At 42.2% G+C, this 72,089-nt stretch overlaps 1 protein-coding gene and 1 pseudogene across 1 annotated transcript; both read right to left on the bottom strand.

The window, feature by feature from the left end:
• Nucleotides 1-6,725: 6,725 nt before the first annotated feature.
• Nucleotides 6,726-45,974, bottom strand: LOC147893530 (ABC transporter C family member 8-like). The gene is made up of 11 exons (XM_087385781.1): nucleotides 44,428-45,974; nucleotides 44,011-44,331; nucleotides 43,711-43,797; nucleotides 9,540-10,139; nucleotides 9,233-9,397; nucleotides 8,711-9,002; nucleotides 8,320-8,534; nucleotides 7,656-7,961; nucleotides 7,508-7,571; nucleotides 7,179-7,418; nucleotides 6,726-7,052 (listed from the first exon to the last, which is right to left on the bottom strand). Exons 1-11 carry the CDS (start codon nucleotides 45,892-45,894, stop codon nucleotides 6,931-6,933), a joined length of 3,879 nt encoding a protein of 1,292 aa, XP_087241907.1. The 5' UTR covers nucleotides 45,895-45,974; the 3' UTR covers nucleotides 6,726-6,930.
• On the bottom strand, nucleotides 29,153-29,968 carry LOC147893531 (uncharacterized; annotated as a pseudogene).
• Nucleotides 45,975-72,089: the final 26,115 nt, after the last annotated feature.

The following is a 72,089-nucleotide window of genomic DNA, read 5'->3' on the forward strand; positions in this document are numbered from 1 at the left end:
CATCTAGCCTCAGAATACATACCGTATTAAGCAACTCGTTCCATCATCTAGCCTCAGAATACATACCGTATTTTTATATTTTGGTGGAAGATATTGCTTAGCAACAACGATATGCAATCTAAGCAACTCGTTCCATCATCTAGCCTCAGAATACATACCGTATTTTTATATTTTGGTGGAAGACCTTTAAGTAGGATAGCCTTCTGATCGTCATCCTCTACTTTGGATCCCAATTAATTGAGTTTCCTGATCAAACTATGCAATCGATTCAAAAACACTCCCAATTCCTCAACCTCATTTATTTTTATGTCATACAGCTCCTGCTTGAGCAAGGCCTTTGAATGTCTCATCTTGACACCAAAGAGTGTTTCTAGTAATACCCAATTGTCGGCTGCACCTTTTGATATATCCAGGTGATGGAACATTCGAGTCCTAATGCACGTCCCATCATTTTGAGAGCATGTTCATTCTTTTGTTCCCAGATCACGGCTTTCTCTCTCGACTCTAGTAGCTTTGGGTTTCTTCTCTGTTCCCGAGACCACGGTCCACACCCCGAAGATTCTTGTGCATGAACCATAGACGCATTGCCATTTGCCAACTTGCAAAGTTTCTCCCATCGAATTTTAGAACAACACCACCTTTCTCAATCTGATAAGACTCCATATCACAATTTTAGAAGCTCTAAGAAGCATGCATCCACCAAGATGTCGATTGAGGCTTGTCTCCACTTCTATTTTTTGCTCTATGAGGTCGTCTTAGATCTTTTGGGAACATGAACAAGTTCTGCTTCCTTAGTTGATAGGCTCCTGTAGACATTATCTTCACACATCGTGCACACCAGGCTCTGATACCACTATTAGCTAAATGGGAAACTCTTCATACACACATAAAATATTACGGGATTCTCACATGCAATATGAAAACTATGGAATAGAAACTCTCTTGCTCAGAACAAATTGAGATGGACAGTCACTCGTATATTGATCAGAATTCTGCTTGACTCCCTAAAAGCCTCACTCCTACTCGGTTTGTTGGCTGTGTACAAACTATTCAAAGATAACAAACTTAGAACTATGCAACAGAGAGCTACGACACCTGTAGGCCTATAGCCTTGACAAAGAGAGGACTAATCTCCTTCATGCTTCATATACTCAGCAACGTAGACAAGTCATTTGCCACCACCAACTCGTGACCCTCCAAAAGGTGCTCACTGTCAACCAAGAGACGCCCAAGTGTCTTTCATGTATTGGTTGACGTTTAGGCACATGCATGGTCCAATAAACTTGAAGTGGCCACCTCATAACCATGCGACCATTCAGTCTACTCCACGAGATCCATGCACATTAAACAATAGTTGAGTTCCCCTTGAGAGGAGTCCCCAACATATCTTGAATCCGAACAAGGGAAAAAAAAAACATGATGATGAACATCGTAGTTCACAATCCCTGTAAACCTTGTGACATCGTAGTCACAATTGTGATGCCAAGAACAACCATCATTCACGTAATTAATAACACTTCAGAGCATCGCAGAGCTCAGTTAAAACCTCCTTTATGCATCAATGATCAAAGCTATCCAAAGAATTTCAAAATGCCCAGTCCTGGTCCTTTTCAAAATCCTTTGTTGATACTAGATCTTCCTCCTCCTTTCGACTTGCTTCTGCCAAATGAATGGTTTCCTTCGTCTTGGAAGCTTCATCCTTCTGCTTTTCTACACAAAAATGTTCAATATAGCCGGGTTTACCACAGTAATAGCAGGCTCATCCTTCCCTCCTTCCCTTGTACTTGTCTTGAAGATCAAGTAAGGATGATCTCCAACTGGTTGTTGTGTAGCTTCTTCTCGCTTTTCTTTTCTTAGCAACAATGATATGCAATCTAAGAAACTCGCTCCATCATCTAGCCTCAGAATATGTATCGTATTTTCATATTTTGGTGGAAGATCTTTAAATAGGATAGCCATCTAATCGTCATCCTCGACTTTGGATCCCAATTCATTGAGTTGCCTGATCAAACTTTGCAATCGATTCAAAAATACTCCCAATTTCTCAACCTCATTCATTTTATGTCATAGAGCTCCTGCTTCAGCAAGGCCTTCGAATGTCTCATGTTGACACCAAAGAGTGTTTCCCATTGTCGGCTGCACCTTTTGATATATCCAAGTGATGGAAGTATTCGACTCCTACTGCCTGTCCCATCATTCCGAGAGCACGTTCATTTTTTTATTTCCAAATCATGGCTTTCTCTGAGTCGACTCCAGTAGCTTTGGGTTTCTTCTCTGTTCCCGAGACCACGCCCCAGAGATTCTTGTGCATGAACAATAGACGCATTGCCATTTGCCAACTTGCAAAGTTTCTCCCATGGAATTTTAGAACGGCACCATCTTTCTCTATCTGATAAGTCTCCATATCACAATTTTAGAAGTTTTAAGAAGCATGCGTCTGCCAAGATGTCGATTGAGTCTTGTCTCCGCTTCTATTTTATGCTACGAGGTCATCTTAGATCTTTTGGAAACACGAACAAGTTCTTCTTCCTTAGTCGACAGGCTCCTCTAGACATTATCTTCACACACTATGCACACCAGGCTCTGATACCACTGTTAGCTAAATGGGAAACTCTTCATACACACATTAAATATTACGGAATTATCACATACAATATGAAAACTATGGAATAGAAACTCTCTTGCTCAGAACAAATCGAGATGGACAATCACTCGTATATTGATCAGAATTCTGCTCGACTCAATTGTTTGACTCCCTAAAAACCTCACACCGTACTTGGTTTGTTGGCTGTGTACAAACTATTCAAAGACAATAGACTTAGAACTATGCAGTAGAGAGCTGCGACACCTATAGGCCTATAGCCTCGACAAAGAGATAAGACTAATCTCCTTCATGCTTCGTATACTCAGCAACGTAGACAAGTCATTTGCCGCCACCAACTCGTGACCCTCTAGAAGGTGCTCGCTGTTAACCAAGAGACGCCCAAGTGTCTTCCATGTATTGGCTGAGCTTTAGGCACATGCATGGTCCAATAAACTTGAAGTGGCCACCTCATAACCATGCGACCAACCAGTCGACTCCACGAGATCCATGCACATCAAACAATAGTTGAGTTCCCCTTGAGAGGAGTCCCCAACATACCCTCCTGAATGTGCAACTCAATGAATTGGGATCCAAAGTCGAAGATGACGATCAGAAGGCTATCCTACTTAAAGGTCTTCCACCAAAATATGAAAATATGGTATGTATTTTGAGGCTAGATGATGGAGCGAATTTCTTAGATTGCATATCATTGTTGCTAAGCGAAGAAAAACGAGAAGAAGCTGCCCAACAACTAGTTGGAGATCATGCTCACTTGATGAAAGACAAGTACAAGGGAAGGAGGGAAGGACGAGCCTGCTATTACTGTGGTAAACCCGACCATATTGAATTTTTTTGTCTTAAAAAGTAGAAGGATGAAGCTTCCAAGATGAAGGAAACCATTCATTTGGTAGAAGCAAGTCGAAAGGAGGAGGCAGATCTAGTATCAGAAGAGGATTTTGATAAGCACTAGGACTGGGCGTTCTGAAATTCTTTAGATAGCTTTGATGCATAAAGGAGCTTGTGACTGAGCTGCAACGCTCAAAAGTGTTATTGGTTACGTGAATGAAGGTTGTTCTTACAATGTCACAAGGTTTACAGGGTCCTTAAAGGATTTGAGCAAGGATAAAAAAATTTACTTCTTCTCATCAATCTATACAAGATGGAGACATTCTTTCCTCTCCTCTCTTGAAAAATGACCCCCGCTCCAACCTTCTCTCTCTCTCTCTCTCTCTCTCTCTCTAGCATAGCCATGGAGTAGCTCTCCATAAGCCCGAAACCCTAGCCGCACCTCTGTAGGAAAGCAAAACACTAGCTCAAAACTTTGCCGCTCATCTTGAAGGACTAAAAATTATCTAGATCGTCCAGTGCTTAGCTCAAATCTTTGCCACTTAACTTGAGGATTGAAAATCACCTAGATCATCCAGCACTCAGCTTGAAGGAACCGTGGGGTGAAATATGGAGCCACCTAGCTCACTCAACTAGAGGGACTGGAAACAGAGTAGTGTCTAGCACATAGATCAAAGGGGAGTGTGGGGAAAAAAATGGAGCCGCTCAACTTATCCAACCACTGAACTGAAAGGGACTCTTCCGTCGCTCACGCTCACCACCACTGTGGCCATTTGCGAATGCTTATTGATGATTATAGCTTGAAATGAGGGTATGTTCAACGTGGTTTTGTTCAACTCAAAAGGGTTGCAAATGTACAAAACCTATGCCTTGAAATGAGCCACCCTTTGGGATCTTTGGCTGCATTCGAATTTTCCTTTACACGAAGTTCAAAGCACTTAAAGATGGAGGTTCGTCTTTAGTCAATGGAACCTAACACTGTCCTTTTGATGGAAATATAGAACATTGACTATTTTCTTCAACATGACCAAAACAAAGGTCAAATTCTTTGCACAAGCTTTGGGTTCTTTTTGTAGGAACCTCTCCAGTTGTAGCCCAATCAAGGCAAGGTGAACTAAAGCATGCTTTGAGTCCGTAATAGCAAATAAAAAAGGCATCTGCATATATGTCTTATGCCTACACAAAATAGGGACACACTTATTATAAATCTTACAGAATGAAAAAAAAAGCATATAAAATGACAAAAAACATGATAAAAGATCAAAACTTACATAATGACATAGAACAAAGATAATGAAAAAAGCATCTATCGATTAAAAAACACGAAATTTCTCTTCGAATTGTTGAGACATTTTATCAAGGTTGAACTCCCGTGCCTTCTCTTGTGTTAATATTAGCAAAGGAACATCTTTTTCATCTTTTATGACTCCCTGAGGTAATCTTTATCCCATCATAAAAGGTTTCACATTTGTATTTTTTATCTTTCACTTCCAAATAATGTTCAGGTCATCCTTTTCCCTTGTTTTCTTTTGACCGTTCAATACGCCTCTTTCCCACATACAAAAGTATCTTCTTGTGGAACCCAAAAACGACCAAGGGAAAAGGATGATATGCACATCCTTTGAAATGGAAAGATAGAAAAGACCAGTGTTGCTTTGAAAACCTTATATCATGGAATGAAGATCACCTCTTCTAGTCAATGCAAGGCATAAAGGATGAAAGAGTTGTTCCTTTTGCATTGACACGCGAGAAGGCATGAGAGTTCAACCTTAGAGTTTAGATGTTATGCTATGACACAGTATCTGAAGGCACGAGAGTTCAAATGCTATGCTAAGAATGACCAATTATTTTAGCTATATCTGGTTGAGTTCGGGTTCCACGAGAAGATACTTTTGTATGCACGAAAGAGGGGTACTGAACGGTCAAAAGAAACTAAGGGAAAAGGATGATTTGCACATCAATTGAAAGTGGGAAGATAAAAAAGACGAGTGTTGCTTTGAAAACCTTGTGTGATGGAATGAAGGTCACGTCTTGTAGTTAATGCAAGAAGGCAGGAGAGGTCAACGTTAGATGCTATGCAAAGAATGACCAATTCTTTTAGCTATATCTACCTGTCTCTCCACGATCCTTATTCCCCCTTTTTGTCCCCCATTTGGCAGTCAAATTGTGCATCACAGAGGGGTGCCATCGCAGAGAGCTCTGTAGGCAACCTTCGCGGTAATCTTCCTCAGACGTGCACGGTTGAAGGACCATTGATTCACCAGCCAAACCTTTGAATACACCGTGTTGAGGGCCAATTCTCCTGAACACGGCTTAAAATATTCATAAGAAGTCCAGTTCCGCTTGCTTAAGCTTGAAGAGCGTTTTCAGCAGCCCCGAGGGTTTCCAATCTGCTACACTAGCATCCCATATGTCATACCGGCTCCTAATGCCCTTGCGATGTAAACTCCTCGTACAATGTAAATTCAACATAGTCAGGGCACCATCCTCAGTCCCACCATATCTTCTCACTCAGACTGGCATTCCCACGAAGGCCCCTTCGCCCCCTCCAGCTCTTCGTACACAACTCCTTCATTACTCTTCTGATTTTCGTCAATTGCAAATTATTCTACGAGGTCTTTTATTTCTATCTAACTCGACCAATTTGGACCCTTAGACTAGACTATCATAAACGCCCAGAAAATTTGGACTTTGAACTCTAAATGAAAAAACTTGTTAAAGTTCGAGCACAATAAAATGAAAACGAAAAGGACCCAGAACTCAGCCATGGATCTTCGTACTCCTAGAATCTCTTACCTGAGAGTAACACGAGCAAAACAGCATGCAACCTTATCGGTAGATTTGTATTAAATCAGCGATACAAGCACTTGTATTCATACATCCACTGCACTAGAGGCATGGAAGACAATTCAACAAACAAGTTCTTTTTATAGTCAATTGGCAGGATCTAAAAATGCACGTTCCTAAATACCTTTGATTCTTAGCCCACTACCTGTAATGATACATTAAGCTGTACTCCTAAGCTGGATATACAAACCCTGGTGTCTGCAAGTAAACAGCATAGAATTTTATGTACCGACTCCCGAGTAATATAATAGATTTCGGCGAACTTTGCTTGCTCGATGGATATCTTTCACGAGTCTTCTGAACTTAAATTACAAAATGACAATTTGAGACATATAGCACATATAGCACGTGTAGAATTTTCTGAAATAATGGAAAATAACCTTGCTCAATTGCTGATTTCATGTCCTTTCCGTAAGAATTTGTAGAATACAAAGAATCTTCTCTCTTTTTGAAGCTTTTAAATCTTACAGTTGCAAATGAAATCGCCAATTATGCGATTTGACCAAACCCCAGCTCATCAAGGGGCGGCAAATCAGACCAAAATTCCCCTACACATTTAGATACATAGATTGGCCATAGCGTGGGAAGCTATTTGAATTTTGTAATTGGTCCAGAACAAAGCCTAAGCATAGGCTGCAGCCTGAAAAAATCAGTTAAGAGCCACCATTGTTTGGCCCATGATTCATGTGAGACCAGTACTCCAAGACAAGCTTAGCAAAAAGGGAGTTCTCGTCTTCCAGTAGCCTTGTAGGTACATCATACTCTATCAATCGCCCTGCAGTAAACCAAACGCTCGTTTAGCAATCCAAAACAAAGACTTGAAGACATGAACTATCCTTGGGTATCTAAAAGACATTACTCTTGACCTCAAAAAGCAGATATGGATATCAACATAGCCTACCATCTCGGAGGGCAAGAACAATGTCACTGTCGATGACAGTGGGAATTCTATGAGCCACTGTTATAACAGTGCAATCAATGAATTCCTCCCTTATAACCTTCTGGAGAAGAGCGTCTGTTTGAGAATCAACAGAGGCTGTGGCTTCATCTAGGACCAAGACCCGGCTTTGCTTAAGCAAAACACGACCAAGGCAGAAGAGTTGTCTCTGGCCAGCACTCCAATTTTCACCTTCATCACTTACTGCAACAAAAGGAATAAATGCTCAGAAATACTTTATCCTAGACATAAACCACACGAGAATCAGTGCATCGTTTGCCTGGACAATATACCTTGAGCGTCCAATTGCGATGGTGTCTCACGGATCTCCTTTCCCAGCTGGCATCGGTTAAGAGCCTGCAAGTTCTCAATCAAGATCAATAAACAACGGCAAACTAAGAGGCTTAGCAATGATAAGCTTGTACCATTCCATCAGCTTACCTGCCAAATTGCTTCATCGCTGTACTGGTTCAGTGGATCCAAATTGGAACGCACAGTTCCTCGGAACAATGTAGGATCTTGAGGAATGATCCCCAATCTAGAACGCAAATCATGCAAACCGATGGAACATATATCAACATTATCTATGATGATTTTACCCCCAACCGGCTCAACCAAGCGAAATAGAGCACTTATAAGAGTTGTCTTTCCACTTCCGGTGCGACCAACAACCCCCACTCTTTGGCCTCCTTCAAATGTACACGAAATATTGCGCAAGACCAAGGGAGAGTTTGGACGATATCGTATCTGAAACAATTGCAAACCAGAGAAGTTAATGCGCTTCAGATTTCATGCAACTTGTCTCAAAGACAAATCAAGAGGACCAATTGAAAGGGTTCGAAAATATCCAGTGCAGCGTTAAGTGTGTTAAACTGCTATCAGCAAACAGGATGACCACAACACAAGCAGTTCTTTCTGAAGACTTCCCCCTAGAAAATATACATTTTCAACCGTCAGAATTTCACTATGTCCAGTGTTCCTTTACGCTAGCTGGCCCAGAGACCTCTAAAAGAGCTACCAATCTCATATCATGACAGTGACATGAAATGATCTTCAGAAGAACCCTGCATACGATGTCATGCCAAAGAATTTTCTTTCAACCAACCTTCAAATCTTCCAACACCACTCGTCCCTTTGTAGGCCACTGCTTTGGAGGTCGCTTGTCATCAATGATGGCAGGTGCTTCACTAGGTATATGCATATACTGGTTTATACGTTCCACTGAAACAATATAGTTCACAAACTTGCACTGCCATTGGACAAAGAATACTTGCTGTGCACTTAATGAAAGAGCGTATGTCAAGGCAAGACCAGCAAATCCTGTTTTCAAAAAATCACATACTTGTAATCAGCCTTGAAACTCTGCAGCTCCAAATCATTAAAGATCAGTATCAACTTCACAACATGAGACCAATATTCCAAGTTCTGTGATAAAGCTCCTACATCTCTGCTGCCACTAAATCCACTTTAGCGTTTCGAACTAAGGATGTTTTTACCAGAACTTGATTGACTAGGCAAAACCAATAGCAGTATTCCAGTTGCACACAACACAATGTTGCTTAATAATTCAAGCCGTTGAATTAGCCATTCCAGGGTAGCATGATTGTGAAAATAAAGGCTGGAATCACTGTCGATTAAAAGTAAATTCTCTCTCTTGAACCTTTCCACCATTTGAAATGCTCTGATGGTTGCAGCACCCTGGGCAGCCTCCCCAGAGAAGTTTACAATAGGTGCTTTCGTTGTGCCATTGAGCCTCATAAGCTCCCTGGCTGATTGTGTGTAATAATGCTGTACCAATGACAATTACAAATGAAAAGCATCAATATGTCTAGACATCCATAAAAAAGAAACTTTCGAATACTGTAATGCAAGGTTTAATTATATATTCACTTCAGTGACAAACCTGAATCCGTTGAACAATATAAAGCATGGGAATAGCTATAATCAAAATCTCCCAGGTAACAACAGCAATCACAACCAACACCCCTAAAAGTTCCAACATTCCGGATATCACAAACCTGAATCCGTTGAACAATATAAAGCATGGGAATAGCTATAATCAAAATCTCCCAGGTAACAACAGCAATCACAACCAACACCCCTAAAAGTTCCAACATTCCGGATATCACAAAGCCAAAGCAGAATGGAATATCTAGATCCACTATGCTTAAGTCTGTGGATGCCTGCATACCAACAGTGAAGGAAGGTGTGTGTCAGTACACACCAGCCACAAGATTCCGTTGATCACTCCCACCACAATAAAAACAGGCTGTTTGTCCTCAAAAAAGAATCTATAAATTCCTATAAAACTCATAAACTACTCACTCGGCTAAGCATCCTTCCTGTTGGTGTTGAATCAAAGAATGACATAGGTGCTTTGAATACAGTCCGGATCATTCCATAAAAGAAAGCCTTTGAAGCTTTTAGGCCAAGAAAAACATTCAACTCAGATCTCAAGTGAACGAAAATCCCGCTTGCAACTGAAAGAGCTGCATATATACCCACTAAAAGCCCTTCAGATATACTTGAATTGGAGACTTCTGCTGCCACCCAAAAGTTGCTCAGCACTTGAAATACAACAAATAAGGTCTGCGCCAAAGTCATGAATACAAACACCACCAGTCCCTTTGATACTGTGATATACTCTATGTATGGCTTTAAACCCATGTCTCCTGTTTCCGTTTCTTCATCTTGTACAAGCTGCTCTGCTTCACCAGCAGTATCAGCCCGGCTGCTATGTCTCTTACTAAGCTTCCTTTGCATGTGAGCAGACTGAGGTTGTCCATCATCCGTGTGGACAGTTTCACCAAAGCTGACAGTTGTCAATGCCTCTTGATGGGCATTGACAAGCTGCTCAAATGTTTCACCAGCATGTAAAAGCTCATCATAACGACCAGATTGCTTGATTTCCCCTCCTTGCATAACCTGAAAAGATCACATGTTAAATGGGCAAACAAACATCCATTTAAAGTTACCTAAAAGAAGCAGTAAATCCAATTCAAGCATGGACAAAAACTCCAGCTAGCATGTATACAGTCTCGCCAATATAAAAAGAAGAATTCTCTGACAAAGAAGCATAATACATCAAATGGTCTCCCCTAGGCAGAAAATCTAACGATGGATCATTTCCACAAATGCACATAAGCATGGCACGCGCGCACACATGCACACACATGCGCACGCGCGCACACAAAAGAAAAACAGAGTCAAACATAGAATGATGAAATAGTAAGCTGTGCGATAATAACTACAATAGCTCAACATTTAACTTGAATTGAAGGAGTTACCTCGCATCATACACCCCTCAAAGTTATAGTGGAGACCATGTCTCACCTCAATCATTGAATCTCTTGGAAGCATTACTTACGCACTCACTCCCAATCCCCCCACTAGTAGATAACCTCAAACCTTGTTCCCGCTCTAAACCCAACCTCTCGATAATCTTTTTACCCACTCGTTCTAATCCTACAAACTTGCATATATTGGTGATAGTTCATATCAACCCTTGCATCCCTTGCTTGCATCATTCTTTTTCTATCACAATTCAAACCCCCTACACGTTTGAAAATTACCAAACCTACTCCCACTTTACACATTCAAACCCCCTACACGTTTTAAACTATCAAACCTACTCCCACTTCACACATCTTTAACTATTTTTATCCCTAGCACTCATGCTAACTCTAGTAAATGCACTCACAACCACACTAAAGCCTCTCAAATCTGGCATGAGTATCTAAGACTAAGATATTTTCCACTTCCCAAAGAGCCTAGGTCAGTCTAGGATACATAATGCTCCCCACAAGTCATGACATTTACCAAAGTAACACGAGTCAAAGAATAAGTTTTAATGTCTACTTGCATAACAAAACCTTCAAGAAACTTGTAGAAACATCAACCTAGGGAAAAGATGTGATTCATCGCTTATGGGCATGGACAAATATGTGACTAGCTTCTATTCATATCGTAGTTAGCTAGGTTCATTGAGTATTTAAGTCTAAGAGTGTTTAATTGTGTAATTTACAGCTCTATGGTTAAAGATACAAAGTATTTTAGTTGATGGCTGTGCATCATTGCCATACTAATGCCTAGATCTGGAACTATAACAGTATCAAGGCCTCATTTTTTCAATACCTTCAAATAAACCACTATCTATGCAATTTTGACATCCACAGTCCATTTTCCCTTGCGATCTTACCATCAGCCATAACATCTACGGCCTGCTTCATTTCCCTCAAAGTTAAAGAGTTTCCAAACATAAATTGTCAAAGTTTTGGACAGCTTTAGCTCTGGCCTGCTACAATTTCATCCTAGCTCTCATTACCTCCCTATTAGGTACCATTTCATTTTGTTTTTTTTTCCTGATTAACATAAGTGGGTCTATCAATGTTCCTTGCCCACTACTCTCTGAAATACACTTTGCTATCATTCATCCTGACTTGCTCTTGTATCCTCACCTTTCTTTTTAACTTCAATCAATTGTTGCTGATCTTGATTGTCTCCGTGCCTAGCTTCAGCTTCTAACCTTTCAAAGCATCTATTCTCTTTCTTTTTTCCCCTTGAAAAAGACTTCTATTTAAGTATGAAAAATACCCACGTGAGCAAGCTCACAACAGAAATACATCATGCTGTACATGAGGAGACCCCCCCTAAAATAGGGAACAGAAAATTCAAAATGAGCTGGAAAGAAACCCAGGTTGGGGCTGAAAATACTACCTCAACCCTGCTGTAGTCTCTAAGGAAAGGGGGAACCCATCCATTCCCTAAGGAATATAACCCTCCTGGCTGTGGCTGCCCGGGAAGAATCCTGCATGCTCGCCCAACTAGCCATCAATGTGTGAAAGGTGTCAGCCCAAATACTAGCCGGGTTGTGCGAGGGATGGACCTAAGATCCATCCAAGGCCTCTGTGCATCTAGCCCTCCAAATTTGCCAAGTAGTGATGCTAGCCAGTATCTCCCAAGCGGTATCCCCATCAGCATGTATTCGTCTATAGCGGGAGATAAGCACATCCTCTAGAGAGCAAGTTTCGACTAGGTGACATCAAATCAAAATGGCCCAAGAAGCATCCTACCACTCAAAGAAGATCTGAGGGCCTGACAGGGAGAGCCAAGCCACTGATCCCCATGTCATGAAGAAACGAGGAGGAGCAAAAGTACAGACGACCCTAGTAATTCCCATCCAAATGGCTCTTGCATGCCTGCAGTCCCATAGACAACGATGAATCGACTCAGCAGCAGACGAGCACCTAGGACAAGTGGGGTCTGGCCCAAATCTAGATCTCCACCTGTTCACTGCAATCCCTCCATGTATAGAAAGCCAAAAAAATAGAGTGACCTTTCTATTTCTTCGGGATCTCCAAAGCCTCCACCAGAAGACCCTCTACAAATCAACAAAAACCTAATAACTCTCCCAATGAGGGGCCTTGGAAGGTCTCCAACCTCTGCAGCTGATCTGAAACTTCCTGGCGTTATTGATCGTGTAACCAAAAGATCTCTTGGTTCCCTGCAAAATTCATTCCCACTCTCCGAGGTCCTGCTGAAGAAACTTTATGGGGACTCCTCCAAAGAGCCACAACCTCCAAGAACCCGAAAGAGAAAGACGAGGTCTCAGATCAATATGCCATGTAGAGTCCTTGCCCTGATCCAAAAAGCCTATGATTCTGACAGGCTGAAAAGGCATGCCCAAAAGAATATCTTCTAAAGAAATAACCATCTTGCCACCTACCTGTACATCAAAAACCAAAGCATCCTCGCGTGCTCCACAAAAAGGCTATAACCTGAAGAGGAATGCATGTCCTCAAGAAGGCCCCCGTCCACAAAGAACAAACAATGGGCCTATCATCTATATCCACCAAATCAAGGGGAAGGGCTGCATCAATCTGAAGTATCCTCTTGCATCTATTCTCTAGGCTCTTATATTGACTATATTCTTCCTAGTCCTCTTGAAAATATTTTGAGGATTCGCAATTGCCTCTACGCCATTGGTATGCTTTCCAAAAAGGATGCTCTCCACAAATTATTGACATGATCTTGAATGATTTTCAGGGGCAAAATCTTTGGGTCAGCCTTGAACCAAGAACGAGCCAATTTCTGTTGGCTCTTATATTGATGATATTCTTCCTAGTCCTCTTGAAAAGCTTTTGAGCATTTGCAATTGCCTCTCTGCCATTGGTATGCTTTCCATAAAGGATGCTCTCCACACATTAGTGACCTGATCTTGAATTATTTTCGAGGGAAAAATCTTTGGGTCAGCCTTGAACCAGGAAGGGGAGAATTTCCCTTGCCCAAAGTCACATGTAATCAGAACTGGCTTATGATTAAAAATTGTAAGGGAGGAACAGACATACGGAGTAATCACAACAGCTTTGGAGTCCAGGAATTGGGAGAGGTGGTATCTATCCAATCAAGCCTCTCTTGTATGCTCTCCAATCTACTGTTAGACAAAGTAAATAGTCAATGGTAACCACATCCACTAAATGGTGAACCTGCTTTAGATTCTTCCAAGCTTGAAGTTCATTCCCTCTTAATGTAGACCCTTATACCTTACACACCTTGATGGCCATTCGAAAAAGTATGAAGGGATCTTCACAAGCAGCCTCTACCCAAAGGACTGTTTTCCTCAGAGAGTAGAGCGGCTCACCATTCTTCTCGAAGTCCCGCACAAGGTTAGGTAGCACTTTCAGCCTCAACCTTGGATTTTCAAATTTCTCTAGCTCTCTTACGAGAGTTTGATTTTTGCCCTATTTTGGGTTTTGTTTCCTCATGACTACATGATGTACTTTTCCCTTAAGACTTGCTCTAGGAGTTTCTTTCGTACTTATATAAGTTCTTTTCTTAAATATAAAAAAAACAGAAATCCCATAGCATCTATGTCACTCCACACACCGCAGATTACACTTTTAAAGTGTGAGGATTCCTATTGCAGAATCATCTTTACCTTATTCATGATTTGAGAAAAACCAGTCTCCTCATGTCTACAGGTCTAAGTCTTGGTATTAAAAATGCAACTATCTTCACCTCCTGAAGAGCCAAATATATGACGGAGTGAATTAGCTAACTAGATATCTCTTGTCCCCTCGAGAGATCAGTTAACCCACACATGCAGAACACAGATTTAATTATCATTTTGTTTTTTAAAATTTACCTTGGATATTGGGCTCTTCAACTGTTATAGAGTCTCTAACTTACAGATTCTTCTTTTGTTTTACGAAGTTGCCAAAGCTTCTGTCTACAAAAGATGTAATTGGTTCTTCTAAATTCCTTTTAAAACTCAGTAGTTTTGATTTATTTCCCCTTCAAATTCTTTTGACCATCCAAATTGTGTATCTGTGTCTTCAAGCATTCTACTCCCCTTATGTCCTTGAATCCATTCATTTGTTTCTTGATCAATTAAAGCCTCGGATGTACTCTTGGAAATGATTAGTGGGACCTCCATTTCTTGAGTATCTTGTGCTCTCTGCTCAGCATTTATCTCTTGCCATGTTTTGTCTTTCTTTGTTGTCTCCTCCTTGTTCTCTTTAGACACCCATTTATTTCTTTGAGATGAGACTACTAGCTCTTGCACAACTTTGGGCTTTGTTTAACTCTAAGGGTAGTTTTTCATTACATGACTTGAAGACCGCAAAGAAAGCAAGCATTTGGGAGGTTCTTATAAACTAGTTGTTCCTCCTTTTAGACCTGTCCATTTCTCGAAAGTATGATGAGGTTAATAGGCAAGTCTACTAGACACACTTGAGGATTCCCTCTGGAGTTTATAAATTGTTCTTTCTCTAAACCTAGAACCACTTTTTAGAGCTTCACATAAAGTGCATCCTGGTTACAAAGGAATAATGGTAAATCTAGGAATTCCACTCATACAAGAACTCTTATGGACCTCTCCTTCTTCAAGGAGAAGTCAAGATGCCAACTATATAGATAGAGGGGTCGGTTTCTTATTATTCATAGGCCCTGGTGCAGCATAATACTCCTTGCATAGGAACCTCACGTTTGTGACAATATGCCCTTTCCTAACCCAAGAAGATCTAACCCATGACTCTAAGGGGGGGGTGCGACCCAATCAAAGCATGAGTGTTGGAGGTGGTGGCCTTCACCCTTCAATTGTGTGTGGAAAGATGGTTAAGGCAAGGGGGGCAATCGCTTGATGACACGTGGCATATGTGGGAATTAATCCCATAAGCATTGGTGTCCCCTTGGGGCCTTGGATATAAAAGGCTTATTTGACCCTCCTCTCTCTCTCACCCCTCCTAGCACGACGTGGCTAGGAAGCGAGGGATTGGGACCCCTAGCACTCGGTGTCCCCTTTGACACGTCATAGCCATGCAGGGCTGCCAACATGGTATCAGAGCAAGAGTATTCTGTGTGGAATGTGGACGCAGCTAACATATGCACAACACGTGGCACAACGCTGTATTTCCATTTTTGACTTGCAGAGTTGTCGCGAGTTGCAGGCAACTTGAAGTGCAACAAATATTTGGCGGCGGATCTTCCTGATTTACTCCACATGTGTGTTATCGGGCTTTTGCGGTTGGTTACTCAATGGCGTTTAGGCACGCCCTTGTTGATTGGCCCAACTTTGTTGTTTGACCGTGACTAAGTTTGGTGGTGCTCCACGTGTTTTGTCATGTGCACGGATTGGTATCTTACGTGTACTGGGGTACACAAGACTAGCTCAGGTAGCCTTGGGAGGCTTAGGACTAGGCATGCTTGATTCTCGGATTGAGTGGCAAGGGTACGAACCAAATAGGGATCTCCGCTATTTTTGGCACATTGGGCCCGAGTCTACATAAGGGGCCCAGAGGTTCAATTCTATGGGAGCCGATGGGAGCAAGTATCGTTCTCAGGTGCTAGGTCTGATCCTAGATTGAGTCACGGACACGCGCCTGCATCTTAGCGTAGCCCAAGGCCCAGCGGCAAATCCGAGGCCTCTAGACGCCACCTAGTGGTATGTGTTACAAAAGTTATATTTCTGGTATATCTTGCTTTGGACATTATTATTTTCGTCGAGTGTGACTATGGCAAAGTACTCCATAGGAGCGCACCGGATGTGGCGAGGGTCCTAGTGGATACTTTGTGTGGTTAGTTGGGGACGCCTGACTAGCTTGTATTTTACCATGCTAGATGACCGGTATTGTGGATGATTCCATGTTAATACTAATGTCGCTAGTGTTATTGGTGTTGTGCTTGATTATTGTGCTTTGAGCGTAGTTATGTTGGGATCAATTGATTCGGTGATTCGTTCAATCGATTGTTAATAACTAATGTAATTGGCGGCTTGAGTACAAGTGATGGAACTCATAGCAAGGATTGGAGTTAGTGCGAGGGTACTGATCGAGGTGTCGCACAGCGCATTATATATGGACATGGGCGAATTTCGTATTTGCAAGTTTAAAAAATATATTTTATAGTGGACATAATTCATTTTTGGGCCCTAAGAAAGCTATGTAAAGCAAATCCCTCATTTTTGGATGAGAGAGATAATTTTGGCTCCTTGGTGCTTTTATGAAATATCATAAATACTCTAGATGAGGAAGCATGAGCGACTCATCTAGGCGGGGGAGATTGTACCCAGTCTGCTGTCGTTCTCGTGATGTGAGCGTGCTCTTCTTCTCCAATTGATTAAGTGGTGACTTTGTGTGTGAAAAGAAATCTCTTTTTTGGTTTCAGTGGTATCAGAGCGCTAGTACGCTCCAAAGCTTGGGGAGAAGGAAGCTCCAAAAGAAAGTGTGGTTTTTGAGAAGGGGGAAGCTCTGCATCAAAATTTGAACGAGGCTCCAGGTTCACTTGAAGAGTTTGATGCCCACAAGCTATATGGATTATTCAATGGTACTTTGAACCATCAAAAGAATCTTCTTGAAAAAAAAAAAATTTTTCACGGACGAAAACCCCCCAACTTTGTCTCCACTGCTGCTCATCATTAGAGCTCTTTGGTTTGCCCCGCTACCTCCGACTATCTAGTCTCCTGCCTCTGCTCAGTGCTGGTTCTCCAGTCTGCCACGCGCAAAGCCACAAACTCCTCAGGCGCAGAGCAACAAAGACTCTCTCGGGCGCCGAAGAACTCTACCCATCGCCTCCAGTCCTCCATGATCCGCGCAGCAGCCGCCTTGAAAAACTTTGGGACTTAGGAGTCTTTTCTCTGTCGACGAGCCCGCTGCAGACTAAGCAAGAGCTTCCCACTGCGTGTGCCTGTCTCGTCTGCGAAACTACAGCCGCCTGCAGGAATTTGACTCTCGCGCGCACCTCACGGACTCCGAAGCGCTGAGTAGACCAACAGCTGCTGCAGTCAGCTAACCGTGCAACCTCCGAGATCGCCTCCTACCCTTGGACCGTGCGCCCACCTGCAGAACTGCTCAACAAGCTTCTAAGCACTCATCATTACTCCAGCTGCCCCTTTCCTCTCTGTCTGCTCCTTGTGATCGTCATTCATCATGAGCTTTATAGATGCGCGTGCCTAATCGTAAACTCCCCACCGACGACGTTTCAGCATGCGACGTTTTCTCTTTTGGAATGACCAAAGTCAAGTTTTTTTGTTCTTGACCTCCAAAACACCTTATTCTGCTAAGGTTAGTTCCAAAAAAAAAAAGAGGAAATTCAGCAAGCTGCAGAGCTCAACAAGGTGAAGACAAAAGTGAAATTTGAAGACGCTTGAATCAAGAAGGCGATTTAGAACCACGAAATCACCGAGCAATTAATTGGAGATCAGTCAAGCGCAAGGACGACTACGAGCGACATCATCAGTCACGTATATCCCACTCTAGTCTTTTCTATCTCCGATCAAAGAGCAAGATAAGTGATTTCTTTTGTTTTATATCTCATACACTTGGTATCTTTATTTTACAGAAAAGAGTGATATATTCCATTCAAAACAAATCATACAACAGGTGGGAGAGAAAGTACTCTATCCCTAGCCTCAACAATATGGCAAAAGAGCCATGGAGGTGGTCTATGGTATCTTTATTTTTCCTCCGCTCCACTTAATTTGTATTTATCGCATTATCATGGCGCATCAGCCACAACCACCTACACTCCAAGAGCAGTTAGACGCACTTCAGGCACAGTTGGCCAATGAGCGTGAACATAAGGAGAGATTGGAAAAGAAAATCAATGGCAAGAAAAGAAAGCGACTTTCATCTGACGATTAGGCATCCGACGATGATTCCGACGATGATACTATTATCAAGACAATCAAAGCCACACTGAGAGCACAAAATTCGAGGAAGAACAGTAAGATAAGTAGAAAAGCTTTCTCATTTCAAAATTTCGATGGAAAGAAAGAAGCACGCACTGTCTTGTCTTGGATCAGTCAGCTAGATGATTATTTTTCAGGGGAGAAATTATCTGAAAAAGACAAGATTAAATGTGCTGCAAATCATTTAGTAGAGAGTGCTGCACTTTGATGGAACATCACTAAGCACAGTAAAAGGCGACCAAAATCTTGAAAATCTTTTCAAAAGCTCATCAAGAGGGATTTTCTTCCCTCACATTTCAAAGCAAAAGCTAGACAACAATGGGATACTTTCAAGCAATTCGATAAGGAAACGATCTCCACATATATTGATAGATTCTGGCAAACGTTGATCCAATTACAGTCCTTAGAGAAAGTTAATGAGCGAGATCAACGCATGAAGTATGTGGTAGGTCTAAAGTCTAAGTTGAGAGCCGAGATTAACATGTTTCATCCTCGCTCACTGAGCTCTGCAATTTCTCTTGCAATGAATTGTGAAAGAAAGAATGGGATCCCAAAAGAAGGGAAAGATTCAAAACGGCATGTATCCTTCCATAAAAAAAGGAGATTTGATAAAAAGCCCTTCTTTAAATCTAAAAATGGTTTTGTTCCACAGAAGCCAGATTCTTCTTCGAAGCCGAGCAGTGGAAATTTTCCAAAGAAAGAAATAAGGTGTTTCAAGTGCAACAAGGTGGGACATATAGCCACTGAGTGTCCCGAAAGAAAGAAGACCCCAACAACAAAAGTGCACATGATTGACGACGAAGCAACCAAGCAAGAGAGGTAAGTATAATTGTCATGCTCTTCTAAAAATGAAAGATTTCATTAATGGCAAAGACGTTATTCTGCATGACGATGGTAGTACACATGATTTTATTTCAGAAAGAACCTTAGCAAAGCTAAACCTAGAGTCTTTCCCATCTAACTATAAGGTCAAAGCTGCTTTTACCAAAACAAAGTACAATTGCACTAGAGAAGTCAAGAATCTTGAAATTTCAATCAAACCCTACAAGGATACACGAGACTTTCTAGTGGCACCCCTACAGGGAGTGGACATCATCTTAGGAATGCCATGGAGGCATCAATAGAATCCTAAGATAGATTAGGATTCACATCAGATGTGGATTAAGAAGGACAGACAAGAAATATGTCTGAAAAGCTCAATGAAACCTGAGATCAGTCCTTTACTCAACCACACACAAGCCAAAAGAGCAATTAGGAAACATGAGAAGACATATCTGATTTTGGTAAATACGGTAACGGCTACTCAGCCAAACACTAAGCCTACCCACCAAAAGTTTCTTTCTCAATTTTTTGATTGTTTCTTAGAGGATTTGCCGCCTGGACTACCATGTTCCCGACCTGAAGATGTGGATTAAGAAGGACAGACAAGAAATATGTCTGAAAAGCTCAATGAAACCTGAGATCAGTCCTTTACTCAACCACACACAAGCCAAAAGAGCAATTAGGAAACATGAGAAGACATATCTCATTTTGGTAAATACGGTAACGGCTACTCAGCCAAACACTAAGCCTACCCACCAAAAGTTTCTTTCTCAATTTTTTGATTGTTTCTTAGAGGATTTGCCGCCTGGACTACCATGTTCCCGACCTGAAGATCATAGGATAGAAATCTTACTGGGCAATACTCCACCTTGCAAAGCTCCTTATAGAGTCAATCGGCTAGAACAAAAGGAAATTCAAAAGCAAGTGGAGGAACTGATAGAGAGAGGATTGATAGGACCCAACAGTTCTCCTTATGGAGCACCTGTCTTATTAGTCAAAAAGAAAAATGGAACCTATCGAATGTGCATAGACTATCGTGCACTAAACAAAATCACAATAAAGAACAAATATCCAATCCCTAGGATTAATGATCTTTTGGATAAATTGAAAGGGACCAAGGTCTTCAGTAAGATAGATCTCAAATCCGGCTATCATCAAGTTCATATGGTAGAAGAGGATATATACAAGACTGCCTTTAGAACTCAAACGAGACATTATGAGTTCCTAGTTATGCCTTTTGGGCTAACTAATGCTCCAGCTACTTTTAGTAGAATGATGAACCGAATCTTTCTTAAACACGAAGATTGTGTGGTAGTATTCTTCGATGATATTTTGGTGTTTAGCAAAGACATTGAGGAGCATAAGGAACATCTGAAGCTAGTCTTTTCACTCTTAAAAGAAAATTAATTGTACATAAATCCTGAAAAGAGCAGTTTCTTTCAAGATCGGATAGAGTATTTGGGTCACATTGTATCCGCCGATAGGATTCGAGTAGATCCAAAGAAGATTGAGTGCATAGTCACATGGCCTAAACCCCGAGATATACATGAATTAAGATCATTCTTGGGATTGTGTAGCTTTTATAGAAAGTTCGTCAAAAATTTCGCATACATTACACATTCATTGACAGACCTTCTTAGAAAAGCTAAGCATTTCTTATGGACTGAGCGTCAAGAATCTTTTACAGCTTTGGAAGAAGCTCTCACACAAGCTCATGTGTTGCAACTACCCGATTTCTCTAGACCATTCTTTGTAGTTGTAACCGATGCTAGTGGATATGGAACTGGAGCCGTGCTTATGCAAGATGAACATCCAATTGCATATGAGAGCCAAAAATTAAAACCAACGGAATGCAATTATAGCACATATGATAAAGAATTAACCACTATTGTGCATGCCTTACGAATGTGGAAATATTATTTGATGGAATCTGAGTTTCTTATCAAAACCGATCAGCAAAGTATCAAGCATTTGTTGACTCAGCCACTTATATCCGATAGGCATATCAAGTGGGCATCATTTATACAAAGTTTTCAGCCCATGATTCGGTATCAACCTGAAAAAGAAAGTGTAGTCGCTGATGCTCTTAGCAGAAAGCCAAGTAGAGACCCAGCCTTTCGAAGGTATGAAGAATTCTTATCAAGGGGATCCAGACTTTTCCGATATATGGAACAAATTGAAGAATAATAATTGGAATCCTATGTTGGCTATTCATGCAATGATGGATACCTCTTTTATCAAAAGAAATTATGCATCACCCGACCCTTTAGACAAATTGTATCAAGAGTTACAAAGGAAAGACCCCAAGATTTCTAATGCCTCTGCCTATTCCTACGCAACCTTGGGAACAAATATCCATGGATTTCATAATAGGTTTTCCTACTACAACGAATCAAAATGATATGATTTGGACGATAGTAGATCGCTTTAGTAAGCAAGCTTATTTCATCCCAAGTAAGAAGACTTTAACAGCTCAGCAAGCTACGCATTTATTCATCAAGTATATCTTTGTTCATCATGGCTTGCCAAAGATTATAGTGTCTGATCGAGATTCGAAGTTTTGCAATAATTTTCAAACTGCATTATTTCATAATCTAGGCACCAAGTTAGATTTCTCATCAGCTTTTCATCCAGAATCGAATGGACAAACTGAAGTTACAAACAATACTATTCTGGATATGATAAGAGCTTATGCGAAAAGTCAACCAAAGACTTGGGACAAATACATTCATCTCTTACAGTTTGCTTATAATAATACTCCTCATTCTACAACTGGAAGAGCACCCTTTGAGATTATCTATGGGAAGGTTTTACCTATTCCTATTACACGATTGACCCATAGGGTGGAGGCAGCAGATGCATTTACCCATGACTATCAAAATATTCTCAAAGCGGTTCGAGAAGCCATTGCAATCGCTCAAGAGAAGTACACAAAACAAGCTAATAAGAAACAAAAACACATGCCTTTTAAAGAAGGTGATTACATACTTCTTCGGATTGAGAAAAGAAGATTGAAGAGTGTTGAGAAATGGCCAGTAATCAAGATGTCCCCACGTTTTTATGAACCATTCAAGGTGATTCAAAAAATCAATGATCTAGCTTATAGGCTTGAATTACCTGATAATTGAAAAATACATAATGCATATCGGCCTCTTAAAGCCCTTCAAAGGACCTTTACCTATTCATCCTGTCTATGAAGAGACCCTATTGATTGTTGATGAAGAAGAAATTTTAAAACCTGAGGCTTTATTAATCATCAACAAACCTCGACCCGAAAAGGAAATGTCTATACTAAATACTTGCTCAAATTTAACAACCATCCGAGAGACGATGCTCAGTGGATGCCTGAACGGTTCTTTCGAACTTTTCCACACCTCCTAAGTTCCTATAATCAAACACGCAACTGAGGTCAGTTGCAATCCAAGCAAGAGGGATGTTACGAAAATTATATTTCTGGTATATCTTACTTTGGACATCATTATTTTAGTCGAGTGTGACTATGGCAAAGTACTCCATAGGAGCGCACCGAACGCGACGGGGGTCCTAGTGAATACTTTGTGTGATTAGTTGGGAACGCTTGACTAGCTTGTGTTTTGCCATGCTAGATGGTCGGTATTGTGGGTGATTCCATGTTAATACTGATGTCCCTAGTGTTATTGGTATTGTGCTTGATTATTGTGCTTTGAGTGCAGTTATGTTGGGATCGATTGATTCGGTGATTCGTTCAATCGATTGTTAATAACTAATGTAATTGGCGGCTTAAGAAGGTAATGGAACTCATAGCGAGGATTGGAGTTAGTGCGAGGATACTGATCGAGGTGTCGCACAACGCATTATATATGGACATGGGCCAATTTTGTATTTGCTTTATTATTGCAAGTTTGACCAATATATTTTATAATGGACATAATTCATTTTTTGGCCCTAAGAAAGCTATGTAAAGCAAATCCCTCATTTTTTGATGAGAGGGATAATTTTGGCTCCTTGGTGCTTTTATGAAATATCATAAATACTCTAGATGAGGAAGCGTGAGCGACTCATCTAGGGGGGGAGATTGTACCCAGTCTACTGTCGTTCTCGTGGTGTGAGTGTGCTCTTCTTCTCCAATTGATTAAGTGGTGACTTTGTGTGTGAAAAGAAATCCCCTTTTTGGTTTCAGTATGGGACACTAGGCTGGTCAAGATCTAGTTGGGAGTTCGTGCCAGTAGCTCATCTCGTGGCTCGGAGGGAACATCTCCTGATTCAGGATCGCATCTCGTAGATGTCATAGTTGGGTGGTAAGCAGCCTGCTTAGATTCCTCACATTTGGTGTGTTCTTGTATTTGCATGCAGATCAGAGGTTTCAGAAGTGCTAGGGTCGTGTCAATTGGTATCAGAGCCAGCTCATGAGGTAGGAGTCGCTGCCCCATGATAAAATTTGCTTATAATAGTACAAGGCATTCAAGTACTGGTTACAATCCTTTTACGCTTATGTACAGGTTTCAACTTAAGTCACCAATTATGGTTAAGGGAATTCGAAATGTTGCAGTTTGCCAAGGAGTCTATTAGAAGTGCCTAAGATCGGGACAGATTTTATGCTAATAGACATCGTTCACCCAGAGAGTACTCTGAAGGGACGATGGTATATTTACGTATTCACAAGGAATCCAAGAGCCTAAGTACTAGTTTGGTTCTGAAATTACCCCCCAGATACTGTGATCCGTTCAAGATTATTAAAAGAATTGGACCAGCTGCATATAAACTAGAATTGCCTCCTGATGTTAAAGTATATCCATTGTTTCATATTAGTAGACTGAAAGAGTTGCTGGATGCGGATGATCAACTTATTTCTCCTCAAGAAATAATAGAAGTTACAGATTGGCTTTTATTCCACATGAACTTGAGAGTATTCTTGAATTTCGTGAAAGACATATTCGTAATAGAACTATTACGGAATACAAGATCAAGTGGAAAGATCATGTTGAGGAGGATGCAACATGGGAGACATTACCTAACCTCGAGAGGTCATTCTCGAGTTTTTTAGCGAACTCAAGAGCGAGTTCTTAGAGGAGGGAAAGTATGTCATGTGCATGGATTGGTATCTGACGTGTACTGGGCTAGGTGGGCTTAATTCTCAGATTGAGTGGCAAGGGTACGAACCAGATAGGGATCTCCAATATATTTGGCGCATTGGGCCTGTGTCTATATAAAGAACCCAGAAATTCAATTCTCGATGAGCCGATGGAAGCAAGTCTGGTTTCCAGGCACTAGCTCTGATCCTGGATTGAGTCACGGACGCACGCTTGCATCTTAGCGTAACCCAAGGCCCAGCAACAAATCCGAGGCCTCTAGGTGCCACCTGGTGGTATGGGACACCAAGCTGGTCAAGATCTGGTTGGGACTTCGTGCCAGTAGCTTAGCTCATGGCTCGGAGGGAACATCTTTGATTCGTCAGGATCGCATCCCGTAGATGTCATGGTTGGGTGAGGAGCAGCCTGCTCAGATTTCTCACGCTTGGTGTGTTCTTGTGTTTGCGTGCAGATCAGAGGTTTCAAGAGTGCTGGTGTCGTGTCATGTTTGCCTCGAGGTTTGTTCACAAGGAGGTGTTGGAGGTGGTGGCCTTCACCCCTTAATTGTGCGTGGAAAGATGGTTAAGGCAAGGGGGGCAATCGCTTGATGACACATGGCATGTGTGGGAATTAATCCCGTAAGCATTGGTGCCCCCTTTGACACATCCCCAGCACTCCTGAAACCTCTGATCTGCAAGCAAACACAAGAACACACCAACGTGAGGAAATTGAGCAGGCTGCTCACCACCCAACCATGACATCTACGAGATGTGATCCCGAATCATGAGATGTCCCCTCCGAGCCACGAGCTGAGCTACTGGCACGAACTCCCAACCAGATCCTAACCAGCCTGGTGTCCCATACCACCAGGTGGCGCTATGAAGCCTGGGATCTGTTGTTGGGCCTTGGGCTACGCTATGATGCAGGCGCGCGTCCGCGACTCAATCCAGGATCAGACCTAGCACCTGGGAACGAAACTTGCTCCCATTGGCTCTCTGAGAACTGAACCTCTGGGCCCCTTATATAGACTCGGGCCCCAAGCGCCAAAAATAGCGAAGACCTCTAACTAGTTCATACCCTTGCCACTCAACCCAAGAATCAAGCCTGCCTAGCTCTAAGCCTCCCCAGGCTATCTGAGCTAGTCTTGTGTACAGTCTTGGGTACACGTCGGATACCAATCCGTGCACATGACATACTTCCCCTTCTCTAAGAACTCACTCCTGAGTTCGTTAAAAAACCCGGGAATATCTTCTGGAGGTTCTGTAATGTCTCCCATGTTGCATCCTCCTCAACACAATCCTTCCACTTGATCTTGTATCCCGTGATAGTTCTATTACGAATCTGTCTTTCACGAAATTCAAGAATACACTCAGGTTTGTGTGGAATAAAAGTCAAATCTGTAACTTCTATTATTTCTTGAGGAGAAACAAGTTGATCATCCGCACCCAATACTTCTTTCAGTCTCTCCTTGGCAAACTACAACATTTCCTGCATGTCTTGCAAGAAGGTCTTTGCCACACCATTTTGGATTCCCTTTAACCCAACCATAACTTGTGACTTAGGTTGAAACCCGTACATAAGCATAAAAGGACTGTAACCAGTACTCGAATGCTTTGCACTGTTATAAGCAAATTCTATCATAGGTAGATAATCTTCCCATGAAGACTGTCTCTTAGAAACATATGCCCGAAGCATATCTTCAACCAATTGGTTGACCTTCTCTGTACTGCCATCGGATTGTGCATGATCTGAGGAACTCATACTTAGAGTAGTTTCTAACTTCTCAAAAGCAAGTGTCTAAAAGTTACTTGTAAACTTCGAGTTCCTGTCATTGACTACGTCAGAGGACAAACCATACAGCTTAAACAAGTCGTCCACAAACTCGTGGACCAGTTGAACAGCTGAAATAGCTGTTCTAGTAGGTAAGAATCGAGCCATTTTTGTCAGATGGTCGACTATGACCCAAATGGAGTCATGACCCTAGCGCGTTCGAGGCAAACCAGTAATAAAATCCATGGAAATACTTTCCCATTTATTACCTGGAATTTGCAATGGCTGTAATAAACCCACGCTTCTAAGGCGTTCTGCCTTAGTAACCTGACAAACCCAACAACCTACCACATAGTTTTCAATAAATGCACGCATCTTAGGCCAATGAAAGATATGCTTCACAAGAGACAGAGTCCGATGTATACCCGGATGTCCAGCACTAGGAGCATCATGACACTCCCAGAGAATCTTCAAAAGAAGTTCCAGAACATCTGCACACAAATCTTTCCATTCCGAAACAGCAAGCCGTTTGTAATCATCCACTGACCTCCCGCCGCCTGTACCGTAGAGGGCAGAATCCGTGAGTCTTGGTCAACCATGGAGCTCCCATCATGGACTTTCTGCCAATAAGAACTGAAATGACTATCAGTTGCGCAAAGCCCTCTCAAGGATTGAAATAGGTCTGAGGATATTTCCGTAAATGACATAGCATTTACAAACTTGACTCGACTTAAGGCATCCGCCACACTATTCAACGAACCCTTTCGATAACGTATTTCAAAATCAAAATCTTGCATTAATTCTGCCCATCTAGCCTTGCGTCCCCTCAATTCAAAGCCATCACACACATACTTGATTGACTGATGATCGGTCAATACAAGAAACTTCGAACCATACAAGTAGTCTCTCCAAACCTTCAGTGCATACACTACTGCATAGAGTTCCTTTTCTAGTGTGGGCCAACGATATTGGGTGTCTAGCTTCTTACTCTCAAAAGCTACAGGTATTTCAAAATCAAAATCTTGCATTAATTCTGCCCATCTAGCCTTGCGTCCCCTCAATTCAAAGCCATCACACACATACTTGATTGACTGATGATCGGTCAATACAAGAAACTTCGAACCATACAAGTAGTCTCTCCAAACCTTCAGTGCATACACTACTGCATAGAGTTCCTTTTCTAGTGTGGGCCAACGATATTGGGTGTCTAGCTTCTTACTCTCAAAAGCTACAGGTCTGCCCTCTTGGAATAGAGCTGCCCCAATCGCAAAATCACTCGCATCGGCCTCTAAAACATAAGACCGGGTAGGATCGGGTAATGCAAGAATAGGTGCTTCCTTGATAGTTAACTTCAAGGTTTCAAAAGCCTTGTTCAATGCATCATTCCAAGAGATCGGCTGGGTAGACCTGCATCCACGACCTTTCAATATGTTTGTCAGGGGTGCCATGATGTGTGAAGAATCACGCACAAACTTCCGTAGAAATACCATAAATCCTAGGAAAGAATGAAGTGATCAATGCTAATACCTTTAGAAGAAATCTTGTGTCCTAAGTAAATGATCTCCTTCATAAAGAAGTCACATTTACTCATCTTGGCATAGAGCTTATGCTGTCTTAGAATAACTAAGACAATCCGGAGATGTCTTATGTGATCTTCTAGCGTTCGGCTATATACCAAGATGTCATCTAAGAACACTACAACGAATTTGCCCAGAAAATCTCGAAACAAATCGTTCATCATTTGCTAGAAGGTAGCAGGAGCATTGGTCAAACCAAAAGGTAATACAAGAAACTCGTAGTGGCCATACCTAGTTCGGAATGCGGTTCTATCTATGTGTTTAGCATAGATACGGATTTGGTGATAACCCATATGCAAATCAATCTTAGTGAAATACTTCACTCCGACCAAACGGTCTATTAAATCATCGGAACGAGGTAGAGGGTATCGATTCTTAATTGTCACTTTATTCAATCGTTTATAATCTATACACATTCTCCACGTAGAATCTTTCTTCTTTCTTAAGAGGACAGGTGCTCCCCAAGGTGATTTACTTGGGCGAATATAGCCCATATTCAAGTAATCCTGTAGCTGTGAAGCTAACTCATCCTCCTCAAGCTGGCTCATCCTATAAGGTGGAACACTAATAGGTTGAGCCCCAGGTACTAAGTCTATGCGATGATCTACTGCCCGTTCTGGAGGTAAACCTTCCGGCAGTTGAGCAGGGAATACATCCAGGAAATCATCTAACAACGTTCTCAATTCACGGTGTTCAAACACACTTAAATCATTCTTGTTATTAACAGAGACAACAAATGAAGAAAGCGGAATCAAAACACACTGATAGACATCATAATGAGAAGTGTTTAATATATTCCGAAGCTGCATCGCAGATACAATAGGTCCCTGAGAAGAGGGAATATTATCACACTGAATACAAAATTGGGTGTACTTATCCAAAAAAGAAAGAGTATGTTCCTTCCATCCAATCCGAATATCGTGGGTTTTAAACCACTCTATTTCGATTAACAAGTCCACGTGCTCCAAGTGCATGACATGGCACGTAAGAGCCGCTATGTATTCTTGAATCCGGATAGAAAGCGCTTCAATCTTGCAATCCCAAAACTGCTTCCCAGCTGGAAGCTGCACCTCATAGGTGTGATCGCTAGGTATCGTGGACAGCCCCATCTTCTGCACAAGTTTGTAATTAACAAAGTTGTGAGAGCTGGCCGGGACAAAGAGAATGTGAACTCTTTAGTCCCTAACTTCTCCATAAACTTAGAAAAGATCATGGGAACCAAATAACGAAATATTAAAAGTGCAATTACAAGAAAGTGGACAGGCAATGACATTTATAGAAATACATGTCATCAAAAGTTGATTAGCTCCCTTAGCTTTGATACCCAAACCCGCCTGGAGCTTTAATCCCGACGCTTGCTTCTGATTCTTGCGCTTAGGACAATCATTCCTAGTGTGGCCCCGCTCCTCGCAGATGAAGCAACGTCCCTCTTTCTTTAGCTTCAAGGTGCAAAGAAAACGGGCACGACCATTCTTTGCCTGAGTATTTATTGGAGGCGTTGTCTATAGACTTCGACTCCCCGGTACCAGTGGTAGACTAGAAGAACTTCCTCTTGTTCTTCCCACCCGTGTCAGTCACTGTGGTTCCCTTTGCACTGGCCATGGTATCATCATAAATGCGCGCGTAATTCATGGCCTCTTGCAACGTGGTACACTTGTTGTTCTTGATTTGTAACTTGTAGGACTCAGGCAAACCATCCACAAAGAAACCTAACAAGGTCACTGGATCCATCTTTGTAGCTCTGGTCTGCAAATCCCGAAACCTCTGAAGATAAACCTCAAAAGTCAAATTCAGCTTGGACATATCGAGGGCTTTGAGCTTGCCTACGATATCGTAATCTTCCTCCTTCAGAAACTCTTTCCTGAAGACCCCTTCGAATTCGTTCCATGTTGCAGGCTTGGGTTGGAGTTCCTTCCACCACAATAAAGCCTTTCCTGACAAAAAGCTAGCTGCAAGTTGTATTTTCTCGTCATCTGGATAAGGGTGAAACTACAAGTGTACTTGCCACTTGTGCAACCAAGTGTCAACAACCTCCTTGATACAAGACTTCTGATCTCCGGAAAAAGGATCTGGAGTGATGTTCGGACCTAACACTGAAGCCATGGCATCCACATGCGTGAGCGCCTGAACAGTGCTAGTCAAAAGTGAGAGTGTAGTCTGAATCCCTTGGAGTTGCTGTGTCAACCCTGTTTGATTCGTGTTAACTTGCTCAAACTTTCCATCAAGAGCAGTGGTGAATTCACTGAAGGCTTTTTTCGTAATCAGATCATCGTAGAGACCCTGGTCATCCTCCACATGGTAGTTCAAATCCTGGTCTGCCATCGCAAGCTCAGGGTCTACAGAATCAGCCATGACTGAAATCTGATCTGAAAAGAAGATAGGCTAGAGAAGAGAAACAAGCAAGTGACCTCGGAGCTAGGAGGTAGAAACAAAGTGGAAGCTGGCCAAGAAGGAGGCGATGGAAGAAGGGAAAGCTGGTCGATGAAGAAGGTAAGCTGGCTGAGCTGAGCTGATGATTCAGCTCAGATTCTGGAACCTAGGACTCCGCTTCTGGCTGTCCGTACGAAGGATTGTAGCAGGCCGTACAAGTATTCTGGCTCCCGGGCGTGAAGGTGTAGAGGGGCTGGAATTCTGCGCAATCTACAGGCTATGGGAGAAGGCAATTTGGCCGAACTTATAGCGGGAGAGCAGGCTTTTAGTAAAGCCCTGCTTTTCCAAAAGCTCACCCTCCAAAGACGGAGGGGTAGCACTTTTTTAAGCCCCCAGGCCCCCCCGAAAAGCAGCTGACCCAAATTGCGATCTATCCCTATCCCTATCCTATTGCGCACCTTCCTACGCTCCCCTTCTACCTGCCATCACAACCCCTGAGCAGCCAGCCGACATGCAGGATCCCCTTGGGTTCGCCCCAACTTTACGCTCTCTCCTGACTCCCTTCTGACGCCTCTACCTGGACCCCACTACTTCCTCCTAACTACACACCTCTCCCTCTCTCTCAACCTGTCACTTCTTGCAACAAAATCACCCTACACTCTCTCTCTCCTTCCTTCTTTCCCTAAATCTTAACCACTTCCCAAAACCCGATGAACCAAACAAACACTTGCAGGGTTTGAGCACGAATTTCGAAATTAGGGCATACCTAGAGAAAGAATCGTCCAAAATTCTCGCAACAGAAGTTCCTACCTCAGGAGTTGGCTCTGATACCAACTAACAACGTCCCCAGCACTCCTGAAACCTCTGATCTGCAAGCAAACACAAGAACACACCAACGTGAGGAAATTGAGCAGGCTGCTCACCACCCAACTATGACATCTACGAGATGTGATCCCGAATCATGAGATGTCCCCTCCGAGCCACGAGCTGAGCTATTGGCACGAACTCCCAACCAGATCCTAACCAGCCTAGTGTCCCATACCACCAGGTGACCGCTGGGATCTGCTGTTGGGCCTTGGGCTATGCTATGATGCAGGCGCGCGTCCGCGACTCGACCTAGCACCTGGGAACGAAACTTGCTTCCATTGGCTCTCTGAAACTGAACCTCTGGGCCCCTTATATAGACTCGGGCCCCAAGCGCCAAAAATAGCGAAGACCTCTAACTAGTTTGTACCCTTGCCACTCAACCCAAGAATCAAGCCTGCCTAGCTCTAAGTCTCCCCAGGCTACCTAAGCTAGTCTTGTGTACAGTCTTGGGTACACATCGGATACCAATCCGTGCACATGACACCCTTGGGGGCCTTGGATATAAAAGGCTTATTTAACCCTCCTCTCTCATCCCTCCCGGGACCGTTTGGGGAGGGAGGGGAGGAATGACATGGCTAGGAGGTGGGGGATTGGGACCCCCCACACTCTGCATCACCTTTGACATGTGACAGCCATGCAGGGCTGCCAATAATGAGTCCTCACTTTAGTCTTGATAAAGTTTCTCCAAAACCACAAAGACAGAGCTTCCTTTGGAAGCAAGAGACATTGCTCTTCTAGCTTGCATGCCCGCTCTCGAAACTCCTTGTGTCCTTGTTGATGATTTCTCTACCGACTCTTGATGCTGCGTAGCCTCTTCCTCTTCTCTCTTCTTGTACTTTCACTTTCTTCTAGATTGGAAACGACGAGTGTGACGAAGCACACTTGTAAAGGCGTTGGAAGTTTGGCGCCTTGCAACAATGACTGAGTCTATATATGACCCAAGATTGTGATAGAGGTTAAGATTGGCGAGCAAGGTGTAAATCGATCAAATATACTTACAGCCTGCTAAAAGTGTCTACAACTCTCTCATACAAGCTTTCCTCAAAATACAATGTCTTTCCATATTTGCTGTCCAAAGGAACTGACATATACATTTTGACTGCAAATACCAAAAATGATAAATAATATAACATAGAAAAGAAATAGCGTGCAGTGAGCTGAGGCCTTCTACTAATGTCTATGTCTTGACCCCAATTCCAAGGAAACAGCAGCCAACCAACACCTTTTATCTCATTGCCTCAATCTCAAGGATTCCTCAACTATCCATTTATAGAGACAAGTCATCTATACTATTCTTTAAGAAGACAAGTCATCTATACTATTCTTTAAGGAGAGGATCCACGTGAAGGATTTATGGAGGTTCGGGACATGCAAAAGGCAACTTCGTGGGAGGTTCGAACATACACCGAGGTTCAGAGGAGTGCCATGGAAGGTTCTGGAGGTTTTGTGCCATTAGATCATGAGCGTGCCGTTACATTGTGACATGTGGCGACGATGCGAGCCTGGCACGAGCGGGAGTCAATCCTCGAATAGAAAATATGGGCCAATAAGAGGATTACCAAAAAGCGAGCAAGGAAAAGTGAGCGAACCAAAAAAAGCGAGCAAGAAAAAGTGAGCGAGCCAAAAAACAATCAAAACAAAACAATATTATATTGACAAATCCTTATTTAAGCAACTATCTAAGTTCTTCAAAAGTCCATGAGAGAGTTGGACCTATGTCATTGCCAAGGCATCATAAGGAAAGATGCATCCTATCTTCGCTCACTTTTACTCATTCAATTTTTTGCAATCCTCCATAATCAAGTTCTCTCTCTCTCCACCAACATAAGTGAGATCACCAATGAAATCTTCCACAAGTCAAAAGTTTCATAGGACTTCTTGAATGGAATAGTCCGCATTACATGCATGTGCAAATGCTTGGTTTTTGAAACTCTATTCACTCTTGAAACAAAACCCATGTTTTTTTGTTTGCAAAATAACCCTCCCTAATGAATCACTCTTACGCCCCACCAATCCAACAAAATCTAAAAAGTAAGTACATCCCTTTCTTTAAAATGAAATCAGTTCCAAAACAAATCAATCTTTGCTTATAGAAATCAATGGTAAAGCCAAAATAGACAACATATTGACATGGTCCCTATTGGGTAAACTTTCCTCTAGATCCAATGCAAGAAATCAGCTAATGGTTTATTAAATTCACATTTTGATGCATGGAGTGTTACTCAGCACGTTAACGTTAATGCGCTCCCTCTTTTGGCCCAAAAGATGAGGATTTCGACGTCCTGTATCTTTTGATTTACAAATCCAAATGGGGTCATGTCACATATCAAAACGAATGGCAAGGCATGATTTAGATGATTATCATGACCTTTTGCACCATTTAGTAAAACTCCATGCATCAAAATGTGAATTTAATGGAATTTTTGCTAGTTTCTTCCACCAGATTTAAAGCAAGGCCGCTCGTAATAGGAGCATGTTAGAAATCTATCTATATATTGGGACCAAAACAATCAAATGTTTTCTATGCAAGTTCTTGTGATGAAAATATATAGAACATTTTTACCAAGGTAGACTTTCAATAACATATTATGATCATGTTCGATGTTGAAGTTTTAATTGAGTGATGCACTTCAACTATATACTACTTCATGGTAGCCAAAGCATTTCTATGCAAGCTCATCTCATGAGAATAAATAACACTATCACTACTGTAGACTTACAAGCTTATGTTATAATCATCTTCAAAATTATGGTGATACTATAAAGTTTTATTAACGATCAGTACATACATATAGTGAGGTTATGTTTTTCTCAAGTGATACACTTCAACTATATAGTACTTGTTGTTGATAGCCAAATTATTTCTATTTAAGCTCATCTCATAGAATATAGAACACTATTACTAATGTGCACTTGTAATATTATGTTATAATCATGTTCAATGTTGAGGAAGCACTATAAATCTTTATTAATGATGAGTACATACATACAATGAGATTATGTGTTAATAGCTCAACCATTTCTACACCATTAGTAGCCCAACCATTTCTACACCATTGATCTAGGGCGGGAGGATGACATGTGGCAAAAAAGAGAGCAATACAAGAGAACGGCAGAGGACAGAGCGTCGACGGAGTACACATGGCGACGCAACGCCGGACAGACTGCGCAACATAACGTGACACCCGTCGATGGTGACGTGGTGCAAGGTAGAGCAGTAGCAGTCTACTGATTGCACGGGTCTCGGACCCCGACCCACTACCACTCGGACCTCGGTCCACTACCACATGGCGCAAGGCCATGATGGCGTGCCACATGGTGCAGGGCTGTGATGCCCAGCCCACGAGATGACACACGGCATGACGTGAGAGAGGAGAGAGCGCGAGAGGACAGAAAACAGAGAATAGAGAAAGAGGAGAGAGAGCCCAAGAGGGGAGAGAGATAGAGTTGATATATATATATATATATATATATATATATATAAAATAGAGAGTAGAGAGAAGAGTGAGAGAGAGGAGACGATATAAAGGAGAGGGGGAGGGAGAGAGAGAGTTGATATATATATATACATATATATATATATATACATGTACATGTATACATGTATGTATACATGTATGTATACATGTATATATATATACATGTATATATATACATGTATACATGTATATGTACATGTATACATGTATACATGTATATGTATATACATGTATATATATACATGTATATACATACATATATATATATATATATATATATATATATATGTATATGTGTGTGTGTGTGTCTAATAAAGACAGTAGAGAGAAGAGCGAGAGAGAGGAGAGGATATAGAAATACATATGTATATATGTGTGTGTGTGTGTGCGCGTGCGCGCTATGGCTGGAGATGTTAGTTACTTTGGAGGATATGATATCTTTTATTCAGGTAACTCTGACTATTCAGGCCTTGCTATGCTAGTCAAACATGATTTACAGCCCCAGGTTGCTTACAATGATTCCCTAGGGAGATGGATGGTTATGCAAATATGTATCCATGGTGACATTTATGAGATTGCTGCTGTTTATGCCTCTCAGGTATCTGCCCACAGGGCTGACATGTGGGCGTCTATTGCTGTATATCCCTGGAGATCAGTTGCCTTCCTTAGAGGGGACTTCAACAACTCTCCTAGGCCTAGAGATAATACTACAGGAAACTCACATGCTTCAGCTTGAGCAAAGAAAATGGAATCATCTTATGGCACATACACAAGCAGGAGACATTTGGCTTACTTTGCAGCATGATTTGCCTGGATATACATATCATCATAATGCTATCCACAATTACTGAGCAAGGCTAGATAGATGGTACTTGCTACATACACAGCAATTTACTGATTTCACCATTCAAATCACGGTGGATCATTCTCTCTCTCTATCAGATCATGCTCCTGTTTGGTCGACATTGGATTTTGGTATGCCTACTCATGATTTGCATGCTCATACTATCCGGCTCAAACATGTAAATGCAGCATATTTTCAGCATGCCTCTTTCAGAAACATGATACAAGATGCCATTGCCCCATTGCAGGTACATGCCCATTATGACTTAAATTATGCATGGAATTCCTTTGTGCACCGTATTCAGCACGTTATTACGCTATATGGCAGATCATATATGGCTGATTGGAGGAAAAAAATAATAGATGCCAAATATCATGTGCAGTCCCTCACAGAGTTATCACAGGTTCAGAATTTATCTCCAGTCCAACAACAGAGTTTATTGCATTATCAATCATTGTTACAAGAAAACAATCAAAGGAAACTCAGCAAGTGGCAAGTCCGTGCACGGATGACACCATTCATGGATAAAAAATGCTCTTCCAAATCTTTTTTCCAGGGGTTACATTCTCATCAGAGGAAGAGCTCCTGTCTAAGAGTAAAGAAGATTGATGGCACCTGGACTCATTCTCTCTCTGATCTTGATCATGAATGTTATGATCAATTTCAGAAGCTATTTGCAGCCCCCTCAGCTCCCACTCAGCCAATGATAGATGCACGGCAAGCTCTTTTGAGACATGTCCAACCAATCATGCTTCAGCAGGATGCCTTATCCCTGGATCAGTCATTCACAGCAGAAGAATTACATAATGCCTTGCTCCATCTTGGCAAAGGGAAATCTCCAGGATGGGATGGTCTAACAGTGGCATTCTGGGATGACCTTAAAGATGTCATGCTACAAATGATTAATGATGCCTAGAACAACAATTGTAAAACATGGGCTGGTCAAGCTTATTTCGAAGAAAAATCTTTCTGAAACTTTATCAGACTGGAGGCCCATTACTGTCATGCCAGTGCAATATAAGCTCATCACCAAAATGCTGGTGCATAGAGTGCATACCTTTTTGCATGATGGGCTACATCCTTTTCAATATGTATTTGTGCCTAGAAGGCAGATATATGATAACATTGCCAATGCCATGACTGCCATTGAGTATGCCAAATACACTGACAAGATGTTTTAATCTTACAGGTAGACATAGCTAAAGCTTTCGACACTGTTCAATGGGATTTCATTGCACAAACAATGCACAAGATGGGATTTGGGCCAAAAATGGTGCAGGTTATCTATTGGCTATATAAAGACTCTTCAGCCCAATGTATTTTGGCCAATCATTTGTCTACATCTTGGACATTGGGTAAGTCAGTGAGGCAAGGTTGCCCTCTCAGTGCACTACTTTATGCCATTGCCACTCACCCCCTGCTAATCTATATGGATCATCTTACCTCATAGGGGAAATTAAAAGGTTTACAGTTGCCAAGAGTAACTAGCTTTGTGGCCCAGGCATATGCAGATGACTCCTTTTTTATGCCTCAAAATACACAGCAAGTGCCAAGAACTGAACACTTTAATGGATGCTTTATCTTTGTTTGGACTGGCAGCGGGACTGCATGTTAATTTTGAGAAATCCAAACTCATACCCTTAAAGAGTCGAGATTGGCATGCCATACTTTGGCCAGGAGAGATTTTAGATCCTCATGTTCTAATCAGGCACCTGGGATATCCTATTGGCTGGCTGGTCACTAGAAAACAGCAGCTTAATTGGATATTAGACAAGCTAAATGCAAAACTAAATTATTGGAAAACTGCCACTTGGCCACTTCATGTCCACCTCAGGATTGTGCAGTCCATTGTTTAATTGTTATGGCATACATACAATTCTTTCTGCCACTCTTACATTGGACAGATCAAGAAATTGCAGCCTATATGTCAAAAGCCATGGACATGCTGCTGAATATGCGCCCTGTGCCTATAAGCAAACTCACCTCTATGACAACATACAGACTTCTGCAGCCCATGCCGTGGATACACACTCATGCAAATTATTTGCGGCATATGCAAAAACCCCTCTCTTGGTGGTCAAGGAACTTGAGTATTTTATGGAAGGCCAAGCTGCCTCTCAAACAAAGACTATTTCTTTGGCGTTGCATTACTGGAACATTGCCAGTTGGAACTACTTTGGTTAAGAGGAAGATAGCTACTACCACCGCTACCTGTTTACGATGCCAGGCACATGCAGAGACGGTACCACACTTATTATGGTTTTGTCAATGCTCCAGGCTTTTGACTGCAAAGATTTCAAGGTTCTTATGTCTTAGATTCCCAAATACCAGATTTGGGAAATTTTTTTGGCTTTTTGGCAGATGTCCTACTCCATTGAGACCTTATTCTCTACTCCTTCACTGGATTAGATTTTGAGCTCTATGGACCTTCTAGACTGAACATAATGCACAAACACTTCCATCAGCCCTATGAATTCTTCAGAGCTTCCTTAAGGAAATCTGTTTATGATGCATGTAAGGAAGGAGATCTAGACAGGTCCTGCATGGAGATAGTTTATTTGTGTTTTTATTTGGGCTCTCCACTTTTAGGACAGTCTCTTTCTACAATATTAATCTTATAATACAAGCCCATGGAATTACCCCAAAAAAAAAAGTGTGTAAATAAAAATGTGTGTGTGTATATATGTGTGTGTGTGTGTGTGTGTGTGTGCGCGCGCGCGCGCGTGTGTGTGTGTGTGTGTATGTATATCTAATAAAGACAGTAGAGAGAAGAGCGAGAGAGAGGAGAGGATATATAGGGGAGGGGAGGGGAGGGGGGAGAGGGAGAGAGAGAGAGAGAGAGAGAGAGAGAGAGAGAGAGAGCACTTCCAGGGCCAATGCAGCTTCCCGCTCCTCAGCTTCTTCATCTATGGGCTCTTCATTGTAGATGTTGGGCTCATCTACAGAAATAAGAGGATCAGAAAGGGCAGGGGCACGGTCAGGGCTTGAGGTCGAGGCCTCCTCTTCCATTTGTCCCTCTGAAGAAGGAAAATAAAGGTCATTTCCCAAGACAGGAACCTATTTCCTGTGTTTCCGACGACTCCACATGCTAGGAGGTCATCAGTGTCCACCTCCCTAAACCCTAGGGGTGTGAGCTGGGTTCGAAAGCGATCTAAATGCTTCACAAACCTCGGTTCTTGATTGAACAAGTACTTCAAATAATCAATTGGGACCCATCTTTTTGTAGACTCATCAAGTTGATATGCAAAACTCGCGATGTAGTCTTGCATGTACTTGATGAGGTCTTCAAAATCGGTCTCGGGCTCCCAAGTAGGTGCCTAGGACATCTATGCCCTTATCAAAGACTGGAAATAACTCCTCTCTATCAATGAATGGAGTATGGGAGATGAAATCGTGGAAGGCAGACCTAGCAAAATCCATGGCAGTTTGGTAGCTAGGAGAATTATGGCTATGATAGTGAAACTTTGAAACTAAAGTAACTTTATAACCTATATATACCCAAATGTTCTAAATATAAAAAATAAAAAGAATTATAAATTTTTTGGGAAAAACTTGACATTGACATGAAACAAAACCATTCAAAACATCAAAATTAATTGCACGACTATTAATTGGAAAATGTCAAAATCCACAATTGTTCCACCCCACATTTTCTAGACAATCTTCAATATTGCAGGAGGGATAAAAGTGGCACTATGCATGAGCTTCTCTGCACGCTTTCCTACCTTTTCACCATTTAAGGTAAAGTGAAAGGACTCATACATGCCATCCTCCATGACCAATAGGTGTTCGCACACGTCCCTGAGAGTCCACTGTGATGTGACAGTCACATTCTTGACATCTCCTAAATGAGAACCAATACATAAACTTACCCCTATATTATCATCATCGTAGAGAGAGAGAGGGGGCAAGAGAGAGGGGTAGAGAGAGAGTAAGAGAGAGAGAGAGGGATATATATTTGTATATATTTCTAGACTATATATATTATAATATTATATGAATTATTATATAATATAGTATATATTTAATATATTACATATATTATAATATTATAATAAAGAGAGGAGAGAGAGAGAGAGAGAATACAATATAATCTATATTTATTATAATATATAATATTTATATATTATATAGATAATATTTATATTGTATATATTATATATATAATAAAAATATATGTATATCTTTATATATATATATATATATAATATAATATTATTTATATAATATATAGATATATATAACCTGAAAGGGAGAGGAAGGGGAGGGAGAGGGAGCGGGAGAGAAGAGGAAGGAAGGGGAGGGAGAGGAGAGAGAGAGAGGCTCGAGAGGAGTGAGGAGAGGCTGAGCGGAATAAAGCTTAATCACGAGCGACGAGAGGCCCTTTGAGCTGAGGTTAATTGGTAGAAGCAGCGAAGCAATTAATTATCACCTTGAGACCCAACGGAGCGGGTCTCCTACCCGTCGTAGACGTGTGAGGCTACTCGTTCTATTCAATTATCTCATCGCTTTGATTTAAAGAGTGATATTGAATGTTACTCTAGAAGTAAGATAGTGGATAGAGAGTAAACAAGACTACAAACACGGACATTAAACATGAGTTGCCAAGTGTAACGCAACAGGTCTGACACTTAAGTCTTTCCGAACCCGTCTACTACTACGGCACAACGAAGGCCCTCAATCGCAATTGCACCTTGCCTTCCACTATCCACTTGCCCTTAGTACATATGTCTAATACCAATACCAATACCAACTCAATTCTGTCTTTGATTGCACTATGAAAGCACTTCTAACTTCGAGGCTCGCTTCTCAGCTCAAGCTCACTCTCTTAAGTTCTCTTCATGTTCGTTGCCATTGGCATATCCGTGCCTAGACTACCACTTGATCACCTGTACCTTTTGGAACCTTTTGTCACAATTCCTCTATAGCAATGAGCCCATATGACCTCCCTTTATGGGCACAACTAAATTTACCTAGCATTAGTAACAATGACGTCAAACTTCCCAAAGGCAAGAGGTTTCAACCAAGCGGAAGCTCAACTACGGCTCGCTAAGCAGAATATGGCATGAGCACAGCTGAGAATGAAGCAGTATTCGATGACAAGAGGACGCAAGTGAAATGAGAATGAAGATTCGATATATTTGAAGCTACAAAGCACAGAGTGCAGAGCTTAAGCAAATAACTAATCCTAATCTAGCTCATAGGTACTATACACCCTATAGGGTGGTTACAAGGGCCGACCTAGCATATGAGCCGGAAAGCTTTCTATCTTCTCCAAAAGCTTCCTAATCCTGATACTTGGTTTGGGCTTTTTCTCCAAAAGCTCCCTAGCTTTTTTTTACGACACTTTTCAGCCTAATCCCAGATTTCTCAACAGTGAATTACCATGGGCCTTCTAGGAAATTGCAATTGGCTGGGTTCACCCATGTTCTAGCCTGCAAAACGATTACCTACTGCTGCGCCCTGCTAAATCAGCCAATCGCGAACCAAAATCTACCCCAAAACCTATGTGAATTCATTGATAAGTTCTCTGTTGCTGCTACCCTGTTGCACATGTAATTTCTGGAACAACACCTGCACTACTCCTGCTCTTTCCCTGCACCTGGCCATGACCCGGATTAAGTCTACAGCAGATCCCTACCTGAAGGGTTGCGTCTTATCACCAGACGAGCCACAAACTGTTCCAGGTCAATTCACTGGCCTCGTAAGCATTGATTGACAGCCACCACTAATTTTGACAAAGCACTGTCAAATCTCAGCACAGCTATGGGAGAAACAATTCATATCCATGTGGATAATTTCAATGCAACTGTCCCTGACTATGTTCCTTTCCATGAACTATGGGCCACTCTAAAAGACTAAAATCAGGGAGATGCCAGTTTCAAATTGTAAGCACACCTATACTCCACACTTACATTTAAATGAAGGGTAGATTTGTTAGGGCCAATGCCTATGCTTCTACATTTTCGTGTCATTCTATGCATAATCACCACTTCAAACAGCTTGATTTATCACCAAACAGATAATGCAGTCGCTCATTTTCTGGAGTAGCTTTTGGCAATTAGAATCTGTTGGCAGCCAAGTTTTGCACTTTGCCTAATTATAGAATGAGGCTCAAAGCTCACCAAAAGGCTGCTCAAACTTCCGAATCAGTCCTTAACACTAATCAACAAGTGTCCAGGTGCCCAAAATTTACTGTTAGTCATAGAACCTCTCAAACCATGGTGCAGAAATGAACAATCTGTAATGTCTAAGAATTCTATCCCATTACCTTAAGCGTAAAGAAACTCCCAAGAGCAAAGAGCTTAAATGGCAAAAGTACCATGCGTAGCACTCCGAGAAGAAGAGATAGCCCCTCCGCTCCTTGAGGAAGATAGTCTTCTTGGAAAAAGAAGCCCCAAAAGACTCCACCCAATGACCATCAAAGTGTGTACAACTTCTGGTCATAGTGTGAGATGGGTGGACTTGAGAACCATAAAGTGCCTCTATGCATCCACATAAGCCAAGCTGAAATGCTGAATATGATCTCACAGAATGTGTCACCGAGGCATTACAAGTTTGTATGGAGAGGAGGAAACAATGTCCAGAGAACATAGCTCAACCAAATCACGTCAAATAGAAAAAGCCCAAGAGGAGATATGCATCTCATAAAACACAAGAGGCCCAAACAGAGAGGGAAGCCACTGAACACGTGATGAAGAACGAAGAGGGATCAAAAGTCTGCCAATCCCTTGTAGATAACCCTGCCTATCTGCAATCCAATAGGCAATGATGAATAGACTCCTCGACATAGGGGCAACGGGGGCATGAAAAACTAGAGCTCCACTGATTTATTGCAAATCCCTCCATGAATAGAAAGCCAAAAGAAAAGCGTGATTCTATTTCCAAGAGCCTTCCAAAGCCTTCTCCCAAAACATTTGTGCAAATCTGAAACTTCTCTCAATGAGAGGCTCTGGAGGGCTTCTAGTTTCTAACGATGAGCTAGAACCTCCTAACTGAAACTCCCACTCTCCAGGGCCCTGCAAGTACTTTATGGGAATTACCCCATAAATCCAAACCCTCCAAGAGCCCAGAGACATGTCCTCTTGATGGGACCACCTAATTCACCTCCTACATAATGAATCTTACCTAATTCATCCACTAGCTTTGGCCCACCGGGGTATCTTCTCAAACTCTAGGATAAATTTTTAAAGCTATGGCTAAGAGACAATTTATTTTTTGTGCAGAAATAAAAATTAATTTGTTTTCATAGAGAGAGGAGAAGACACATCAATATTTTGAGACCAAAGTTGAGAGCCTTAAATTTCAATCTCACTTAGAGAGACAGGGTACAAGTTGATCACCACCTCCTCTCTTTCCACATGAGCCTTAGCACTAGCCTTGAATCTATTATGGTGATCCTAATTGGGGCTACAATACATATTTATTTATTTATTTATTTATTTATTTATTTATTATTTGAAAATGCCATTCTTGGGGCTTTCTCCAATGGTCCCCTCACTTGTTCTCCCCCTCGTAAAAGCCTTCACCCTCTCTTTATTAAACCCCCCTACTCCCTCTCTTTCGCTGATCTTTTCAAACTAAAGGATTAAGCTATGACTAAGAGCCTTCATGGGAGAAGGGAATACATATTAATTCTTCAAGCCTATGGTTAAGTGCCTTTGAATTTTGCTCACACTTACGAAGAGGGGGTACACATTAATTACCACCTTCTCTATTTCACACGTGAGCCTTAGCACTAGCCTACAAAATATTGTTCTGATCCTAATTAGGGCCACATTGGTGCATATTTTTTGAACATGCCAACTAGGTTCCCACAATTGAAAAGAACTAAAAAATGTATTAATTAGTGAAAAAGAATGCAAGGGAGGGGTGGTAAAGGCAAGGGGGAGGGGGCATTGTAAAGAGAAGAGTCCCTCTATTTATAAGGAAAGCCCTCTTATTTATGAGGGTAAGAATTTACTATTAAAAAATCATATCGTCTCATAAAGCCTAGTGGTAAGACCTTTTGTATGGTTAAAGAATGTCTTGACTTCACATCTCCCCTTTGTATGAAATTTTAAAGTTTCCCTTTGACTTTAGCTTAATTGGGCTATCTCCACCTTTTCACCTAAGGAATCGACTGCATTTCTCTTTCTCCATTGAAAATAAAGGCTTAGGTTTCACCTTAGAATAATTTGTTGAGATCAAAGGCCTTCAAAATAGATAGATGGGAAGTATAGATCAGCAAACTAAAGGAGAATTTAGGTGGAAGCAATGATCCCCCTACCCTACTGCCTCTCTTATTCCCAACTAGAGGAATTTGCATTTTCCAAGACACAGGGAACATATTCACGCGACAACTAATCATTTGAGAATGGGTACGAGTACTAGTAACCACATCTATACATATTTTGCATGACATAGGGCATGTATTCACACAAACAGCTCGTCCTTTCAGAATAAACATGAGTCCACATCGAGAGATAAGAGCTTCACAACAGGCAGGCAGCAACATCAACTAGTTAAGCGCCGTCAATACAGTTCAGATTTACCAAGATACAATCGACAGCCGGTAGAAATTCCACTTGATGAGTGACGAGTACGACAGTTTTCTCAGCAAGGGCTCCCATCACACAGTCCTGCGTGCAAAGTGCCCAACATCAGTGAGGCACGTGTGATGCTTAACACACTACTTAACAATGAGGCACATTTGATGCTTAACACACTACTTGTGCCCAAATGCAATAGATTCTACGCATTTGGGAAGGTACAGGAAAATTTGAGTACAGATCAAGCAAATTCAAGGTCAGATCAAGCAAGTTCAAGGTCAGATCAAGTAAAGTCAGACTTACATTAAACAATGTAGCCGCAGTCTGTGCATCCACAGCACTGAAAGGATCATCCAGGAGGTAGATATCTGCATCATTGTAAACAGCTCTTGCCAATTGAATTCTCTGCTTTTGACCACCACTCATGTTAAGGCCCCTCTCTCCAATCTCCGTCAGGTCTCCAAATGAAAAGCTTTCCATGTCCTTCTCGAGCGCGCAAGCCTTTATGGTTTTCTGAAAGTGCTGCTTGTCAAAAGGTTTACCAAACAAAATGTTGTCTCGAACTGTTCCACTCTGAATCCACGCAGTCTGTGCCACATAAGCGGTGCTACCAGCTATTTGTACCTGCAGAAAAATGCGTTAATTCCATCTATACGATCAATTGCTTGACAAAACCAGTTTCTTATACATGAATGGTGTAAGGAAAGGTGGAATGCTCACAAATCCAGACTGCTTTGGAATTTCTCCGAGAATGGCATACAGGAGCGACGATTTCCCAGAACCTACAGCCCCGACCACGGCGATCTTCTCGCCACACTTGAAGCTCAAATTGATGTTCTTCAACGTTGGTTTCGGAGACTCGGGATTCCAAGTCAGAGTGCAATCGCTTATTCTTATTACGTACTCTGCGTCGCTCGAAATTCTCTCAGTGGCATCTTCTTGCAGCTCATCGTCTCTCAGGAATTTTCCAATCCGGTTCATTGAGACTGTGACCTGGATGTACGCAGCTAATACTTCCGGTATCATCCTCACCGGATCCTGAATGATTTTGAAAGTTGCAAGAACTGTGAAGATGATCGTGGCATTGAGCTCGGCACCAAGCCAGATGCACGTGGCGAACACAGCAGAGGCGACGACAATTGGCGAAATCCAATACAGGATGGTTCCCGCGGACCTTCTCCTCTGTGCCTTGGAGAGCCAGTGAAATTCCTCGTCCCGCAAATCCTCCAGGTGCTCCCTGAACTTGTCCTCCCACGCTTGAAGCTTAAGAACCTTCATGTTGTTGAGCACTTCCGTGGTGGCTCTGAGCCTTCGGTCTTGAGCAACCATGAATTCCGCCTGGCATTTCTGCAAGGATCGCGCGAGAGGCGAATTGAGAAGCACGGTGATGATGATGAGAGCGAGGCCGGGCAAGGTGGCGAGGCCGACGACGGCGAAGAGGATGGCGATGGCCAAGGCCATCTGCACGGGAACTCCCCAGATGTAGTGCATGAACCAGGGGAATTCGCCTATGCGATAAGCGTCCACAGAGACGTAGTTCACCATCTCGCCAGCTGCATGAGTGCGTCTTCCGATGCTCGACAGACGGAGCTCCTTCTCGAATACCGCAGCTAATACTGCCGATCGCATCTGCATCCCCAGCCTTCGGCACCCGAAATACCAATGCCTTTGCCCCAGCGACTCGATCATCTTCGCCACAAATAGTCCTGCTACCAGAACGTAGCCTTCCCCCGCGAATAGCTCCTCCCCTCCCGTGTAATTGATGAAGAAGAGCAGAAACACCGGCCCTGAAGTCATCGCCACCGCTCTCAGTAGCGAGCAAAACCCCGTCCTCAGTGCTAGCCCCCAGAAGCATTTCGCGAGCGCGCGCCCGACTGATTGCGGTCGCGACGAGTTGCCTTTCGCCTGAGCTTCCCAGGCTTGCGCGAAGGCGCTGTGCAGAACGTCCGCGCGATCGTCGGGGCCTAAGGAAGGGATGTCGCGCAGCTGCAGGGGGCGGGAGTAGCCGAGGCGGAGCAGGGGCTCAAGCCACCAGAAGCTCATGCGACTGAGGAAGTTGGCGGTGTAGTAGGGGGTGATGGAGGGGGAGGTGGAGGGCAGGGGACCGAAGGAAGCAGCTTCGGGGTGATCATCGCCATTGCTGCGCTTGTGGAGGAGGGTCTCGTGGAGGGAGCCGTTGGAGGCCATACCGAACAGCCGCGAGCAGGTGAAGGAGGCAAAGAGTGTGGTGTGGCGATGGCGGCTATGAGCTTGATGGAGAGGTTGGAGCTGCAGCAGCTATGGCGTGCGTGAAGCTGTGGCTATGGAGAGCTCGAGAGCTTTCGATAGACTTATGAAGCTCTGCGCCATAGCTGGGCTTGCTATGGACGAATGAAGCTCTGCGCCATAGCTCGGAGAAGCAGAGGACCTTGCTGTGGCGATGGAGATATTGAAGATTTGAGAAGGAGAGAAGTGTGAGGCTATGGAGATGGAGCTTGAAGCTTTGCTGGCTATGGCGGTGAGCTCTTGAAGCTCCGTGGCTATGGCGGACAAAGCTCTGTAAAATATGAAGAAGAAAAAGATTATGCAGCAACAAGACTAATTTTATGCAGCAGCAAGACTAATTTTAATCTTAAGCACGCTAATTTAGGCCTAAATACCACTCGAGACTTCGCCACGTGCATCTTCCACGTGGCCTCGCCGCAGCTCTCCCTCCCTCCACCTGTCCCCTTCGTTGTCCGCCTGCCGCCGCTGCCAGGTCGCCCCCTTTCCGCCACTTTTGCCCCCGTGGCATGCTCACGTGGCCCTTCTTACACCGTTGCCCCTGCCACGTCATCGGCGGTGATTTCTCTCTGTCCGACGTGGCCCCACAACAGCCCGACTCCGCTCGTCCTGCCACGACAGCAAACGCATCTGCGTGCTCCTGAGTCCTCGCTCGTTACGCTGCCTGGCATGCTTCCGTGGCCTTGTCCAGATCTGCCCCGTGTCTCCCGAGCTCCACGATGCTCCCGTCACATCCGGCCCTCGTCCGACGTGGCCCCACTGTCCTCCGACACGCTGCGCACCACCTTTGTCTCGGCCACCGCGCCAGGGCTCTTCTTGCCACGACAGCAAACGCACCTGCGTCCTTTGCACGCAATAAAGTGACAACATAGCGTGACGCCGCCACGACAGCAGGCGACCGGACGATAGTTTTTTGTAATCCCTTAATGTCATTAAGAAGCCGTATTCTTTTCCCCTGTTGTTTGAGCCTTGTCAGGGTCCCATACATACTCTCACATTCTTCACTTCAAAGTTCAGAGTCCCACTTTGCCTGAGTCAGTGACAAATATATTCTTCCCAACAGACGTATCACTTCTTTGAAGTTGTCCCTAGTCACAACTCACGAGGCACCTTCTTCCTTGACTTCTCATTTATTACCATGGGTCTATCGGAGGTCAGACCAACTCTCCCGTTGATCGTGACAGCTCAGACGGCAAAGGCGATTGCCCAACTTGAGCAGTTGCAGCGTGCATTCGATTCCCATGAGGATGTTCCAACTTTGCTAACTTTAGGTCTATGCCCACCCCTTTCCTTGTATTGTGACTATGGTGTGGGTGAGTTTGGGCACATTGCGAGAAAAAAAGGAGGAGCTCAAACCATGTGCTCGAATACCTAGCTAACCAACTAGGTGGCATGCACTAGTGAATATTGGAGGAGGGCACCTAGGTTGATTGCAAACCAAGGTTGGCTTCTACCAACCAACTAGGTGGCATGCACTAGTGAATATTGGAGGAGGGCACCTAGGTTGATTGCATATTGCAATATTCCCACTCCTGCATATTGAATGTTAAACAATAACATCTCTTAGGTATGTACTATGAATTCCTAAGGGGCCAAGCTGCTATTTGTGATTCTTTATCTTATTCGTACTCTTAACAAGTTGGACCAACATTGTTATGCTTTTGGAGAACATGAGTTCTTGTGTAAGTCGCTATCAACTATTTTTCTCATCAACTCCTAAATGGAATTTAGTAAATTCTTATTTCCTTGATATCTAATATGCTTCTACACACGGTTCTAAAACTACATCTCTTGTAACTTAATGTCCACATGTATTTTTGCGGGACTTTTTATCACTCCATACATGCTATTGGCCTTTTACCAACCCGTCTTGAAGATGTGCAATTGCTACCAATAGCTATGAGCACATTTAGCAAACTTGAGACTATGCATTACAACACTATTAACTTGATTCGGGCCATACTTGCATCCTAGATTGCATCTTCAAGCGCTTGTCCTAGATGGTACTTGTCCATCATGCAAGCTCAAGGCAAAACTAAATGTCATTGAAGGATATTGGTCAAGAAGATCTTTGTAAGGCACTTTCCCATGACATTTGAAAACTAAGTTTCCTAACGCTTATGTGTAGAAAAGTGACGGCACAAAATAAGTCAATCGAACACGTGAAAAGTGCAGTGTTCATCATGGATTTACATGCACCTATTCCTTTAATTTTGTTGGCATACATCTACGTGATACATTTTTTAATAGATGCGATGCCTTGTATTACTTAGCATCTACAAGAGACACGTACATTTATCCTAAGCATTTACTTAGCTATTGGATATGAAGGGAGCATATGAATTATGCAAAATGCTATTCATACATTGCCCCATCTGAAACTCCAAAGAAGATTTGAGTATAGAATCCATAATAATGTTGTCTTAAAACTAACATCCTTTTTTAGATCACAACCAAACTAATAATGTTGTCTTAAAACTAATATCCTTTTTAAGATCACAATCAAACATCCTAGGTGAGGAACTCATACCACTGTTATTGTAGGTTCCATCAAATCCATTGGACCCAAACCTTGTTTGACTAAATGAAGGTTTCACCGTCGGCCTTGCCAATTGAGGCTGAAGGTTTCACCGTAGGCCTTGCCAATTCAGGCTAAAGAGGAGAATGTAGAAGTCAAAGCATCTACATCGAGGCTTTGCAAAGGAAAAGCAAACACTAACGCTTGCTTTTAGATACAGGGCAAAATTTTGAGGAGATAATGGTTGATAAAAGATATTGACGAAATAGATGGTTCTTACTATGTGCCTTTTTCAAGAAGTATTGTCATGTAATTAAGTCTTGACTAAGACCATTCTTGGTAAGACTAACTATCAAGCATGCTATGAATCATATTATATGTGTTGAACTAGTCTGATGCAAAAAGAATCCTTTAACATTGTTTGCCCTGCCTTTCCATACTATCCCCCAATACCATGAGATGGCATGGGCTCTTTTCTGACTTAGAAGGGCCTCTCTTGAAGGTCAAAGCATCATTCTATACTACTAGCTTGGAGGGCAAAGGCATTTGCCCAACTGAATAGGTGCAGTAGGCATTCGATTTCCCATGGGAATGTTCCAGCTTTGCTATCTTTAAAGGTACGCCCACCCCTTTACTTTGTATTGTGAGTATGGTGTGGGTGAGTTTGGGGGCATGATTTATGAGCTGAAAAAAAGGTCAAAGCATGTGCTCGAGTACCTAGCTAACAAGGTCTGCTTTTCGTACCCAACCCACACATAGAATGGCTGATGGCTTCATTCAACCAATCACCCTCCCACCCCTTCGCTGGCCATGAGAACATGTACACCCTCTCCTTTTTTAAGCATCTCAGTGTCTACAACCACATACTAGATGTTAAATAATAATCATCTCTTAGGGTCTCTATGTACTATGGGACTAAACTACTACCTATTTGGTACTCTCAAAAAGTTGGAGTTCCTATGTGTTCATCTAATTGACATGCCCCCTTTTTATTATGACCATTTGTGTATGTTCATGTATGTTAGTGCTACTTTTAGCTAGCTTTTGGAGAACATGAGTTCTTGTGTAAGTCACTATCAATGAATGTTCTCTAATTCTTGGTAAGACTAACAACCAAACATGCTATGAATCTCACTATATGTTTTTAAGTAGTTTGACTAAAATTTAACATTGCTTGCCTTGTCTTTTCTTTTCATACTAGGGTCAACAAGCATGGGAAATTTGAGGTCATTATACATATAAGTCTTCCTTATGTTTATGAATCTGTCATTTGAAGTACAAAATGAGAAGTGCTATCACTTCAATATCATGATTGATGAATCCTATCATTTGGATAGTATGTTACAAATTGTCAACATCCATTATTCTTCATTTGTTTATATCAATACAAAAGAAATAACTGGACATTCATAAGTAAAATGATGGTGCATTTCAATACAAAGGCAAACATCCCAATAAAGTTTTGAGGAAACATACTTCACATTGTGCTTATAATAAACCCTCAATAAAGTTCTATTTGCATATTTCTACTGCACTAAATTTTCTCATTCTATTTTTTACAATCTTATCTTTCCTTATTTGTTGGGAAGCTCAAATTTGTGATTTCTATGTCTTCCCTGCCCCCCACTAAGATGGGTGGCATTGGCTCTCCCTCAATGAGAAGAGCCGTTATTAATACAAAGAAATAACTGGACATTCATAAGTAAAATGATGGTGCATTTCAATACAAAGGCAAACATCGCAATAAAGTTTTGAGGAAACATACTTCACGTTGTGCTTATAATAAACCCTCAATAAAGTTCTATTTGAATATTTCTATTGCAATAAATTTTCTCATTCTATTCTTTACAATTTTATCTTTCCTTATTTGTTGGGAAGCTCAAATTTGTGATTTCTATGTCTTCCCTGCCCCCCACTAAGATGGGTGGCATTGGCCCTCCCTCAATGAGAAGAGGCTCTACTAACCAACCCTCCAACATTAGCTCAAAGGTCAAAGGCATTTGTCCAACACATTCAATTCCCATCAGGATGTTTCCTCCCTTTAGGGCTATACCCACACTTTCCTTCTGTGTTGTGAGCTTGGGTGCTTAAATAGCTAGCTAATAAAGGTTGGATTCTCCCAACCCACCCTCATATAGAATGAAACTAGCAAACAAGGTAACATGCACCACTAGTGAATATCGGAGGAGGGCATCTAGGTTGGTTGCATTGCCCTCTCAGTTTTTAACCATCGTGTGACGGCAAGGACGTATTAGATGTTAAACAACCCTAAGGTTTTCTGTGTACTATGACTTCCTAAGAGGCCAAGGTACTATTTGTGATTCTTTATCTTTTTGGTACTCTTAACGATTTGGGGGTCCTACAAGATTGGTTTAATTGACAAGCCCCATTGTCATCACGACCATATGTGCATGTTCATGTACTTCAATGATACTTTTATCTAGTACGTTGTTATGCTTTTGGAGAACATGAGTTCTTGTGTAAGTCACTATCAATGGTTTTTCTACTCAAGCTCTTTTTTATTTAAATGGATTTTAGTAAATTCTTATTTCATTGATACTTAATATGCTTCTACACATGGCGCTTTTCCAAAACCATGTCTTGTAACTTTTTCACAAAGCTGTCCATTCCTATCAACTCATACATGCTATTAACCTTTTATCAACTCATCTTGCAGATGTATAAATGCTAATCATTTACCACCAATAAGAGACTATGCATTACAACACTATAATTTTCATGATTAAATAAACTAAGAACAAACAATTACCCACAATTAATCCATCATTTATGTTTGCATTAACCATGAAGTTGCACCCAATTAAGGTACATCTTGTGTAAGAAGGCAGTTGAGTTGTTAGCTTGATTAGGGCCATAAGTGCATCCCATACCCCCTTTTCAAGCCCCTTGTGCTAGATGGTACTTGTCCATTAAGCAAAACTCAAGTAATTGAAAAATATTGGTCACAGTGGTCATCTTATTGAGGGCCTTTCCCACCACATTTTAAAAACTTTGAATGGGTCTCAACGCTTATGTCTAGAAAATTGAAGACATAAAAAGTTTAATCAAACACCTCCTTTGGTGAAAACTATAATGTTTATTACAGCATTACATCCACCTGTTTCTTTAATTTTGTTAGCCATACGTCTTTTCTCCCTAACAAACTAAACTATGTGATACATGGGTCAACGTTTGCTTGGGTGTAACCAATCACAAAACTATTTTCGGGGCTATTTTGGGGGCATGTCGCGATGCGCTCTTGAGTGAGATTTTGAAATTTACGCGGACCCACGCTCCCACAAAAAATTTTCCCGACATTATTATGCTGCACTAGCGTAGTAATGAGATGCAATCTATTTATTCTGAACACCACAAAGCTCAACACATGATAGCTCTGCACTGTTTCGTGCAGCGCAGTCTCTGGCCTGACCACCTATCATCACGCAGCCTTTTGCCACATCTTTGCCACCTGTTACTAGGCAGCACGTCCATGCAGATCATGAAATTTCAAGGTTGGCTTGGAGAGACCACCGCGCTGGTTCTTGGCGTAATAATGAGATGTAATCTATCACTATGAACACCGTCATAGCACAGTCTTTGGCTTGACCACCTGTCATCGCACAGCCTTTTGCCATAGCTTTGCCACCTTTCAGTGGGCAGTGCGCCCATGCAGATCATAGGTTGTCTTAGAGAGATCACTACACTGGTCTTTGGCGTAATAATGAGACGCAATCTATCATTTTGAACATTGCTGCCGCAGTGCAGTCTCTAGCTCGACGACCTATCATCGCCCAGAATTCAAGGTTGGCTTGGAGTGACCACTATGCTGGTTCTTGGAGTTACAGCTCTGTTACCTATTTTTACATATTATAAAAGGAGATCTATGATGACCACCGCGTTGGCAAACAGAAGGAGATCTATGACAACCACCATGCTGGTTCTTGGAGTTATATATTTGTGTACCAAGGAAAATGTATTTCCTTATGCAACCAAGGAAAATGTATTTCCTTGTGAAACCAAGAAAATGCAATTGATGATATGGCCCTTGAGGGGTCCCTTAGGGTCAAGGGCCATATTGACATGCCATATATGTCCAGTGGCATCCTGGATATTGTATAATACATGTCGATATGGCCCTTGCCCCTAGAGGGGACCCCTCAAGGGCCATATCGTCAATTGCATTTTCTAAAAACTTTAATTATATTTTTATGGATGTATCTCCATGCAAACACAACGGTGGGTTGTTGGAGCTATTTTAGCGCTATTTTGGTCTTAAACCAAGGAAATTGTAGTCCTACTTTAATGGTATTTTAGTCCTTGTTCTAGTAAATCCTAAATGAGAGCAAAAGTATTGCAAGCCGTTGCGGTGACTGGAGGCTCGGTGCTGCCATCCAGATAATCAACTACAATTCATCGAGTGAAAATTGAGCAAAAGATATTACAATGTACATCTACATCCAATAACAGGATATCTAAAAATTAACAACTTATTTTGAGCAAAATTGAACAGAGGATCTTACATTTATAAAAACTCAGCAATTGTTGAGAGCCTTAGAGGCCAAAAGATTACATCTAGCGACCATAACCACTCAAATATAAAAGCTAACAACAGTGCATACTGAGAGCCTCAAATTGAATGAAAGAGATTACATAACTGTAATAAAAACTCAATAATTGCTGAGAGCCTTATGGACCAAAACGTTACATCCAGCGAGCCAAAAGATCGATGATAGCCTTAGAGGCCAAAAGATTACATCCATCCATTTTTGAGTGGTTATGAGCCTCGTTGAGCAAGAGGAAATTTGTACAACTCAATATTGCTGCCAGCCTAGCTTGTTGCATTAAAATTTTTTAGGGAGCCAATGGAGGAGACGATGGAGAGGCCGAAGACCATGCACATTGCCAGGACTTAGATTACGGCCCCCCCAACAATACGAGGGTACTCTTCTGTGAAAATCTTGAGGCCTTCGTCGATGTTCAGGGGGAACCCATACAACACAGCCATAAAGAGTCCAGAGGTGACCATGCCATCTAAGGTGGTGACATGTAGATATGGGGGAAATCGATGGTGGGAATGAAGGGTGTCTGGACTAGAGGCAACATTTCTACACCACGTGAGTGCAACACAATCACCTTATACGAGAAAGCAGATAACATGAAGATCATGTTGCATCGAGGGGTGGTAGTAGGCATGGTGAAGAGAGCAGTGGAGTGGATGAGCAGGGGAGCAGATGAGTGATGAGAGTTGGAGGAGAGAGCGTGGAGCAAAGTAGAGAAGGGCAGAAGAGAGCTAGAGGAGGGTGTGTGGAGCAAAGTAACAGAGCATGTGGATCAAAGTAGCAAAGCAAGGGGCGGATGAGAGCAATGTAGTATCTTATATATTCTAAAGTTCGAGCCATGGTGGTGGCTGGAGGCCCAGAGACCTGGGGTTCCATCCATATTAATTTGCAGGCCACCGCGGTGGAATCTTAGGCACCACCCTAGATGGTTTGGTAATCATGAAGCAGACGCCCGGTGGTGGTAACTGGCAAGTGACTAGGCCATTGTGGTGGCTGGTAATTAACTTCCAGCTTAGTGGAAGTTAATTACCAGCCACCACCAAGCAATAATTACCACAATAGTAAATCATGGAGGCTAATCACCTCTAATCACTCATTACCATGCACTCTAGTACTCTACTGAGCATGCAAGCCTGGTGAATGGTAATTTACTACACTCGTAGTAATCATGCATGCAAGCCCGGTGGTGGTAACTCGTAGGTGAGTGATTGTGGGCCACTGCGGTGGCTGGTAATTAACTGTCAGCCCGATGGAATCTTAGCCACCATAGATGTGGCTGATGAGAGCCACCACCATCGGGCAGTAATTACCACAAAAGTAAATCATGAAGCCTAATCACCTCTAATCACTCATAACCATGCACTCTAGTACTCTACTAAGCATGCAAGCCCAGTGACTGGTAATTTATTGCACTCGTAGTAATCATGCATGCAAGCCCAATGGTGGTAACTCGTAGTTGAGTAATTGCGGGCTACTATAGTGGATGGTAATTAACTGCCGGCCCGTTCGAATCTTAGCTACCACCATAGAAGTGGCTGGTAATCTTAGACGCCACCACCTCTAATCACTCATTACCATGCAAGGTAGTACTGCTGAGTTGAATTAATCAAAATTTGGGCCAAACACCGCGGTGGCTCTCGCCTTGACAGGTCTTTGTAGTCGGGCTACAAACTTAAGCCTCCGATATTCCATTCCCTTCACTGTTTCATCTTCTATCCCTCTCAACCTTTCTTTCTCCCTTGCACTCGGGCTGCAAACTTAAGCATCCACTATTCCATTTCCTTCACTGTTTCATTTGCTATCCTCTCGAGCGTTTCTATCTCCCTTGCACTCTTCCTACAACTTCTATCCCCTCTTGTAATGGATCCCCCTAGACACACCGAGCTCCAAAATATTTTTACACAGTTTGAATTGTTAGATATGCTCAATGCCCCACCCTCCTGGTAACCACCAGTGGTCCAAGGTGCTCAATTTGTAAGGTGCCCATATGAGGAGAAGCCATGTGTGAGCCTGGGACATTGGATGGATCCTAACTTACATGTCAGATGAGGTCTATCAATGAGACCGTTAATGGTAGAAAGGTGATTGTGTGGGAGCCCCTTATTCTTGCTGGGGCCTGGGGGCCAGTTGGCCCCCAATTGGGGGGTCCTAGGGGGGGCCAACGGCCCCCTTGGTGTGGGTTCGGGGGCGAGAGCCCCCGAGGTGACGATATAGGAAATATTCCCTGAATATTCCATGAACGACTAGTCGGTTCCACTGACTAGGTTGACTAGTCAGCTCCACCGACTAGGTTGACTAGTCGGTTCCACTGACTACGTTGATCCGACTACCGCCCTCATAGCTATAAAGAGGCGATCTCCCCGGTCCATTGTATTAGATCAGTTCAGATCAGTTCAGATCTTCTAGCTAGTAGCTCTTCACCTAGTATCGGTCTAGATCGCCATCTAAGCTCCACTGTGGGAGCGCACGGGTGGACGGAGCCATCATTTGTACTACATCAATATTGAAGGAAAATTTTGCTCCTCTCCAGTTTGCTGTGTACTCTCTATTCTTTGTTCAGTTTCTGTTTCGCTGCACCGTGTAATTTAACATGGTATTAGAGCCCAGGCGAGTCTAAGGATCAAAGAATAGAAGAGAGGCGAGGGCTTCAACAACATACGCAGTGGTGGCAACAGGAAGCGGCTCAAGTTCAGCAGCTGCACCAGTTGCACCAACAATCCACGCGTTGAGGATTCACCCACCAACCTTCACTGAAGGCAAGCTAGATGGTACGAACTACACTCTATGGAAGTTTAAAATTAATACTATTCTGGATTCATATGAGCTTTTGGAGACAATACTGGCCAGAACCACAAGGAACCCCCGACCCAGCAAATCCGGGGAGTACGATACATCCTAATGCTAATCTTCTATGAGCTTGGAAACGCAAGAACGCAGATGCTTTGTGTGCCCTGGTTACAAGTACTACTAATAATGTTTTGACCTTGATTCAACATACATCTAAGAAGGCAACTGTGGCCTGGAACATATTGAAGAGTCAGTATGAGACGCGGAATCAGACAAGGATCCAGAACTTGGAGAATTAGCTCACAGATGAGAAGTTTAATGAAGGAGAGAGCGGAGGCATTCATAACCTGAATCAAAAATCTGCATGAGCAGATGGCTGGTGCTGGAATACAAAAGACTACCGAAGAGCTAGCTTGGCGGTGTCTTCGGATATGTCCACCAAGGTTTGATGGACTAGTAAGAGCATCGCTTAACACTCAGGTGAGACCCCAACCATTGTCATTTGAGGAGTTCTTTGCTTTAGTTATGGAGGAGGAATTGAGGCTTAAAGCTCGAGATGGAGGCGGCAATGGGGATGCTGCGTTCTCTGTCACTGCGAAAGGCAAAGATGGTTCCTCCACCTAAGGTGAGTCCTCTACTAGTGACAAAAAGAAGAAGGGCGGCAAGAAGAAGTTTCAGGGAGAATGCTCCTACTGCAAGAAGAAGGGCCATGTGATTGCAGATTGCCGGGTCAAGAAAGCAGATGAAAAGACTGGTACCCTGAAGAAGACAGATAAGGGGAAAGAGACAGCTAACACAGTGGAAGCAGAGTTGGATCTATTTCTGGCCATTGAGCAAGAGTGTTCCTCAGTTCAAGAAGCTTCAACCACTGACTCCATGGGTGTTGTATAGTGGTGCCTCCGGTCACATGGCCTGCAAGAAGGGTCTATATTGTTCCATGCAACCTCTATAGGAACCCATCACCGTGACGGTTGGTAATAACACAAAATGCCCTGTTGAGGGTATAGGTACAGTTTCATTTGTTTCTGTAAATGGAGATGTTAAGAAACTATCTGATGTGTTGTATGTTCCACAAATCAAGAGAAATTTGCTATCAACAATTGCTTCCATAACTGACCTTGACCATGAGGTGAGGTTCAACAAGACAGGAGCAAAAATTCTGGATAGCATTGGCAATCTTGTTGGCACAGGAGTAAGGAGGAACATGCTAAGTGCTCTTGCAGCCACCGCTAGAGTGGGCACAAGCAGACTTTGGCATGAAAGATTCGGCCACATCGGATTTACAGTGCTGAAGGAGATGTAGAAGCAAGGAACAGTTGTCACTTACTTGCAGTAGCACAAATCAAAGAACCATGTGAAGCTTGCATGATGGGCAAGCAACAGAGAAAGGCATTCCCACAAGAAAGCAAGAATAGAGCAAACGCTCCTCTAGAGTTGCTGCATGTTGGCTTTGTGGTAAGATGCCTACACAGGCCTTGGGGGGATCTTCCTATTTTTTATTGATTGTCGACGACTATAGTAGGAAGATGTGGGTGTACTTTCTTCACGAAAAGGCTCAAGCTTTTGGTAAATTGAAAGAATGGCTACAGCTTGTTGAAAATGAAACAGGGAGAAAAGTGAAGAAAATCAGATCGGATGGTGGTGGTGAGTTTGTTTTTATAGAGTTTGGAGATTTTCGCAACAGCAAAGGGATCAAGCGACAAACGACAACACCACATAAGCCTCATCAAAATTTAGTTGTTGAACGCCGAATGCGAACCACCATGGAGATGGGGAGGTGTATGTTGAAAGGTGTTGGACTGCCAAACCACTTTTGGGCTAAGGCTGTCAATACTGTGGTTTACATCCTTAATCGCAACTATATAAAGGCACTCAAAGGTAAGACACCACATGAGGCGTACAATGGTAAGAAGCCATTTGTCTCCCATTTCAGAAAGTTTGGGTGTGAATGCTATGCGCATGTACCAGACAAAGAGAGAAACAAGCTACAACCAAAAAGCACCAAATGTATCTTTTTAGGCTATTGTGATGAGAAGAAAGCCTATAAGTTGTATGACCGAGAGGCAAAGAAGATCATAGTGAGCCGCGATGTGCTATTCAGGGAGTAGCCACATGTAGTGGAGGCAGAGAAGAGCTCTTCCACTTTATCATCAAGCGAAGAGGTAATTCACTATGGACCTGTCCCAGGAGCTATAAAGGAGGAGGAAATATTAGATGATGAAGGTATAAGTCACCAACCTATTGTTACACCATTGGAAAAGCCATTGCCGTGATGGGTAAGGTAGCTCTACAACCATGATAACCAAATGTCTATGTCTATTGAACAGCATGCAGATGGACCAAGGCGGTCTCAGAGAATCGAGGAGCAAAGGAGGGCTTCTGCTCACATAATCAATATGGTCTTCATGGCTGAGATTATTGGAGAAGTAAAGGAGCTTGCGAGTTTGGAGGAAGCACTTGTAGACCGAGATTGGAAAAACGCTATGCAGTAGAATATGATAGCATCATGAAGAATGAAACTTGGGAGCTGGTAGATCAACCACCTAACAGAAAGGTTATTGGCACCAAGTGGGTTTGGAAGGTAAAGTACAAGGCCGATGGGACTTTGGAAAAGTACAAAGCCAGATTGGTTGCACAAGGATTTTCGTAGGTTGAAGGATTTGATTTTTAGGAATCTTTCACTCCAATTGCTAGAATGACCACTATTCGCATAGTACTATCAGTGGCTTCTCTCATAAAAGGTGGCCAGTTTACCAAATGGATGTTAAATCAGCATTCTTGAATGGTGACCTCAAGGAGGAGGTGTACGCGGCTTAGCCACTAGGGTTTGAAGCCCCCATTTTGAGAACAAGGTATGTAAGCTCAAGAAGGCTTTGTACGAGCTGAAATAAGCCCCAAGAGCATGGTACCAATGGATAGACAAATTTTTTCATAGATTAAACTTCAAAAGATGTGCCTCAGGTGCTAACTTGTATGTGTACAGGAAAGGTGGAAAATCTGCTATTATTGTTCTATATGTGGATGATCTCCTTATTACAGGTGACTATGAAGACATGATCCAATAGACAAGAAAGGCATTGAGCACTGAGTTTGAGATGACATACTTAGGCTTGATGCACTATTGTTTAGGGATTGAAGTCTGGCAAGAGCCAGGCAAGATCATCTCTCAGCAGAAATATGCAAGGGAGATCTTGAAGGCATTTGGTATGTCCGAGTGCAAGGAGATAGCTACACCTATGGAGGTAAATGCAAGGTTGTCTATGGAGGATGCCTCACCACCAGCAGACATCAGGAGGTACAGGAAGTTGGTCGGCAGTCTCATTTATCTATGCAACACCAAACCAGACATCAGTTTTGCTATTGGCATTTTGAGTAGGCTCTCCAATAAGCCCCAAGAGAATCATTGGAATGCAGGGATATAGGTGCTCAAGTATGTGAAGGGCACTCTTGATTATGGCATCACTTATGGTACGGGCACTTCCTTGGTTGGTCATTGTAACTCGGATTGGGCTGGAGATGTTAATATTAGGAAATCAGTTTCTGAATATTGTTTCTCTTTAGGTTCAAGTATCTTCTCTTGGATTAATAAGAAACAACCAACAGTGGCACTGTCTTCTACCGAGGTTGAGTACAAGGCAACATGCTTTGCTGCTTGTGAAGCAGTGTGGCTAAGGAGGATCTTATGGCAGATGTGCAAGAGGATGAGGCAACTGTGTTGAGGTGCAACAATCAAAGTTGCATGGCCATTGCTAAAAATCCAGTGTTTCATGCGCACACAAAACATATAGAGATTTAGTATCACTATGTGTGTGATTTGATCGAGGACGGGATAGTGGAATTGGTCTACTGTCCAATAGAGCAAAATGGAATAGATATCTTCACTAAGGCACTCGGGAAGGATCAGATTCAGGATCATCTTCAGAGACTCGGCATTGGGCCGAGATGGTAGTTCACCTACGAGTGGACATTGAGGGGGGATGTTAGATATGCTCAATGCCCCACCCTCCTGGTAACCACTAGTGGTCCAAGGTGCTCAAGTTGTAAGGCCCCCATATGAGGAGAAGCCATATGTGAGCCCGGATATCTTCACCAAGGTACTCGGGAAGGATCAGCTTCAAGATCAGCTTCAAAGACTCGGCATTGGGTCGAGAAGGTAGGTCACCTATGGGTGGACATTGAGGGGGGGTGTTAGATATGCTCAATGCCCCACCCTCCTGGTAACCACCAGTGGTCCAAGGTGCTCAAGTTGTAAGGCCACCATATGAGGAGAAGCCATGTGAGAGCCCGGGACACTGGATGGATCCTGACTTGCATGTCAGATGAGGTTTATCAACAATGAGACCATTGATGGTAGAAAGGTGATTGTGTGGGAGCCCCTTATTCTTGCTAGGGCTTGGGGGCTAGCTGGCCCCCAGTTGGGGGTCCCAAGGGGGCCCCCTTGGTAGGGGTTTGGGGGCGAGAACCCCCGAGGCGATGGTATAGGAAATATTCCTTGAATATTCCATGGACGACTAGTCAGTTCCACCGACTAGGTTGACTAGTCGGCTCTACCGACTAGGTTGATCCGACTACCACCCTCATAGCTATAAAGAGGTGAACTCCCTAGTCCATTTTATCAGATCAGTTCAGATCAGATCAGATCTTCCAGCTAGTAGCTCTTCACCTAGTATCTATCTAGATTGCCATCTAAGCTCCACTATGGGAGTGCACGGGTGGATGGAGCCATCATCTGTACTACATCAGTATTGAAGGAAAATTTTATTCCTCTCCAGTTTTCTGTGTACTCTCTATTCTTTGTTCAGTTTCTGTTCCACTGCGCCATGTAATTTAACATGAATGATCTTTCCTCCCCCCTTGCATAGTCCGGGAGCTCCTCTCACATAATCTTTCCTCCCCCTCTGCAGCATAGTGCGAGAGCCTCTCCTCCCCTGATCTTGAAATCGTGACATCTCACTCGATCTTCAAAATCCCAATTTGGATGCTCTCAGCAACTTCACTAAGACACAAATACGCACCAGGAATTAACATGTAGCAATACACATAGAGGTTAATCCTAACATAAAACAAAAGATGGTGAACATGCAACAAACTAGCAAACGTGCGCAGACATTCTTACATAAGGACAAGAATGGAGAAAGACAAAATTTGGCATGTGAAGAACAAAAGATCAACTGAAACTTTGAAACATGAAGAAGAATGCTAAGGCAAGATGAAAACATTAAAAGCTGAACTATAAAGGTGCAAAGACACAGGATAGAAAGGGGGATGATTCATTGTACAGGAGGTGAATGTGAAGGAGGGACAAATAGTCTGTTAAGGTCATAAGATTACCATTACTGGAAGCTTGATTGAAAATGCGCTAGGCATTCTTGGAGACAATGTGCAATCACACTTCTTCGAGAAGCAGTATAAGAGATAGGATATTCTAGTTATATAGCGCAACGCTTAGATCTCAAGGAGGGTGCATAAGCCAAGGTAGAGGAGGCAGAAGGAAGGCCCTTTCAAGAATGAGAGCAAGTTGAGGCCGCTGCAAAAATGGTTGACATGGAAAGGCATAGAAGAGAAGACGGAGAGAAGCACATCAAGGAGCTCCAAGATAGGCTTGAAGAAGTTAGAACTAATGGGGACATCGCAAACAAGGAGCTAGCAAAATGATGTGAAAGGAGCTTGAAGATCACAGTGCTGAAAAGAAGGCTCTTTACAAATGGCTTTGCAACATGCAGAACGCATTGAATATTGAAAAAGACTAGATGATGGAGGAACTAAAAAGGGAGAATGCAAAAACCAAAGCGGTGATGCAAGAGTTGTAAGAGAGTTTCAAGGCCAAGAAGGATGGGGAAGAGAGAAGCCGGGGTGGAGAAGACAATGAGGCAACTCTCCAAGCCAGGAAGGATGCAAAGAGTAGCCACGGTGGAGCAAGTTGCAGCAGTCACCACAGTGGGGGTTGTTATTTCAAAACACTGTTGGAAGTTCAAAGAGTAAGCTGTAGGACCCTGCAACAAGATTACGATAGGGTTGTGCATGAGCTTGCAGTGGTTTTTAAAAGATTTAAAAATCAGTCTGCCGTCATGAGCGATTTCCAAACTAGAGTGGAAGTCTTGAGAACAACCCATGTTAATGTTTTTGAGAAATTTAAGCAGCTTCAAGAGATATTGAGGGAATCAGATGAAGTTGTTGCATGGAGTGAGCAAAGGGTGGAGGAGATGAAGGAGAATATCCACAGCCTTAGGATGAGGGAGGAAGGAATCAAGAAGCAACTTCATCATGTATAGATCAAGACTATGGTATTGACGGTGGCAATAGTTAAATCGGATGCCTATCTTATTAAGAAAAGCAAGCGAGAGATATAGGAAGCAACCTGAAGGGAGCAACAGTCTCCTCCACAATCAGTTCATATTAACCCCACACAATACAATTGAACACTGCTAAGGTCACACACATACATAGTAGATAAGAACTAACTATGGTTGAGTCAGTGTGACTCACCTTATTCACTTACTCACACAACATGAACAATAACCGAGAGCTGGATTCCCAACACTCCCCCTCAAGCTCAAGTAGGGAGCATAACACCAAGTAGCTCTCTAAAGTATGTAAACTTATCTCTACCCAATGACTTGGTAAAGATATTTGCAACCTCATCTTCAGTCTTCACATGTATGAGATCAATCTTCTTGATAACACCATCTCTCTTATGAAATGGTAGTGTACCTCAATATGCTTAGTTCTAGCATGATAAACCGGATTACTTGCCAAGTGCACACTACTCATGTTATCATAATAAATTCTGATTGGTTTTTCCACATGCAGTTCCAAATCCTGCAAAAGCTTCTGAAGCCAAGCAATCTCACATGCAGCCAATGCTGCACCTTTGTACTTTGTACTAGACAATGCCACTGTGGGTTGCTTTTTACTACTACAACTCACCACTGCACTACCAAGGCTGAATGCATAACCACTGGTGGATCTCCTGTCATAGGCACATCCTACCCAATCTGCATCTGTGTATCCAACTAGTTCTATATCCTTTCCATTATACTCATAAAAGAGTCCATACTGATATGTTACCTTGACATAGCACATAATCCTTCTCACTGCATCCAAGTGAGGCTTCCTTGGCTTTTGCATAAACTGACTAATGAGTCCCACAGTGTATATTAAATCAAGCCTTGTAATAGTCAATAAATCAAGCTTCCAACCATCTGCCTATACATGGTAATGTCATCAATCTTAGCTCCAGAGTCAGCCATCATCTTTAAGTTTTGATCCAAGGGGATATCCATTGGTTTTCAATCCTTCATGCCAAACCTCTCCAGCATATTCAAGGCATACTGCCTCTGCATAAACCAAATGCCATCAGGTGTTCTCAACACCTCTATGCCAAGAAAGAACTTCAAGTCCCCTAGATCCTTCATATCAAACTCCATTTTCAGCTTGCTCTTAATTTCAGCAATGCCATCATCATCACTACCAGTCAGAATCAGATCATCAACATAAATCACAATCACAACATATCCAGCAATTGTATTCTTTGTGAACAATGAATGATCAGCCTTCCCAACTACAAATCCAAGCTCCTGCAAGTATCTACTGATCCTTTCATTCCATGCTCTAGGTGCTTGCTTCAGCCCATAGAGAGCTTTCTTCAACCTGTAAACATAGTTGGGATAGTCAGGGTGCACATAACCCTTGGGCTGAACCATATAGACTTCCTTTAACAAGTCACCATTTAGGAAAGCATTCTTGACATCCATTTGCTGCAATTTCCAGCCATTTGCAGCAACCAATGCTATGACAGTTCTCACAGTTGCCATCTTGGCAATAGGGCCAAAAGTTTTCTCATAATCTAGCCCATATTGCTATGCATACCCTTTGGCAACCAGCCTTGCTTTATACCTTTCCACTGATCCATCAGACTTGCATTTTACTTTGTAGACCCATTTGCAACCAATAGGATTCTTGCCTTCAGGCAACTCCACTAAATCCCAAGTCTGATTAGTGGCAAGAGCATCCATCTCCTCATCCATGGCATTCTGCCAATGACCATGTTGCATAGCCTCACCAAAGATAGTTAGCTTAGTATGTCCCATAACTTTTGTCATATATGCATAATGCCAAGTAGCATAACCACTATAAGTTAACCTGTCAACAGGATACTTGACTCTGTGACCTTCTCACTGGAGTGCCTAACTCTCCTCGTTCATGAGGAGGTATGTACCTGCTTCCCTTGACTCCAGGTGTAGACACAGATGGTATACCCAACTCACTATCCAAACTGTCACTACATGATGAATCATAGCCACAATTTGATGGCCCAAGGACATCATTTTCAGCCTGCGAAAGCACCTCAACAACCTTGGCTTTCCCTTTATCTCTCCCCCTCACTGACATAGCAGTGTTAGCGGAATTGCGTAACCTACTAGACCAAGGATTCACTATAGTAGAACCAATAGATGTAGGCCCATATATGGATGTACTAATTTGTTGATTTTTATCATGTGCATGGCCTGCAAATGCATCATTTGGAAGAACCACTTTTAGCTTGCCATACCAAGATTCCAACTCATCAAAAACAATATCTCGACTCACTATAGTTTTCTTGGTCGATGGATTGTAGCATTTGTAACCCTTCCGGTTCTGTGCATAGCCAATAAACACACATCTTTCAGCTTTGGGATCCAATTTCCGTCTCTTTTCATCTAGTATATGCACATATGCCAAACTTCCAAACACTTTAAGATGACGGATATTAGGCCTCTGCCTATACAACTTCTCATATGGAGTAATCATATGAATGCTAGTTGTGGGGGTTCTATTCAACACATAAACCGAAGTCCCAACTGCTTCTGCCCAATAGTAGTCAGGTAGATACTTTTCATTTAACATGGCTCTTGCAGCCTCCACAAGAACTCTGTTCTTCCGCTCAGCCACTCTATTATGTTGAGGGGTAAGAGGGCATGTCAGCTCTCTCCATATCCCATGATAGGCCAAGAAATCATCAAAGGCATTAGATACATATTCACCCCCATTATCTGACCGCAAGCAGGTAATATATGCATTAAACTCCTTCTCAACCACTTTCTTGAAATTTTTGAACACTGGCAACACCTCATCCTTGTGCTTCAAAAAATACAGCCATGTATACCGGCTGAAATCATCAATAAATGTAACATAATATGACAAGCCTCCCATTGAGGTAGTGTGTGCGGGACCCCAGACATCAGAGTGAATCAACTGCAAAGGTCTACTACTCTCCCACAAATGCTTAGTGAATGGCAACCTTGATTGTTTTCCAAACTGGCATGCAAGACAAACATGCTCTAAAGTAGTATACTTGAACTTTGGCAAGCCATCGACAATGCCTCTTTGCTGCATTTTCAGCCTCTGAATATTGATATGACCAATCCTTTTGTGCCGAATTTCCAAATCAGAGACAACACCCATACCATGGGTAAACATGGCAGCCTTTAGTTCTGGCATGCCTGCATCTAAAGTAAACATTCTTCCTTGCCTTTTCCCTTTTGCAATCAACTTGTAGCCATTACCAAACTCCTCAATGAAGCATCCATCCTTATTAAACCAGACTTGCAAGTTCTGCTCAGCCATTTGTCCAACAGAAAATAAGTTATTGGTGATTGAAGGCACATGCAACACTTCACACAGCTTCTTGGTCTGACCATCATGCATCACCAGAGGCACAACACCCTTGTGTGTAATGTCATGCTGTGTATCATCTCCTGCACAAACGTAACCATGCACACCAGGAGTCATCTCATCAAACCACTCTCCATGTGGTGTCATGTGATTAGATGCTCCTGAATCAATATACCATATATCATCCAAGCCACCATCAATAGGCTTATGATCCTGCACATGCATCATAGCAAATAGTTGATCTGAGGATGTCTCATGTGCATGACTAGAAGAGGCAAAATGACCATGCTGATTTGCCTTTCCTCTTTGATTTGCTTGCTTCTTGAAACGGTCTCTGGAAATATGGCCAACCTTGCCATAGTAATGACATGTCTTATCACTATTAGGATTATGCACTGTTTGTCGCGGTTGCTGTGAAGTACCTCTACCATGAGAAACACCTCTCCCCCTACCTCTAAAGGCTCCACCTCCTCTCTGAGGTGACTGACTAGGGGTTTTAGGGACATGCCTGCATCACCTCTACCATGAAATGAGCCTCTATGTCATCCACCACGCCCTCTCTGATCAGAGTAGAACACTACATCACTATTCCTTGAGCTACTACCATTGGTATTCAGCCCAAGCTTCACTTCCTCGTGGATCAAAAGAGCAACCAGCTCATTGAAATTCGGCATATTCTGCCTCACAAAAATAGAAGTGTCAAATGACTTATATTCGGGACCAAGTCCATTCAGAGTGACTGCAACCATGTCATCATCATCCACAGGAGCATCAATAGAGGCCAATTGATCAGCTATAGTTTTGACATGAGTCACATATTCCTGTATCATTCTCCCCCTTCTTGACGTATTGTTAAATTTCTGTTTCAACTGTATCTTTCTGGCACTTGTTGTGGTGCCATAATACCTCGTCAAGTGTATACTTGCCTCCAACTTGTCAGTTCATACCAGCATCCAAATCCACACAGTTTGAGAAATAAACAGTCCAAAAAATGACAATTTGATCACTTTTGAACGAAAAAACAGTAGCAGCACTTTTTGTGTTTGGAGGAACACGGGAGTCCTGGTAGCTCACAGAGAGACTAAGACTCCACAAAAAATGATGTATGAGGATGTAGCAAACTTTTGGGGTGCTAGAAAAGAAAGAAAGTAAGTCGTATATCACTTTTGAAGTCTCCAAAAGCTGTCTAGGAGCAAAAAAACGAGATCTACAAGCTGAAGGTTCTCCTCACTTGATAGGAGATGTAGGAGAGTTTTTTCCAACCACAAACAACCTCCAGAGAGCTGGGCGATGAGGTTTGGAAAGACATTTCACAAACAACCTCCAGAGAGCTAGTGATGAGGTTTGGAGAGATGTTTTTGCTTCTTACTGCTGTATATACCTCTTGCTTGGCTCAAACCAAGTAGTAGTTGTCCAGAAAAAGAGATCAGCTCCATTCTATCACACCCAAACGGTAAAAACGAGTTGTGGATTTTTAAAATACATCTCCCACGAGCAACCTATGGGTAATAGCGATCTCCCCTTAGCAAGAAGACATCAATTGGATAGCTCCCAAGCTAAACAGAAGCTGGAAATTGCTATTTAAGTCCAATAAACGAGATCTCTTCTCATCACTTCAAAGCTTCAAGTTGGAGAAGCACTCCCGCAAGCTTTCACAAGCAGTGGGCAACCAGAAGGTAAGGAACGGTAGCTTTGATACCATATTAAGAAAAGTAAGAGAGAGATATAGGAAGCAACCAGGAGGGAGCAACAGTCTCCTCCACAGTCAGCTCATATTCACCCCACACAATACAATTGAACACTGCTAAGGTCACACCCATACATAGTAGATAAGAACTAACTATGGTTGAGTCAGTGTGACTCACCTTATTCACTTACTCACACAATAGGAACAATAATCGAGAGCTTGATTCCCAACATATCTTGCTATGCAACAGAGTCCAAAATGCATGGTTTGCCACTCAAAGCAAGGAAAGAGGAAGTGGCATGAAGGGAGGGGATGGGCCCCTGAAGGAAGGAACCGACCTCCGTTGGGAAAGGAGCAAGGAGGCCAAGCCTGCAATCAGGAGCTTAAAAAGGTGATCTACTCAAAGCAATGTGGAACCAGCCCCCTGAAGAAAAGGAGTCTTTGAGATGTAATATGTGTAATCTATTGAATTATTGATTTTCTCCAAAGTTTACTTGGGCAATGTATCTATTTTAGGATAATACTTTGCAGCAATGCGATTCGTTCTAGTATAATAGCACTAGTTGGTTGTTGTAGCTCAGACATTGGTTGTGCACTAGGATATTAACTGCCACTAGTGTGATGGTTGGTCGCTATAGCATGGTGGTTGATTGCACACTAGGAATATAACTGCCACCAATGCGGTGTTTTGCTTCTATTATTATTATTACAAGACAAGATGATGGCATACAATTCATTCATTTAGGAAATGTGGATTTGTGGATTAGTTATGGATTTCACATTTCTCGATGTAAGTGCAGTTATTAAGATATATATATATATATATATATATATATATATGTATACACACACATAATAATATATGTATATGTATGTATATATATATGCAATATTATAATATTTCCAAAGTGACTGAAGTGATGTTTTCTCAGCTATATGACTAGATAGTGTCCTTTGACCCATAATGTGAGACGAAAGATTTCGATTAAACGGAGTTGAAGATTTGAAATAAAGTGGTTCAATAATGCTAATGCGAGAGGAAGAGATGTTGCTATGATGATGGTAGCACTTAGTATGGCATGAGAACGCTTTGAGTCTAGAAAGTATCAAGACATGCCCCGGATTGTAATGTTAGCTACATATATCTATATGTCTATATATATCCAATTTTATAGATGAAGTGATCAAAGTGATGTTGTGCAAAGATCCAAAGTGATCGAAGTGATGTTGTACAAATCTCCAAAGTGATTGAAGTGATCCTTTGCCAAGACAAGGACCATAATGTCAAACAAAAGATTTTGAATATCTATATACATCTATATGTCTATATATTGTAGAAAGATCATTGAAATTTGCATGCTCTTCGATACAAACCAGTGAAGGAACAACGAAGGAACATAAATGGAAAGCCATCATAGCAACAACATTTCTTCAGCCTGTTGTCCTACGAAAGATGAAGCCATTTTGCAATGGGTCCCTCGGCAACCTAGGATTGTCATAAAAGAGATTGATCAAATGGAGGAGGTACTCAGTGTTCCACAACATCGACCCAAGATTATCACTCAAAAGATGGATCAATTGCAAGAGGAATTGTGGGAAGGCCTTCAATATTAAAATGACACACAGTTTGTGAAGTATGTTGCTGAAGGCTTTGAGTTCAACAACATCAAAATAGGGGCACAAAGAAGACACCATAGCATATTCTTGTACAAGCCAAGAATACGTCAACCTTAACCAAGTCACAACTTAGACTACAACACCTCAACCTCAAGAAAATCACAACTAACTCAATTCATGGCAACTCAATAAACAACTCATTCTCACACCCACAACAATCCATGGATCAACTCTTGCCCATATTTGGACCAACGTCATCAAGAAAAGAAATATATTGAAACAAAGTGCATATACTCATCTGACCATTCCCTTGTCTATAACAAACTCAATGACATGCATTCCAATACCATTTCCTCATGGTAGGCCTAATGAGTGTCATTCAGCTTGTTATTAGTAGCTTTTATCAATCGTGATCTTCCCCTTTTAATTTGAGTAACCAGATTTGATGGAAAACTAAAGAAACTATGGTTGGGGTTTATGATCCTTGTTTGTGATGTAAAGCATTATAAAGTTTTTAAAGGGAACTCAAGTTTGAAATATAAATTTTTGCTTCAATCTTATTTGTATTTTCAATGGTTAAAAAAGTGCAAATTAATATATAGCATATTTCATATGCCACCTTCATATCACATAGCTAGTATATGCTTAGAATAAATTTAAGTCCCTATAAATCTAAAATATGTAGGAAAAATCCTCATGTATAGAACCATGATTCACTTGTTCAGATATATACTAGGTATAAAATAATCAAGTCTATCAACCAAGAGACGCAACTTCACAGAACCTTAACAAATATGCACATGTAAATGTGTAATAAACATAATTTGGGTCCTTTTTTTAGGGGCGGAGAGAGGGAGTGGGGGGGCAGGTGGATCACTTATTTGAGTTTTTAAATAAGGGAAGGTAGCATTTTGTACAACACTATTGGAAAATTTATTGCAATTGAAATATGCAAATAGAAAACGAGCATATCTTTCCTCAGATGCTTCAGCACAATGTGCCGATCATGCCAAGTCTTTCACATTATTTAAATTACTTATCGTGACCATGCTGCTTAGATGTGTAGCTCATCCAATGGGATGGTTGATGCAATTGCCCCTTGATTGCCTCATGTTCCCCAAGCTCATGTTTAGTTGTGACTCAAAGAATTGGAATCAAAAAATTGGAAAGGAACCACTGCCTTGTGCACAAATACCATGCTAAAGGAGTCACATTGGTGGTGGCCTTATATGTTGTTTGAAATGCCCACAATGCATCATGAAGCTTGGTGTCCCAATCTCAATGACATGTACTAACTATCTTTGTGGGAATAGACTTAAGAGTCTTAATAGTGGACGTGGCTTGACCCTTGCACCTAGGGTAATAAGTTGTGGCAATTTATTGCATTACCATTAATTCCTTTGTTAGAGATTGGAAAATTTCATTCTTTAAGTGTGTGTCCCAGTCACTAACAAACTCGATTGGACAACCATACCTATAAATTATGCTCTCAAAAAGTAACTTGGCTATTCTATGAGCCAAGTTATTCTATAGTGCTTTAGCCTCTACCTACTTTGTAGCATAATCTATGGCAAGAATAATGCAATTATTCTTGGTGTATTGAGCCACATTATTCTTGGATGCCCAATATAGTCCAAGTCCCATCTCTAAAAGGCTTGCAATGGTAGGCTTGGTTGCAAATTTGCATATTTTCTCTAATAAACATCACATTTAACACATCAAGAATGTGCATCCCTAAATAGAGTGCTCCATCATAAACTTGCTTGTATAATTTTTTGAGCTGTAAACTCACCATTGAAGTGCCCTCCCATTGGCCTAGTATGTGACTCAGTGAGTATCATTGCATGTTCATGTTGTAAGAACCAATGGCACAATACTCAATCTACACCTTGGTGATATAGCTAGCTACCAATAAAAGTATACTTCCAAGATTTCAAAGCAAACTAACTATGCCTGTCTCGAGACATATCGTACTAAATCATTTCGTCATACTTGGCCTCAAAGAAATCCATAGCAAACAATTGGGCATTAAGGAGATCGGTTATAACTCCTTTGTTGTCATTTGACACAAACAATCATGACAAACAAACAATTTTCTAGTGCAAGGGGCTTACTAGCTTGTGAATGATCTTGAAAGTGACCTCCGGTAGTAAATAGCATCCATCTCACCAAACGTTGGTGGGCTTTTTTTGTGCGATTGATATCTTTTTTAATCAGATGAAATGCCATGTAGATCATAGATAAGAGCACATGTAGCTATCATTGATAGGCTAGAAGACAATAGCTAGAAAATAGCATGACGGTGGCCTCCTCTATTTTTTAAGATGATATTTTGTATTGAATATATATTTTGGAAATAACTATGTGCTTGCATGGAGAACCCTAATTGTAGGAATGATGACAAAGACCTTGTCGCCGATGAGATGATCCGATAGCCATTAGAGCTTGGATGTGGACCTTGGATCTTGCATTGGCACATGGAATGGATGATGAAGTGAGTGAAGACTATGCACTCTCAAAGGAACTCGTCGCGTGAAGCGAGTGGGCCACAAGGAAGAAAAGAAGGGATGGTCCTTATTATGTTGCGAGAAGCACCAATCCAAAACTAGATTTTTGCATGGGAAATCAAGGGAGGAGAAGAAAAGCAAGTGAAAAGCACCTAACAATTGGCCATGTATGAGTAGAGGCAGCCAGAGGCCGGTTCACAATCATCTTCATGCATGTCTCAGGTTGAAGAGGGCAGTTCATCAAGGATTTCATGAGCTTTGGGCTCATCTCGTTTTCATTATTGCAAAGGATAGGAGTCCGTGTGTATGCATGCAGTTGTGGCAAGGTCGTCTTTATGGTTTATAAGTCACTCTACTTTGGTCGTGAGCATAGATAGCTCATTTCAGTTCATATTGATCCCTTCATGGTGGCTGTGCATAAAGACATATTGTGATCATTTAGATTACATAGTTATGTGCATGCTGGACTTTATCCCATTAAGTTTTGATGAGGAAAATCAGCAACTCCAATCTACTAGAAGGTCATCAAAGATCAGCAATAGTTTTCATGTGACTATTGTATATGGTTTTGCTCATAAGAAGTAAAGGTGCAGGATACAAAGGTCTAGACTACAACAGGATCTTGCAAGGGAGGAAAGCAATAGAAAATTATAGTACAAGCTCGTGGCAGCTTGTTGTCACCAATCAAAATAGCTGTGGTTAGCATATGCAGAGGTGATCACTGCCAATTCTCTATGTCACAGATGAGGAGATAATTGGCAAAGAAAAGAAGGGATGGTCCTTATTGATGG

The sequence above is a fragment of the Dipteris shenzhenensis genome, chromosome 15, assembly GCF_047967505.1.
Source record: "Dipteris shenzhenensis isolate YYH24624 ecotype China chromosome 15, Dip_SZ_1.0, whole genome shotgun sequence".
In the NCBI taxonomy this organism is placed as follows: Eukaryota; Viridiplantae; Streptophyta; class Polypodiopsida; order Gleicheniales; family Dipteridaceae; genus Dipteris; species Dipteris shenzhenensis.

Bases quoted from the DNA above. Each gene is read 5' to 3' on its own strand.
- LOC147893530 (XM_087385781.1), bottom strand. From the start codon at position 45,894: ATGGCCTCCAACGGCTCCCTCCACGAGACCCTCCTCCACAAGCGCAGC. The intron at 10,140-43,710 runs GTAAATCTGAAC...TGATCTTTTCAG, and splicing joins CGGCTGTCGATTGTATCTTG to GTTATGCAAGGAGGGGAAAT. The intron at 8,535-8,710 runs GTAAAAACATCC...TTTTGAAAACAG, and splicing joins GCCTAGTCAATCAAGTTCTG to GATTTGCTGGTCTTGCCTTG.